Source organism: Callospermophilus lateralis, chromosome 14, assembly GCF_048772815.1.
Source record: "Callospermophilus lateralis isolate mCalLat2 chromosome 14, mCalLat2.hap1, whole genome shotgun sequence".
Lineage (NCBI taxonomy): Eukaryota > Metazoa > Chordata > Mammalia > Rodentia > Sciuridae > Callospermophilus > Callospermophilus lateralis.
In genome coordinates, this window is record NC_135318.1 from 27,271,452 (window position 1) to 27,343,540 (window position 72,089).

The following is a 72,089-nucleotide window of genomic DNA, read 5'->3' on the forward strand; positions in this document are numbered from 1 at the left end:
GGACATCTACTTACAACTCAATAATTTAATGTATGTTATGAAAACTTTAGCACAAAAAATTAAGAAACAAGGGACTGGACTCTGGATAACTTACGCTTTCTCTTCCAGGTTCAGAAAAACTAAGGGAAATTTTCAAGAGCACTGCTTTAATTTATGAAAGAAAATAGAACACAAACTTGAGCTTGGAATTAGATGTCAAGAGTGCAGAATGATGATTTTAAAACACACACACACACACACACACACACACACACACACACATACACACACACACCCCTAAGGAAAATGCAAATATCAGCACTAGGTGTGATCTGAATGCCATGCCCTGGACTCAGGCAATGTGAAAGTGCTGAAGCCCATGCTGTCATACAAAACAGAGGTTCTAAAAAGACATGGGGGTTGATGCTGTACGCAAACTTTATTCCTCCTATAGGATTCAACATTCATTTCCCCAAAGTATGGCAAACTGTTTTTAGTGGAATGATGCTCAGGGGTCCAAACTTATACTCCCTCCTGGGGAAAGAAGGGGCAAAAATGAGTTGATGAGGGAGGTGCTAAGATGAATGCCCAGGACTCTTCTCCCACTATGCAGGAAAACACTGAAGGTATATTCCAGCTCCATAACTCATTACAGAATCAGCTGATGCCTGAGCTATAATCATGCTTCAACTTCTCCATCTGCTCAACCCTATATCCATCATTCCTTTACTGTTACTCTTCCCAAGCATCCTCCACAACAAACTTTCTGCCTAGAAATCTCCATCTCAGAATCTATTTCCTGAAGACCCATCAGAAAATATTTTGGTACTAGGAGTGGTCCCAGGAAGGAGATCCTACAATGAATATTTTGAATTGGATAATTAGTTCATGGGTTGGTAACAGGGATCACAATCCTAGTGATAGACATAATTGTAATAGACCGAGCACACTGAGAGGATGCAATTGCTAAAGCTGGGATGGGAATCAGTGGAGGAGAAAACACTAGCTGGTGTGATAACTGTAGGAACAATACAATTATAAAATTGATATCAGACACTGAGAGATTCTGATACATTGAAGATAGACAGTAAAAAGTTCAGAGTAATTAATGAACAATATGAAGGAATAATAATCACAGATTTATCTTGACAGAGTACAAAGAAACTCGTATATTTAGCAACACAAGGGAAAATCCTTCTGAACCATCTAAGCCTGCAGAAGTGGCCCACTCCTCTGTGTTAAAAGTGAGTTCTCTCTTCATTACTGATCCAGGAGCCACTGGCTTGTAAGTCAACCTGACCACCCTCCATCAGTATCTACCCTTTCTGGCAGCTAGAACCATAATAAAAATAAAATTTCAGCATAACCTATCTAGGGAAGTACTAGACTGGCCCCAGGAAGAAAGGAACTGTATGCTAAAGAAGAACCTAGTCATCACACACTGGCAAGAGCTACAGGTCTATGTATGGGCTGGATATTTATGATGTGAAGCAAGAAAGGTGGGATATAAGTTGGATAAGAGAAAGTTTACCAATTGGACAAAATGCTTTACATTGCATCATGGTGATGATTCAGGATGCCCCTGGTATGACTTTTGAAAAATTGGGGGAGGAGTAGTGATGGGCTACAATTAGTGAGTAGAAATGCTAGAACTCTGTAGCAGATGGAGGAGGAAAGAAGCAAAAAGCTCAAAGAAGTGGCCATCCAAGAATGGATAATCTGTGTAAAGTCAGAAAACCCAAAAGCTGAGTGTGTCTGAGTGTTGCCAAGAACATACTTTCTTTACCAAAGCAATAGGAAATGTGCAGGTAGAAGGTGAACCGGCACTTGTGAGTACATCCTACATTTCTGCTCACTAGCAGAAATGGTGATGGTAGATAGTTTGCCCAATGTAAGAAAGGGAAAATGATGGTACCTTATCATCAAAAGTAAAGGAGGCACAAGTATTTCAGTGAGTAGACAAAGAAAAAGCTGCAGCCAAGGTACTTGACTTGAAAGAAATTATGGAGATGTCTAATAGGAATTGAACTTCTAGGATCAAGATAGATATATAGTCAGCAAGTGCATTATTGACTAATCTATACCAGTATTTCTCATTTGGAAGCAATTTTGATACTTCTACCCCCAAGAAAGTGATGTTTGGAAATTTCTGGAAACATGTTTGGCTATCAAAACTTAAGGAGTACTCTCACATCTAGAAGGCTGAGGTCAGGGGTGCTGCAAAACAACCTACAGTTCACAGGACTACTCCCAACCAAATCATTTTTCTGGTCCAGAAAGCAAAAGAAATCAAGATAAGGCTCCAAGAGACAGAAGAAGATGATTAAAAATAAACAAATCATCAATTCCCACAATTGAGTCAGTTTCCAGATTTGGAAAAGATTGACTAGAAAGGATCTGGCAGCACCACGGCTTGCGTATACGGTAATGATTCTTCCACTCCTTCCTCAGTGGGACCCTGAATGGTTGTCAGAAATCTCATAGTGGTTCCTCAACCTATTGGATAAGAGATATCATAGTGATAATAGTCTATAATACAAAAAAAAAAGGAAAGACAGTAAGTTTTAAAATGTATATTTCCACTTTGGGGATATTTTAGACGAGACTAAAATATATTTGGATACAATTCTTGACTTGCCTAGAAGAGAATGAGTTAAATTCCTTCAAGAAACAATCAAAAGCCTTGATATAATTCAATACAAGATACAAACTGTGCATGTCTACTGGAAGGAGGAGATAACAGGAGCTTCTATCAGTGAGCTCCTTACCACCAGATTTCAGCCTAGGGACAAATGTAATCCACACTGCATACACAGCAGTAGTAGTTCTCAAATGAAAACTTCACAGTATTTCTACCTGTAGGGTCAGAAAACAGAAATGAGAAAACTAGAAGTGGTGAAATAGATAAATCCCAGAAAGGAGAAGCCCAGAGAGTTAAACTCTGACTATCCAACATCTCCGGCTAACTCCTTAACAAATTTCTTTTGTACAGACACAAAACAACTTAAGAGAAGAAAAAGGAGAGGGTGGGGGACCAAGACTTCACTTGTCCAAAAGAACAAACTCTTGCAGCAAAATCTCTGCTAAAGCAAAGAAACAAAATCTTACAAAACAAACAAAATTTGGATTCTATATAACCTAACGCTCTGTGTCCACAATGTGATCCCAAACTACCTGACATATGAGAATCAAGAAAATTTAACAAAAGTATCAAGATAAAAGACAAGCAATCAAATCTGGCTCCAAATGAATAGATGTGTAACTAAATGAACAGGATTTTTAAGCATCTATTATGATATCCTCAATGAAGTAAAACAAAACCTGTTTCAAATAGACAAAAATCTCAGCAAAGGAATGGGAAGATTCATCAATGGAGCGACAAAACAAATAGAAATTTTTCAACTGAAAAATAAAATTTCTGAAATAAAGTTCACTGGATAGAACTGACACATAAATGCTTATAGCAGAGAAAGGGGTAAATGAACTTAAATATAAAGAAATAGGAATTATTCTAGATGAAAATCATCAAGAAGAAAAAAAATTTTTAAAGAGAACCTCAGATCCCTGATAGATATTATTAAACTCTAAAACCTATATGTAACTGAAATAACAGAAGTACAGAAAAGAAATCAGGCAGAAAAGCAAATATTGAAAAAATAATTGTAAGTAGTTCCCAAATTTAACCAAAGATAGAGATTCGCAAATGTAAAAGACTAAATGAACATCAACCCCCCCACCACACACACACCATGGTATATTATAATCAAACTGTCAATGACACTGAAAGCAGAAAGAGAACAATACCCAGATAGGTAGTAATGTATTCTGCTTGTGTCCAAGGGGTGATTCTGAAGACACTAGCATTTGGATCAACAGACTGACTAAATAAGCATGCCCTCACCAATGTGTGTGGGCTTCATCCAATCAACTGAAGATTCAGAGGAAGAACATATTGCTTTCTCTGCTTGAGCTAGGACATCAATCTTCTCCTGCCTCTGGATACTGAAACTTCTGGTTCTCAAGACTTCAGACCTGTACTTAATTACATGAATAATACCATTGACTTTCTTGGCTCACTTTTCAGATTTTGAAGCATCTATTATAATATCCTCAATGAAGCTCCAAAATAGCATGAATCATGAACCAATTCTTAAATTCTCATAATATCTCTCTCTGTCTCTCTCTCTCATACACACACACACACACACACACAAACACACACACACACACGCATCACACACACACACATACAAATACACATATGCTTCTTTGTATATATGTTCAATTTATGTATATATGTATATATATGCCTATGTATGTGTACATATACATATGCGTACACATACATATGTATATATACACATTATTATTCTATATTTTTCTGGAGAATGCTGATTAATACATTTCTCATATTAATGTATAGATTCAATGCAAATTTTATCTTAATCTCAACAGGTATAAATAGATTGACAAGTTGACTTTAAATTTATATGCAAAAATCAAAGGATCTAGAATATCTATAAGAATTTTATAATTGAAAAAAAGTATCACATGGCACATTACCTTTTTTTCCAAACTTATCATGAAACAACAGTAATCAAGATGATTGGAAAAAGTTTATACACATAAACTAATGGACAAAATAGAATACAGGAATAGACCCACATTTACATGGCTTATTGATTTTCTAAAAAGGTAGTTCAATGGCAAAGTAATTCATTAAGGAAAGATAGTCTTTTCAACAAAGGCTACTCCAACAAATGGATGTCTACAAGGAAAAAAAATTAATTTCAACCCTCACCCTAGATGACACACAAAAATTAACCTGAACTAGATCATAAATCTGCATGTAAGTGGTAAACTTTTACAGCTCCATAATAAAACATAAGGTTGGGAAATGATTTCTAAAACAGGATAAAAAAACATAAGAAATGATAAATTAATAGAATAGATTTCATCATGATTAAAAATGTTCGATTTTTGAGAGACATAGTTAAGAAAGCAAAAAGACATGCCACAGATAAGCCAAAGTTTTATAAAAACAAAAAGTTCATATAAAGAATATTTAAAGAATTTTACCATTCAAAAATAAGAAAACAAACAAACCAAATTTAAAAAAATATCAAAGATGTATACAGCTATGTTATAAGAGAATATATATCAGTGACTAATAAGCACAGAGAAAGATATTCAACATCATTAGACTTCAGAGGCATACAAATTAAACCTATAATAAAATATAATTAACCATTCACCAGATTGACTAACATTAAACAGAGAGACTATTCTAAATGTTGGTAAGAACACAGAGAAACTATAATTTTCATATTTTGCTGATTTGAATATAAAAATTGTACTGCCATTTGGGAAAATAATATGGCAGCATCATTTAAAGTTAAACAATAACCATTATCCCCAGCAATACTCCTCCACGTGTAAGAGAACTGAAAACAAATCCTACCAAAAGATGTATACATAAGTATTCATGTCAGCAATAACCATAATTGCCAAAACTTGGACACAACTTAAATATCATCTAATATTTACTACCTGACAATTTAGTGACCAAAATAAATTAATTGTGAATACATGCAATGCCATAGGTTAGTCTCACAATCATTTTAATAATTAAAAATCAAACACAAAAAAAATATACATCATATGAATTCATTCCCATAAAATTCTAGAAAAGGCAAAACTACCGTGACAGAAACCATAGCAATAGTTTACCAGGCTTGGAAGAGGGGAGGGATCAACAGCAAAGAAGCACAAGGAAGTATCTCAGGTAAAGAAATTAATCAATATATACAAACACTGATTGCATTGTTAATACAACCATAAATACAATTATAAAGTTCATACAACTATGCACTGTAACCAGAAGAAATCATTATATTTAAATAGGGCCTTAATAAAAATAAATATTTCAAAAAGGTGAAAAAAATATAACATCTCATCTGGAATGCCAGAGATTACTGCAATCATTAAAGACTCAAGCATCACCAATGAATGTTCTCAATTTTTCAATTTGATTTATTCATTTGGGGTTCTCTGAAATACTCTCCCTGTCATATGAATTCTGGTATTTAACAGCTGGCTCTTGCAAACAAGGCTGTGACTTTACAATTAGCAAAGAAACCCCAGCCAAATTGCAGCTAATTTACATGACACAGTAACTTGTGAAAACATTCATATAGCCTTAGGTACATGTTATGTGGTTTGAGGTAAGCACTTTCTACTATGTCTCCTGAGAATTAAGATCAGAGTCACTTCACTTATGCGTAGGGTGAATGATACTGTATATTTACCATATACTATCCATTCCAGTGCTATTAATTCTCCCTCCCCACTTCTGTCATGCTATAGTCTAAAGGAACCTGGACATTCTAGACATTCTGTAAATGTAAACTTAGTTTATATAGAACACAAGATGTAAATTGAACCAGAGAAACAAACAGTGGCAAGTATTTGGGATGACTTGTTATATGAAAGATAAGAAATACAATAATTTAAGAACTCATCAGAAGAAGAATGGATAAAGAAAATGTGGTATATATACCTGATGGAGTACTACTCAATCATCAAGAAGAACAATTTCATGACATTTGCAAGTAAATGAATGATCTAGAAGACTATAATGCTAAGTGAAATAAACAGTCCCAAAAAGCCAAAAGTCAAATATTTTCACTGGTATGTGAAAACTAAGTCACAAAAAAGGGGGAGAGGCACCCCAAGTGACTGTGAGGCCAGAATTATCCATTATGAACAACGGTTTGACTAGACCCTGCACCACAGCGGAATGTAAGACATATCCAGGATTGGGCATAAGCGTGGTGAGGGGACACAGACAATCGCTACATGCAGACATCTAAGAACCTTTTGACCCACTAATGCTGTGTTATCACCGCTTCCTTATCCATAAGAATGAACACAACATATTCTGGAGATGAGCATCACTGTTATTTATTGGAATCAGCGCAAAGTGTGAAAATACTCATACCAAATATTCATGCATATAAGGGAAAATCCACTATGAAAAAGACATTTAGCCACAAAACATGTAGAAGAATCTAATTGGTTGAAATCAGCTTGGCTTCATCATTGGCCATCCATATGCTGGTATAATGGGCTCCTGGACAGAGCAGCCTTGGAGCCGGAGACAGAAGCTATGCATGAGCCCCAAAATGTGAATCCCCATTGACCTACATTGATTTATTTTCTTCCTCTAACATTATCTAACCTCCCAGCATCAAAATTCTTAAGGTTTGGAGATGAGGTATCACCCAAAAGCTCCTGTTATTGCAGGAATATTCAGAGATAAAATGATTAATTGTGGGAGCTATGACCTAATCAGTCCATCCTAGTTTGAATGGACTAAGTGGTAACTATAGGCAGGTGGGTCATGGCTAGAGGAGATGAGTCCCTGGGGCATGCCATGGAAGGCTGACTCTTCCCTGCATCCCCTTCCCCCTCCCTCTCTGCTTCTTGACCATACCTTGAGCTGAGCAGCTTTCTCCCACTGAGCCTATCCTTCAGCCAACCCTTGCCTCACTTTGAGCCAAAAGCAATGCAGCTGGCCATATGGACTGAAACCTCTGAAACTGTGAGCCCCAAATAAAATTTTCCTCCTCTAAGTTATGCTTTAAGGTTTGTGTGTGTGTGTGTGTGTGTGTGTGTGTGTGTGTGTGTGATAGTGACACAAAAGCAAACCAAACCAGAGACTAGCACTCTGTCTTGAGGTAGTCAATCATCCACTTTATGGCAAGTTGATTATTTGGGGCCTCTTCTGTGCTGGAAGGTATGATTATTTATCATGGCCGAGATCAGTACATATTCAAGGACACGTTTGCCTACCTTGTCCACAAGGCCTTGGCTAGCACTACCCTGATATGGCATGCTACACAACAATGACATAGAATAAGGGAATTCATAACAAAGCAGAAGCAGCAGTTGGTATATGTTCATGGTGTTCATTGCCAGCATTGTGAAGAATGGAATGCCTTTTGAAGATAATGCTCAGAAAGACTATGGTACAAGGATGGGAAATCATCCTTCCAGGACGTAATGTTATATATATATATATATATTATAGTGTTTTGTTTTGTTTTGTTTTTTTGTTTTAATCAGTAACCATTCTATTGTGCTGATATATATATCCAGGGAACAAGAGGTTGAAATGTGTTATACTTTACAATTGTTCCCAGCCATTCACATGGGTAATTTATTCTTTTTTTTCTCATGAAAGTTAGTATTTCACAGTCCAGAAACCTTGATTTCTAGACTCGGAAGGCTTTCATCAAAAGACACAGTAAGAATCCCATTAAAATTCAAGCTATGATGGCCAGCCAGTTATTTTAAACTTCTCATGCAAACAGATAAGCAAGCAAGGAAGAATCACCATACCACCAGGGGTTATTGAGCCTAATCATCAGACAGGAGAAGGGTTGTCATTAAACAGTAGCTCAGGGAAGGGTGAATCTTTATGAGGCTCTCAGGCAATTCAGTGTAACGTTGGTTGTTAACAACTCCCCCTGCCCATTTTGATAATATATGGACAAATGCAGAAGTCAGAATCTGAAAAGGACTTATCAATCAGGAGATCACATTCCTCAGGGAAAATATTTGTCTACATCACTAAGTGAGCCACCTAAAATAGCAGTGAGGGAAAGCACATAGAGGAAATTGTCAGTGATAGCCTTGGGATAACCACAGCATGTGGGGCTGTAGTTAGTCCCATGAACTTTTCTCTTATGTCGTCTCAGAATATGAAGCCAAACAAAATCCTGGAAAAGTGTTCACAAATTAGGTGTCCTTACTAAATAAGGAATTAGGATTCAACGGGGCAACAAGGACTGAACTGTACGGGGTGTGGTGGTGGCCTAGACACCCATCTTCAGGAACAATACACTGATGCTCCCAATTCCTGGGACAGGATGTGACTGATGGCTTGTATTTTTGTTCTCATTCACAAATTGCCATGGTCAAAGGGAGCTGTGTCACCCAATCACACACACACCCTTTCTGTTTGAAACCACCTCTAACAACTGATTGATTCAAGGGTACAAATGCTTAATGTCTTTGTCTTAATTTAGTGAACATCTTTATAGGTATCAAACTCCAGAGCTCTAGCAGAAGCAGCTGAAACTACATCACTTTTCATTTCCCTCAGCCAACTGTTGTTCCTCTCTCTCCTTCACAGGTTCTGTTTCTAAAAGTACTATACACACACAAACACACACACACACACACACACGAAAAAAAAAAAAAAACAACTCTCTTTTGAAAATCTCCATGAGTCTGTTTCCTGAAGATCTCAACCTATAACAGGCCCAATCACCACCTAACTTCAAGAATACACATAAGTCAAATTTTTTTTTTGGGGGGGGAAGCATGTTCAATTTAAACCTACAAGATTCAGATCCAAGAACATTAACTCAGTATCAAAATGAAATAAATACTGATCCCCAATCACACAAACAAAAGCCATCATTGATGAAATTTTAAACAAAGGAGAAGTTTTAAAAATCTTAATACTAGAATTACCATAAAGAATACCAAAAAAAAAAGGAATTATGAATGAAATACCAAAAAATCCAATTTTTAAACATAAGAAAAGAAAGATTGTGATTACGGATGTGATTCAGAAGATGGGAAAGGAAGTAAACTATGAAGATAAATATAATTAAATGCAATAAATAAATAGATATTAGATTAGTACAGCTACAGAGTCAATTATTGAACTGAAAGTGAGCACTAACAAAAGTAAGGACACAGCTCTCAGACACTTGGCCCAAACACCTGACAAGAAAAACTTAGAGGAAAAAAGTTTATTTTGGGCTCCCGGGTTCAGAGGTTCAGTTCATGATAGGCCAACTCCCTTGCTCTGGGCCTGAGTAAGGAAGAACATCATGTTGGAAGGGTGTGGCAGAGGAAAGCTGTTTGTGGCTACACAGAAGCAGAGATAAAGGAGCTGGGACCTATTTCCTCCAGCCACATCCAATTTACCTATAGTCACCACTACAGCTACTACCTACAGTTACCATTAATATTTGAATGGATTAATGGATATCCCTTCAAACTATTACCCCCGTCAAATGGTTATCCAATGATGAGGATACAGCTCTTGCAATCTAATCACTTCTAAACATTCCTGCATTTTCTATCACATGAGCTTACTAAGACACCTCATATGGAGACTGTACCAAGCACATAGATAAAGAAAATTAACATAGGAGAGCAAAGCCTAAATGACTTGAAGTACTGAATGAGAAGGTCTGAGAAACCTAACCACAGTTCAACAAAAAGGGGAGAAAAAGAAGTTGGAAAAGAGACACTATTAGAAAATTCAATGGCTGAAATTTTTTTAGGATACTTGATATACTAAAATCTAGAAATATAAATCATCTTATATACCACAAAGAATAAGTAATTATAAATCCACCCTTAAAGACATTCAAACAAAACTGCAGAAAGTAATGAACTAAGATTAAGTCAGTCCAAATGAAAAGGGGAGTTCACTGATGAAAATAACAATTAGACTGGTGGAAGTGCTGAGAGAATGTAAGCATTATCCTTGAACTCTGTCCCCAGAAAAACTAGCTTTGAAGAGTAAGTGAATGTTTTGTATAGATACAGCTGAGCTACTTGGGTCCCTCTCATTGGAGGGGAGGATTTCTGCATGCTCCCAAGGTGGGAGGGCAGAAGGGACAACATCCCTCCATCAAGTCCTTTTGTAACAGCATTAGGATGGAGCTCTCATCACCCAAACACCTCTCCAAGGACCTTACCTCCCAACACTGTTGCAGTTGGCCTTCAGTTTTCAAGGTAGGAGTTTTGGAGGACACATACAGACCATGTGCTCATTAAGGAACGTATTTCAGGAGTACACATTGTCATTCTTACCAGAAACTGGAAACATAGATTTTACTCTGATGTAGTGGTACATTTCATGCTTTCAAGTCAGTGTCTTTCATTACACATTAGCAACATTTATACAATTATTATTATATAAAAAAGTCCAGACTCAGAGTGTCTCCATTCTCAGAACTATGCTTTATGGATAAGCTGAAGGTGCAGCTCTTTCCCTATGACTGCCTTTTCTAAAACCCCAATATAGTGTGCTCTGTGTTTAGGGACAAACCCCATCACCTTTGTTCCAACCAGATATTTACAGCAAACCCTCAGCATGGCCTGACCACTCACTCCTATAGGAAAGAGGTAGTCAGAGGATTCCTCTTAATCATATTCCTCAATCTTTTTCTCCTAGGATCTCAAATATTACGGATAATATTCAGATACAAGGTATTCAATAATTTACTAATTTTTAAGAAAAGACAGGAAATTGTCTTAATAGACTTTTTGTTTGTTTTATGCAAAAGCTTACTAAAATAGGCTCGTTAGATTAAATGGCAAGCCTTGTGATAAATTAAGAGTTATAGCATGTAATTATTTAACACGCTATTTTTCCACTATTTCCCACTATTTTCATAATTTGGCCTCAAAACTAAAATTTAGATTAAAAGAGAAAGTGTGAAATCATTTGGGTATAAATTAAATAAGCATGCTCCCATACCTCTCTCAAACCAAAATCAAAGTCAATCTGCTCTCTGCAATGGCTTACTGCATATGGAAGTCCATGTGTAAATTAATGGCAGTTTTCCCAGCAGCAAAAAGATAAGTTAATTTAACTTTTTGGCAATATTCTTCTATTTTCTCATTTAGGTACTTCATTATATTAGTCATGGGGAAACAATGAGCTGTACCAAGTTGTGTGAAAAAAATCAAGTTCTTCAGTGAGAATTAAATGTGCTGCATACTTAATTGTAAACTGTAAGGAAATGATCAGCTTTCCAGATGCCTTTTGGAATGACCTCCTGGACACCAGAGACAGAGACAGAGATGAGATAGAGATAGAGATAGAGATCAGCTCAGGTGCCCAGTGAATTGGGTACAAAGAAGAACTTGATATGTAATTGGAGTGACCAAACTCTGGATACAAATGTTTTAGAGAATTCCTTCTGTGAAATTGAATATTGACATTTTAAGATAGAAAGCATAAAAATGCATTAATGCATTTTCATAGACCATCCACTCCCTTGATCATTACTACCCATGAGTAGATAATAAACGTAATATTTCTAAACCCACATGAGCCTATGTCTAAAAATATGCTTTGGGACAAAATAATAAAATAATAATAGTAATAAAAGCCAACCCCAATTATTATTGCTATAGATATCATCAAACTTCTGAGATCCCCTCATGAAATTAAAACTTCATTGGTGCATTTATTTACTTAATTCTTAAACATTTATTTTCTCTGCACTAAGTTTTGCAGAAAAAGAAATAAGAAATAAGTGGATCTGCTCTCATCTCTTCGAAACCTACTAAGAAATTCAGAGAAAGTGACAACTGCAGACTGAAGTTTTATTAGAATAAATATTAAATCCTGATTAGTCATTTGTTGGTTGGCTTTTCAATTTTCCAATCTCACACACACATATTTTTCTCCTTCACTTTTATGTTCACAGATCGGGACAATGAGCAAATCTAATTTAATAGTTGTTATCTTCAAATAAAATGTTTAAAAAAATTCTGGCACTCATTTGGTAGAATAATTTTAACATTTAAATAGCTTGATGCTATCTATAAATAAATCACCAACTTGTAACATTCTCTGAGGACTAAAATCCTTTCATATTCTTGGTATCTTTTGTAATTTTAAAAAAAAAAACTGACCTTGATAATTAGAAGCCTGTTCTAACCTTAGTGAGCCTCTCCAGTGCCTTCTTAAGGTGGGACACTCTAATTGACCCTCTGTTTTGCCATTCGCTCTGCGTCATACAGGGTACAACAGGCCTGTTTCTGCTGTTGTGTTAACAGAATGTTGTTAGCTTCCTCTGAACTGCTGAACAACAGCTGCTTTACAGACAGGGGGAAATGAGTGGAGAACCTGAATTATAAGGAAAATCATCAGATAAATCTAGAAATAACACTGGTCAGAGAAGGAGAGTAGGACATATCTATGATATGAAAGAAAATAGGCTAAATGAAAGAAAGAAGGCTTAGACGAAACTTGAAATTAATAAAAGAAAGAACTAATAGTCTTCATATAAACTTAGTCAATCATGAATCCCTCATGAGAACATTTTAGATAGTGATATTTCACAAGTTCTTTTTTTTTTTTTTTTTTTTTTTTGCAATTTTCCCTTAGGAAGGATATGTTGGAAAATTGTTTTACTAAAGATGACCATCTTTGCCAGTTACCACTTTCAAATCTCTGAAGAGATTACTGATAGTTCTAATTATCATTCAGTACTAACAATGAGCACTTCTGGGGGTATATGCATTTACAAGCATTCATGGTCATGAAGTTGCATTAATTTTGATGCAATATATGTCAGTATATGTCTGACTCCATCCCAAATGACAAATAGGTCTCTAGGTTGAACAGGATTCTGCTCCTCCTGAAGGTGTTTTCCTTGAGTTTGTGATTATAAACATACAGTTATCCAACAGGCAGTGAACTCCTCTTATTTTAACGCATATATCTAGGATTATATTTCTTCAGGGATGAAGAGAGAGAATTGACTGGAACATGGTAAAATCGAATATTTCCTCTTTTCTGCCATGTCTCACCACACTGTCAAATATTTGCTCAATTTACCCAATTTCTACAGAACAATGCCAGCAATTTGTTTTCTTCTCTTTTTCTGTCATCATGATTTAATTTCATAGGTTGTATAACATCATGAAGGTCAAGAATGTCATGTCTACTTCTGCCAGCTACCACTGAGAAACTAGAAGAAAATCAATGATGTGCCTTTGTTTTAAAGGGCAGTGAATGGTAATTGAGAAAAATAATCTCATTCTACTGCTTCTTAGTGTGCTACTGATCCACACTGCAAATTGTAGGAATTAAGAAATAACATGCTGCACACACACATGGAATGCGATAACTTAATCTCATTCCTTTTGTAGCTCCAGTTTGAGGACAGACCATGGAGTGACATAATACTTGACAGAAGGTGGGTACACTAATCACAATATTTGATATTTAGTTGTCACTTTATAGTTAAATCCTTTATAGTCCTGTCTTTTAATTTCAAGACAACTTGTCATAGAGTAAAGATACATAACATCTGTTATTACCATTGCTATTGAAATCTACCTTTGTAGCAATTTTTAGTAGATCTCAAAATTCTAATTATTGATTTTTTCAAACTGAGAATAAATCTAAAGTTAATTTCAGGAAAAAAAATACTGGGAGGAGATTTGATCATGCAATGGAGGTGGTTTTATTTTTATATTTTAGGGGTGTAAAGTGTTTACTTTCAGTTAAATTTGAACTTATTGACTATTGCTTAATACCTTCTAGGTATCTTGTACAGTACCATGTACTCTGGGTTGTGCAAAAAACAAATGATGGCATTCTTACCAACAAGGAGCTGATTATCTCCACCAAACAAGATGTACTACACATACATGAAAGAAAATATGAGAATAATGAAAGTTAACCATATGAAGATTTGTCATCTCAATATTCAATGAAATGAAGCTTCTAATAGCCTCCCATCATATATATATATATGTATATATATACATATATATATGATTTTTTAAAAAATACACACAAACTAATGCTGAGAATGGTAATTATCTCTCTGAATGGTTATCTATTATTTTGTGGTTGCCACCAATAGTTATATTGATTTTAATAGTCTTTGTTCAAATATAATTTTATCATTTTTCTCATTCAGTGATGAAGAAGACAAGAGCTACATTACAGAAAATAGGAACACTCAGTTTCAATTACACCATGACATATTTTTAACAGTACACTGTATTCCTCAGACTGGTATATTTACCTTTGTCAAGTTGGAAATGAAACACACACTTTAGTGGAGGATTCTGGAGTTCAGAGACTGGTAGAAGATTAGTGGCCATGGTCATTGCCAGTAAACCCATCAGCATGGTCATACTTTGGAATATTGATGACAGGGCAGGCACATTATGGTAAGTAACTTGACTTAGCCATTTATGCTGCCTTTCTTAAGGCAAAGTGATAAAACTCAATGTTTTACTAACATCTGTGTAATGTAATATATTAGGGGAGCTATTCCTAAACTAAGTACCCACACATAGCTTTTTCATTAAATTTCTGGTGTGGCTCAACCATTAGATGAATACTTCTAACTTTAAAAGGACTTCCTCCTAATTATTTCCCTAGTTTCCCATTTTGTGAATAGAAACCTTAATGGAAATATTTAAATGAATGAAGTACATTTGGGTTAATTTAATTTTCCTTCAAGTTTAGCTTTCATTATTTCTAAGCTATTCTTCATATTATATATATATATATATATATATATATATATATATATATATATATATTCCCCAAAATTAGATGGACCAGATATATTTTGCCTTGCTCTTTTGAAATGAAGAGGATTCAAAAGCTGGTAGCCAATTATTTTATCCCAAATGTGTCTTCTCTTCTTGGCTCCATCACCTAATTTCTGCCTCTCCTTAATATCTTCTCTATCAGAAATAGCAGATGATTAAAAGCTACTGCTTAAAACCTGTCAATGAGTTCCCAGTAACATCCAACACAAATTAAACCCACTACAGTCTGCTTCATTCATTTAGTATAATCATAACATAAAGAGAAACTTCCAAGGACTCCAGAACACAAACAGTAGCATGGTTGGATTGAGGAAGGAAGTCATCACTTTGGAAAACAGCCTAAGATTTCTTTTCCTTCATTCATCTCTTGGCTCTGACCTAAGGGCAGCCTCATTATAGAATGCACAGTGAAATAACGAAAGAAACCCTCATTTCTGTCCAGATTATCAGAAAATAGGACTTTGAGCTCAAGAGTATAAGGAAATTCCCTGTTTTCTTTCTTTCTCTTTTTATTGTTTCTGAATCCTGCCCTAATATCAGCCCTGACCACAGGCCTGTGCTGTTGAAGCAACAGAACCAAAATATCCAAGAGAAAACTGATCCCTCTGAGTGAGTTCTGCTGTCCAGCCAATTTGTTCCTGAAGCTTCACCCCTATACATCTGGTAGGACAAGACTAAAGACGTTGACTTGGAATGAACCCATGAGCCTAACAGACACACAATCTTAACCACACAGTTTGCTTTCTGAAGTTGCACAGATCTGTTGGGATTCTGGTCATTTTTTGTTATTGTTTTTTTCTTCTTTTTTTCTTCTAATTAGTTGTATATGACAGTGCAATGCATTTTGACACATCATAGATAAATGGAATATAACTTCTCATTCTTCTGTTGTACAAGATGTAGAATCAAATAATCATATATGCACATAAGGTAATAATATCTGATTCATTCTGTTGTCCTTCCCACCATCATACCCGCTCCCCTCCCTTCAGTCTCCTCTGCCTAATTCAAAGTACCTCTCTCTATTCTTCCTTAGCCCTCACCTTCTTATTGTGAATTAGCATCTGCATATCAGAGAAAACATTCAGCTTTTGGTTTTGGGGATTGGCTTATTTCCCTTAGCAAGATATTCTCTCCAGCTCCATCCATTTACCTGCAAATGCCATCATTTCATTCTTCTTTAAGGTTGAGTAACATTCCATTTTGTATATATACCAGGGTTCCTTTATCCATTCATCTGTTGATGGGCATCTAGGTTGGTTCCATAGTTTAGCTCTTTTGAATTGAGCTGCTATAAACATTGATGTGGTTGCATCACTGTAGTATGCTGTTTTTACATCCTTTGAGTTTAAACTGAGGAGTGGGATAGCTGGGTCAAATGGTGGTTCCATTCCAAGTTTCCTGAGGGATTGTCATACTGCTTTTCATAATGGATGCAATAATTTACATTCTCCCAGCAATGTCTGAGTGTACCTTTTTCCCTACATCCTCGCCAACATTTATTGTTGCTCATATTCTTGATGATTGCCTTTCTGACTGGAATGAGATGAAATCTTTGAGCAGTTTTTATTTACATTTCTCTAATTGTTAGAGATGTTGAACATTTTTTCATATGTTTGTTGATCAATAGTATTTCTTCTTCTGTGAAGTGTCTGTTCAGTTCCTAAGCCCATTTGGGGATGTTGATTATTAATCTCTTACCCTCCTTGTGATTAACTTCGGCATGCCTTGAGAATTACCTAGTATGTGTGATCCTCCCTCATCTATAAAATGAAAATACTGCCTACTCCATATGGCTGCCCTAAGAATGAGAAGAAAAGTTTTTCATTTTTCTGAAGAGCAGGAAGGCATGAGAAATTGGTAGCTCAAATGGTAAAATGAAGCATTTAATTTTGTCTTTTATGGGTAGATCAGATACAAACACATATACATCTAGAATAAAACAAAAATGTTATCTTTTACAATGTACTTTGGTATAAAGCTTCAAGAGGCAGTAATTCCTTTATTTTTTTCAAAAAAAAAGTAAACAAAAGAAGACTCCATAAAATTAAAAAGGACACTTCTAAAGCCAAGTGGAATAATCCAGATTAATGTTTTTATCTTGCATGTATCAAGAAACTCTCTTAACAATTTTAAAACCTGTCAGCATGTCTAGTTTCTATTAATTTATGTAGTTAAAAAATCATATTGTTAATCATTTGACTGAAACTTCGACAAGGTGTTTGTTGACATTTTTAATGTTATACTTTTAAACTATGGTGAATTCAATGTACTTTTCCTTAAAATGTATAATGGAATAGTACACAGTGTTACATTCAGATGATGTAAAGACATGGAAGAAAAGTCAAACTAAGTGTACACAAGTAGTCACACATTTGGCTTTGTAGGGGAACCTCAAACCTATTATGATTTAATAGATTTTTTGTTTTTGTTGATGTTATGCTTCATGTAAATTTTGCATTTGGCACATGGATTCAATCTCTTGGAGTCACACATTTGGTTAACTATTGGAATGTACTATTTTCAGTTCATATTTTCCTAAGAAGTCTGAGTATTTTAGCTCTTCAGGGGAAATGGATGAGGTCAGCAACTTATGTATCTCTTTCATATTTAAATACTGTTTGAGGAAAGGACCTTCGGTTCAAGTCTGAATTTCACAGGTTAACCTTAAAAATGAAAGCCATTGAAATTAATGACATCAAAATTATTTTATGGGTTTAGCAATTTCATACATAGCATGCAAATTAAAACTACTACTTCTCATTAAAACTATTACTTCCAATTAAATCTATTTGTTTCAAATGGGTTCCTTAGGAATTTCCATATTCAAGTTTTTGTTATCTGTAAAGAGTAACAGTTTTATTTTTTCCTTTCTCTATCAGGTAGTTTTGTTTATTTCCTTGCTGAATTTCCCTGGCCATAATCTCTATTATAGTGTGGGTCAGAATTGGCAAAAGCAGATATCTTTTGTTCCTGACCTTAGGTGAAAAGTCTTTCACCATTGAATCTGATGTTCCCTGTGGGTGTCTGTGGATGTCTTGATTAAGTTGAGCATGTTCTGTTCTATTTTTTTTTTTAAATATGGATGGATTAGTGACAATGGGTACTACCAGAGTATGGACAATTTGTACCATGAGAATTCTTCAGGCTGCGCAGACAGAAGTAAATCCTGAGAAAGATCCACATTTCAGGATGGGGGTAAGGTTCAGAGTGAATAAATAAGACCTAGACTGTGACAGCAGAAGAGAAAGCTCTTTTAGTATAATTAATCTGAAGTAATACCCCAGCATTTTTCAGAACAATTGTGGCAGCAATGAAAGCTTTGTCGAGCAGGACAGGCATCCCATACAAGGGATGCTCAGCAATAGGCTGTGAGTTACCAGCACAAGCCCAGGTTTGCTCTTGGTTTTATCATGCCTCATTTTCTGGTTCTGTATTTAGTAAGGGCTTTAGAGAGCTGGTCAATGAAATGTTTCTTTTTCTTTCCTTCTCCTTTTCTTTCTCCTCCTCCTCCTTCTTTTTTCAATATCGGGGATTGAGCCCAGAGGTACTCTACCAGCCCTTTTAACTTTTTATTTTATTTTTAAAATTTGAAACAGGTTCTTACTAAGTTTCTGAGGCTGACCTTGAACTTGTGATTCTCCTACCTTCTGCATTGCTGAGATTACAGGTGAGAGCTACTGTACCTAGCAATAAATTGTTTCTTTACAACTGAAATGAAATAAGGAGTTTGTACTAAAATGCAAATCAACTAAGGCATAAGAATGCCAAAAAAAAAAAAAAAAAAAAGTTCTGTTCTGTGGACATTTGAGGATGGGGGACATATAAGACTCTAGAAGAAGGAAACAGTACTGGTATATGTTCTAACACAGGTTTCTGATCTCATTATGGACCAGTGTTAGAGCTGTCAGGCCATTTGAGAGACACTGCCTTGGCAGTGTTTTATTTCTGGTCTTGATGAAACAACTTGGATAGAATCCAATACCCCGCTGAGAAGCACTAAAAACAAAACCAAAACGAACTTATGCTTTTAAATAACTTTGAATGCATCAGGGTACAACCAAATGCTATTATAACTTGAGGGTCCAAGATCCTTAAGTGAAAGGAACACAATAACGTGAGACCTACATTCACCATGTGCTCCTGTAGACCTACTTATGTGTTGGTTGAGAGGGCAAGAAAACTTCTTTTTCTAAGAAGTAAAACTCTAAACAGAATTTTTAGCAATGTCGCCTTACTAGGAAGAAAAGTGAGCTGGAGAATTACCTATAAAGTGTGACAAGAATTAAGTGAGATAGTGCAACTAAAGTCCAGGGGGAAGCCTTAGAATAGAAAAAGGAAAAGGAAATGCAGTATACTGACTTGGGTGTGCAGGGTTAGGGAGACAGGATAAAGCCACATACTATCCTAGGGACTAAGAGAAGATATTTTCCAGAAGAGAATAAAGGACTTACATTGCCAAATCACAAAAATATTAAGAACAATCAAGAAGATGAATGGGTCTCTAGTCTACATGATAGAGACTTTTGGTGAGAATCATCCATGTTGTCATGAAGTCACAGAGGTTAGTGTTAGGACCAAGCAGAAACACAAGTAGGAAACACTGGGCACTCTTCCAAAGACAGATAACGAAAAAGAGACTGTATCTTTAATGATAGTATTGACTCCTTGAAATGTGAACTACTTTGAACTTCCTAACAAATGTATTTAAAAAGTTCTTTTTATTTGTTTTTTTTTTTTTTTTTTCCCTAAAGGAGAGGCAAATTTACAACTGGGTCAAAAAGTATGAAACTTTCAAAGATAAAAGATAGACTATCTAACAGGAAGTTGATTCAGATTTGCATTTTTCTAAGCATTAGAAGATACTGCCAGAGATGGATAACTTAAACCTGTAAGAGTTTATTCTGCATTTTATAATCTATAGAAATTTTCCTACAATATCTACACATTTCTTTTATGATTAAAAAGAAGTAAGGATGCCTCCAGGGGGGAAAAATATTTTTTTGACATCTAGTGTCATCTCCTTTCTAACAGAATATCATGCACTTTTTAAGGTCTCCAATGTAAAAGATATATTTGGAGACTAAAGACTTTTTTTTTTATTTTCACCCATAAATGTGGCCTTTTCCAAAGAACTTTAAAAGCATATGCATCTATTTTCTTGCCTGAGATTACTTTTTACAGAGAATAAATGGGTAATTATCAAAACTGCGAATCTCTAACATTGAAATGACATTGTCATGTTTGAATAAACAAAACAAAATTATAAGAGTGCATTTAGCTTCACAGATATAAGCATCTTTCATTTTATATTTTAGCACACACAGGTTTAAGAGCAGACTTCTCTCACACAGAACACTAACAAATTTGGTTAATAATATATTAATCAAGCATATACACAGTTAAATAATTAGAGATTATTCACAGCAACAACACTTACAACACCTGGCACAGGAAAGGTATTTGAACGTCTTAAACAACTTGGTGGGAATAATTATACAACATGCTAGTAATCCCTTGATTGGGCTCAGAGTTTGGAAAGGTTGAATATTATACAACAATGGTGCATGATGCCGCTTCTTTGAACAAACCACATCCACATAACTAAGACCAAAATAAGCCAAAACAAAACCAATATAAACTTCTCTGTATTTAGGAAAATTATGCATTTGCAGTCCTGCATTTCTTTCTTTTCTTTCTGTGCTCTTTTTTAATTTTCTTAATGGCCTAAAACTCTGGAATTACTGCTTCTGTTTATTCTGTCTGGAGTCGGTTATTAGTCGGTATTTTCTGAACTAGATGAGGAAGTTTCATGAGCGGAAAACTATTTTGGTATCTTTACCTCTAGACTTGCAAATTTCTAGCTAAACCAAAGCCTCATAATTTTTAAATCCTACCTGCTCTTGTCTCTTGTCTCATTCTCCATGCATACATGAATGTATAACTCTAATTCTTATCAAAAACCATTAGTGAGTGCATAGAGATTTTTCAGTCATTATTTTATTGCAATTGATTTCATACATATTTATTGTGAATTTCGTATGTCACACACTGTGCCAAAATCCTGAGCAAAATGAAGTCAGTGGTTCTTAGACCAGAAAGCTCTTGGTAAACAATGTGCCATATACTGAACACTTTCCCGGAAAGCCCTGAAAAGTACAGCTGCAAAGAAGAAAGAGTACAGAGTTCCCTCCATCAGAAAGCTTTTAGTACCATTTTGACAGGTAAACTCTCGGAGACAAATTCCATAGCCCAAGGGTTTAAGGAAATAACAGTCCGGTTAAAAACAAAGGGAGATTTTTTGGGTAGAAAGCATTCTTGAGGTCCTAAAATCATACCACATGCAGTGTAATATTTTATCCACTCCCTCAAGATATGGATGTCCTCAATAGCTTTGAAAAAGTTCTTGCATTTGACATGCTCAGCAACTCGATATTTTATAGATAATATGGAAGACTTTTCAAAACTTATATCCTGAAGTTTTGATGCTTGTCAGAAGGTGTCAATGCCTGTATGAACATGATCTCTATCACTATGGCCCAGCTTACCTCTCCTTGTAAGGTTTACATCTTTTTCCTCAGGCTACTGCTGAGGAGGAATATTCCATGTCCTGCTTCCTGGGCATGAGGACAGCTGGGAGACAAGTTGGAAGCCTGAAACTAAGGGGTGTCCGTCCTTTGGAATTGCTGCAGGCTGTGAGCGGTATGAACTATCTCAGCTTACCTGCGCCATCACCAGCCTCCTAACTTTGAACTGTGAAAATGATAAAGAGGTTTTGGCAATTGGTAGTGAGGCACAAGCTAGGAAAGCATTGTGAGGAAAAATCAGGGTTGGAGTAAGTCAGAGCCACATACAGAACAGGAGAGATGTTTAATTTACCAAGGAGGAAGTTCTTTGCCAGTCAAAAGGAATGAAGTAATAATCCTATTGACAGTTATGAGTTACAATATATTAACTCCTAAATCCCACTGCCAAGATTCCAAGGGACACCAAGAATCCAAGACCACTTTCTATCTAAGGTCTTCCTGAGTCCTTAATTTGTCCACTTCAATTCCAATGATTGCATGATTCTACACATATCGACATAATGAACTATTTCATTAAGTATATAAGTGGATTTCTGTGACATTGTTCCAACAAAAGCTAGAAACAGGTGTGTGTGTGTGTGTATGTATATGTGTGTGCATGTATGTGCATGTGTGTATGAATGTGTTAGTAAGCTATGGTGAAGCTAGTTAGAGCAAGAGCCAAAAATAACAGTCATCAAATAAAAGGATTATATTACTAAATGAGGATGATAAAATGGAAATCAAGATTCAGAGCTCTAAGAAGATAAACTATATTTTTGAATAAACACACAGAAAATCACAATACAGGATGCTGGTGAGAGGTATGCCATGCTGGTAAATAGGTCAGGATCATGGAGATTCAACTCTAAAGAGCTTGGAGAGAGAGATGGAAATAGAGAGGAACAGAAAAGAGAAAAAGGATGTAAGAGACAACTGAGTTTAAGCAATATTGAGATGCATTTGCTGTTGTCTCTAAATTAATTTTACCAGAGTTATGAGATTATTGTTTTCCCTTTAGGCTTCATCTCATCAATAGTAGCAATGTTGATTTACTGTGTGTAACAAAACAACCAATTTGGGAGTTCATAATTTAAGTATAGGCAAGTATCTGTATTTAAAAAAAATTCCTCAAATCATTCTAATGGACAGTATGCATGTATGGAGAATCATTGATCTAGGAAATATAAGTAATCACCCTTGTTTGGAGCACAGATTATTCAAATATTCTCTTTTCTTTCACATGGGTATATAAGATGGCAATTATATGTAGTTATATTACCTGCAGCTACTATAATATACGGTTATCTTCTACTATCCAGTATCTGTTCATTAAACTTATATTACCTGACAAGGACCATGTGACATGTTAGATGATCTCAATCCTAAAGAGACTTAAACTCATAATTCAATTACTTAGTTTCTCAAGTGCCCTATAATTATAAAAAATATAAATTAAACATATTAATATTGGTAAACATGGTGTTTACTGTGTGCCAAGCAGTGTTCTAAATAATATAAATTTATTGATTATTCTAATCATCACCACATGAGGAAGCTCCTGACACACACCTATCTTTAGATGAGGAAACTGAGCCACAGGTATTTTAAGAAACTTGCCCACACTGATACAGCTAATGGATAGCAGAGCTGAGATTTCAATCCAGGCAGTCCAACCAAAGGTTCCATGTTACTCTGTACATTATACCGCTTTTCAACTTCTGCACTGGCGCTTCCAAGGATTCACCTGTAACAATGCACTGAACACTGAAAAGAAACTTTGATGTGAAAATCTGAATTCTTACAGCACAAATTATGAGCATTCCTGCACCATGCTATAAAGAACTCCAAACTTTCATCAGCCTACAGCTGAGAAAATGGAGCCAAGAATGTAATATAAAAAAAAGTACAGTGCTGGGAGATGGCAGATTAGAGGAAGGGTGCATGTCCCAGCAGGTCTGTGGCTGGACATTCGAGCAGCTGGAATATTGCTTCTCAGTGAGGTGGGAGACTGAGGGAATTCGATGAAATTCAACACTTGATCTTAAAATAATCATAGAGACACAAAATTATTTTATTTGAATAAAAAGATCTTATCTTTCAGAGACCTTAAGGATAGCTCCTTCCAATGCTTTCTTGGACTATTATATTTTAGTACTTTATTTGGGGTATAAGAATCAAAGTATAATCAAATACATTTTAAAGTTTATTCTTTACTTTTCATATTAGAATAAGTTTTCCATGCATTATTAGGTATTTAATATAATTAAAATATATTTTTTTAAGTAATGAAATATGAGACTAATTTTTTCTAATTGATGACCATAGCATGTTCAACTGATTTGTGTGGCAATATCAGTCAAGGTCTCTTGGCCCCTTTTTATAATATTAGCATTCTTATTTCGGCCTTCTTTTAAAAATTCTTTTAAATTTTGTGTATTGTTATCTTTCATATGCATCATAAAATTCATCAATTCTCAAAAAAAAGTAATGAGAATCCTATTTTGAATGTAATTATATTAAATTATTATTGAAATTGTAAAAAAAACTAGTGATTGCATGCTGATTCATTCTACTTATGAATATTTTATAGTTCTGTATCTATTCAGGTCATTTAAAATAATCTGTTCATAAAGTTTCAAAGTCTGTTGCATAAACTATTTGTAAATTTTTGTCACTATTTTTCATTTATACTCTATCAATTCTATGGCAAATGAATTTTTAGTTTGACACTTTCTAAAGAGTTAATGCACATATAGAATAAAACCAGCATTTTTAAAATTTGGGTCCTGAAATCAACTAACAGCAATTTTCTTTTTTTCTTTTTTAATCTCTACTATTTATTTTATTTTATTTATTTTAATTTGTTATATATGGCAGCAGAATAAAATTCAATTCATCTTACAAAAATAGAATAGCACAATTTGTCATGTCTCTGGTTTTACACAAAACAGAGTCACACCATTTATGTTTTCATACATGTACTTAGGGTAATTATGTCTGTCTCATTCCACCCTCTTTCCCCTCCCTCCATGACCACTCCTTTCCCCTCCCTCCATGACCACTCCTTTCCCCTCCCTCCCCTTTTCCCTATCTAAAGTTTGTCTATTTCTCCCACACTGTCCCCAATAACTTAGCTGTTTTCTTAATTTTTCTGGACATTGTGTCTTTTGATTTTTGTATGAATACAACAATGTCTGCAAATGATGCCATTTACATTAAACTTTTATCTTATTTACTTTTCTTCTCTTATTGCATTGGCTATGGTTTGCAATGCTATGTTAAATAAGAGTAATGCTAGCTGCATTCTTATCTTAGCTGCATCCTTATAATTCTTCGAAAAGTTTTAATGTTTTTCAAACTTGTTATTTTTAAAGCCCTTGATCGTATTATACTAATATATGGTTTCTTGTCAGTTTCACAGTAGAACCTAAAATTTCCTGTACCCAAAATCAGAAGGATAAAACAAATTGCAAATAAGTATGTTGTTAATATAATGGTAATGACATCAAAATACTGATGCATATATTTAAGTGGAGACTGTATTGTCAATTTAGTATAGAGATGTAAATTCAAAGAAAGTAAATAACAATCATGGATGAACAAATTCTTTCTGCTTTTTACCAGGAGATGAATTAGAAAATATTATAGAAAGAACTAGAAATCACATATTGAAAGCCACTCAATAATAATTGAACAACTATTGAGTTAAATGAATATATACTTAATATGTAAAAGAGATGCTTGGAAAATCTTAATGTTTACCATCTACTATCTTGAGGGTGGACTAACCTAAGTCACTTCCAAAAAGTAGGGAATAAGAAACTCTACACTGCATATTCTGACTAACGTTATGTTAGCCAGGTAATAAATGTTAACATCACCAGAGATGTCATGTGAATATCCCATTCTTCTCATTTCATGTCGCAAGAAGGACATTTGTCCAATGTTGTAAACTCTTACAATCCCCACCTAATTATGAGAAAATGAAATGTAAAAATCTATATATGGGAAAATACTACAGAATACCTAGACACTTCCAAAAACTCTCAAGTTGAAACAGCAAAGACTGAGAAATTATCACAGATGTAAGTAACTGGTGAGACATATAGCTAAATGTAATATATTAATGGGCAATGTAAAACAAGAAAAAAGCATATTAAGAGAGGATATTATTAAAAACACCGCCGAAAGTCAAAGCCTGCAATTTAGTCCATAGTTATATACCAACATCAGTTTGCTCATGTTAACAATATGGATACTGAATGAGAGTTGTAATGCACTATTTATGATACCTCTCTAAAAATCAAATATTATTCCAAAATTTTAAAAAAATTTATAAAGATCTGGGTTTTCCTTTTTTTTTTCTTTTTTTAACCTTTATCTGGTTTAGTAGTTGCACAGTTTTTAAATATGTAGATAGAGTTTAGTCTTTCTCTTACACCCCTAATTATCTTCCAGTTAATCAATTCGCTTTTCTCATATAATTTTCCTGTCATGGGTCCATTAATGCATTCTGGATTTGGCAAGAGGCTAGAATAGGATACCACAACATTATGATGAATTCAGACTCCACAGGAACCAGACTGTGCATCACTTCTCTCCCTCCCAGACCATCTGTGCTACCTACTACTAGTGAGTATAGATTCTGATACAGCCACATATTCTAAAGTTCCTATGAGATTATCTATTCATGTGTTTAAAAAATAAATAAAATTTAAGAGAGAAATGCAGTAAGTGCAATATACCTGTAAATGGCTTTTGTGTACTGCTCAACCAATTTTTCTTATTATTTTTAAGATGATGCCAGCTACTCAACAAGATATTTCAGCAAAGAAACAAACTTTAAAAATAAATAAATCTTTGTTCCGCGACTCTTACTTCTTATCAGCATATTTCGTTTAGGAAGACTCTTAGCCACACTTTTCATTCTTGATAAGCTGTTCATCTAAAGTGGGTTGCCAGGGCACCCAAGGTGTCCTTAAAACAAATGTCTGTGTTACTATTCTCTTTACATCAGGGCACGGTCAAGGAAGTGCCATCTCCCTATAGGTTCTATAATTTGGGTCAAATCCTTCAGTATTTATTCCCAAATTGAGAATGGCAAGAAAAATTTAGTGAAATGCATATAGTGAAAAAAGCATTTAGTGAAATGCATATAGTGAAACCAGAAAATTCTGAATACCATCCATCTGCTTCCATGTCCCCAATACCAACTATGTGTTTCTTTTCTCTTTATCCTTTAAAGACCCTGGGCCATTTTCTGAACAGATTTCATACAATCTAGATTTTGCAAACTGCATCCCATGGCGTTGTTCAACATGTTCTTCTGAAGCTCCCAATTATCTGAATTGCTTCTGCAAAGATAAACTTCCACATTTAGCTATTTTGGTTACCCTGAGCTATATAGTTTGTGCAGTAAAGGCCTGACAAATTCTTAATTCTTGAATCCAGTTTCCAAAAATAATAAATTGGTTCACCTTATCCTTCACAAGTCTTTAGTAAGCTTTATTTTAAAAAATGTTTAAATTATCATTAGGAATTCATGTATTTAAATACAGTTGAAATATTTTAATCAATTTCTATTATTTATTCATGTGCAAATAGTCCCACATTTGGTGAGTAAAGCTTAAATAAATTGTCTTCTGGGTCCTTTGACCTGTATTCAGAACTCTGGGATAGCTTTCTTTTTCCTATCAATAATAAAGTTCTCCAGGCACAATTTGGTTATTTCTAGATCAGGGATCATCTATTGCTTCAAATAATGCTGGTTCCTCTTAGCAAAATATGATATGTAGAGATTACCATTCAAGCATACAGTTGGTCATTGTATCTAGATCTTTTCAGTGGGGGGGACCAATAAATTGATAGTTTTGATAAAATACCATAGTTGATTCACACTAAGATTTAAAATCAGGTCTTCTGGGATTTTTAATTCAGCCTCTTTAATTGTATGTGTATTTCTTTGGGGGTTTATTTTTTTCTACTGAATGACCCAACTCTCAATGGCATCAACCTCATTTCTTACTTATTTCACCACACACGAGAAACATAATACAAAATAATATCAATATTACATAGACACAATCATTAATGAAACAAGCTTAAGATTTTTATTTTTTTTGTCCTTACATTAACACCACTAATGTGATAACTGAAAATAATACCTTGGTATATAGTTATTTTCACCTGTTACTTTTTTCTCTTAATACACAGAAATTACTACAATTAAATTTTATAAATGTAAAATATATATAATTTAAAAAAAAAATAAATCCACAAAACCAGCTGCCTTCTGGAAAATTCATCTTCTATTGCTCTCTATCATATGCCACACTATCTTTTACATTTTTTTTTAAAGAGAGAATGAGAGAGGGGGAGAGAGAGAGAGAGAGAGAGAGAGAGAATTTTTTAATATTCATTTTTTAGTATTCGGCAGACACAACATCTCTGTTTGTATGTGGTGCTGAGGATCGAACCCGGGCCACACGCATGGCAGGCGAGAGCGCGCTACTGCTTGAGCCACATCCCCAGCCCCCCTACTCAGAACTATTAAGAAATATCTTTCATTACATTTTCAACTTTTTTGTGTCCCATTTGATGATATAGCATACTTTGTTCTGAAAGTACCATATAAATGAAATGAAGGTGTTTTCTATTCCTTAGATAATACAAATAGATATATTAAAGGTTCTTATGCTTTTATCTATTTTATTTATGTGACTGGAATTCATTGCAATAAATGGAATTGAAAGGTCAAGATAAATGTATGCATGATTTTTAAAGTTTTTTGTTTTCAAATTCAACTTTTTTAGAGACAAGAAATACATTTTGCTTACAATTAAACAATGTATCTAAGTACAGGCTTTCCTATTTCTGCACAAATAGAATATATTATCAATACTTGCATTGTTGCTCACATAATAGTCAACTGGATTTAATTTTAATTTGCATTGATCTTGTTGTAAGTGAGGTTGACCATCTTTTCATATTTTAAGAGTCATTTATATTTCCTTTTCCATAAATTCTATACCATTTCCCCATTTTTATGAAGTTTGGGGGGTATTTTTTTATTTTTAAAAGCTCTTTGTATATTAGGGATATATCTTTTTGTATAAACATAGATTGACAAGCTTTTTTCTGTAAAGAGCTAACTAGCAAATATTTTAGGTTTTGTGGACAATATCATCTCTATCACACCATTGAACTGTGCTTTGCAGCCAAAGATAATACATTACAAAATGAGCATGGCTGTGTTCCCAAAACCAAAATTTATTGATAATAAAATGGATTTACAATTAAATTTTACATGTCATAAAATTTTTTTCTTTCCTTGATTTTTCCTGACAATTTAACAATTCAAAAACCAGTCTAAATTTATTAACTATATAAAAACTAAAAGCAAGCTAGATTTGACCTGAGCACCATGATTTATTTATCCTGACCTAGACCTAAATTAAAGTTTTGTCCATTCTCTAGGAAAACATTTCCTATGTCTTTTTAAAAAAAATTATATCTTTGTCTTTCACTATGCATGCTAATATATAGTTAAAGAATCAATATTTCCATTATTGCAACTGAATTTAGAGTCATAATTAGATAAATTTCTGCATCTCCAGATAATATGAATGGTATTTTTTCATGTTATTTGTTTTAATCTAATTCATATGGAATTTGCCCTATTGTATCATTTATCTATTCTAACAACTTGCATAAAAACTCATCTTTTTCCTGCTGATTTCTGTAACAGCCTTGTGAGTATATACATGAGTCTTTTCAATTGGGTCTACGTATGGAATTTCTATGCCATTTTTTGGTGTGTGCCTATCTTAATATGACACAATCAAATTTAGAAAAGTTTTAAGTATATATTCGAATGACGTAGAACTAGGCTCTATCTCTGATCTTCTTTTTCTGGGGTTTCAAGATTTAATCATAATTGCTTTTTCTTCCAAGTATAATTCTAATCAACTTGCCTGATTCCAGAAAAATTTACCCTGAAGATATTCCTGTTGTGATGATAACATGTAAGGTGCTAATTAGGAGTATTATCTTTTTTATAAAGTTGATTATTCCTATCAAAAAATATCATATGTCTTTTCATTTTTTAAGTCTACTTCTGTGTCTTCCTGAAATATTTTAGGGTTTCCCTTCTATAAATTACCTCCTGTCAAGTTTATACTAAGATTTTTGTTTGATCAAAAGCTTGTTTTCCTTGTTTTGTTATCTTATATATGGTCTCCATTTCCATGTGTTTTCTAGTTGCCTTTTATTTAAGAGTTTTTGATTTTCCTCCATCAACTCTTTAACTTGATAATTTCCCTAATTCTTTTATTGTTTGAAGTTAATCTCATTGGTTCTCCTAGGTGTGTAAATATGTAATCATAAATAAAGTTGGCTTGACTTCTTTCCTTCCAATACTTACAATTGTTTCCTATTTTTAATCAAGTACTTCCAACAAATATTAATATTCATTACACAGTATTAAAAAGAAGTAAAAAAAATAGGTTATTTCATCATATTCCAACTTGGTAAATTTTCTAGTGTATCCCCATTAAGTAAAATGCTGACTTTAGTATCAAAACTTTTATATTTTATGTATTTAGTTATGTTATTATCAATAAATTACAAATGAATTAATGAACAGTGAATTGCCTTATAGTTTCCTACTTCTAATGGAATTACTTTAAATTTTTCCTCTTCATATACTGACAAATAATCTCAATGGGTTTACAAATTTTGAACTGCCCTCGATTATTGTGATTAACCCACTAACTCATAATGTGTTGTTTTTAATGGATCATTGGATTCTGTCTTCCAATCTGTGCATTAATTTTTTCATCAGTATCCATACTGAATGAAATTTATCTGCAGGCAGTTTTGGAAGTCGTTCTGTTCATATCATAGAAAGAACTACAAAGTTACTTTTTTCTTTTTCTATTTTTTTGTGATTATTTTTCACTAGTACTGGCATCATTTGTTAGTAGAAATTATTTCAAAATTACCTGGAAAAATAAGTCTGATACAAAGAACTCTAACTTTTATAAACTTTAAGCCAGATATCTTCCTAGAATTTCAATTTCTACTTGAATCACTTTGGGTGTTTTTGTCCCAGAAAATTATACCCTTTATTGAGATTAGTCAAAAATTTGGAATACTATTGTATGTATTGTGCAACATAGTCTTGTATTTTAAAAAGACCTTTATATTTGTGCCATATATTTTCTCTTGCTTATTTGATTAGTGTTTTATGTAGTTCATTAATTTTGTCAAAGAATCATAATCTGGATATATTTAAAGTTCTAGTGAGCTTTAATGATGTTCTTTATCTTTTTAATAAATCATGATTTTATATTTATTAAGTCTCCATTCTTTTTATTTTATTACGTTATTATTTTGCTATTTTGCTTTTTGGATTCATGCTAAGGAATTTATTTCAACATTTTAATTTTTTTATTAGTTACACATGACAGTACAATGATCTTGACAATTCATGCATTTGAATCAAATGAGGTATAATTTCTCATTTTTCTGATTGTACAGGTTGCAGAATCACGTTGGTCATATAGTCACCTATATACATACAGCAATCATAATGTCTATTTTATTCTGCTGTCCTTCCTATCCCCCCTCCCCGCCCCTCCCCTCCTATCACTTCTCTCTACCCAATCTAATGGGACACACTTCTTTTTTTTTTTTTTTCCTCCTCTCAACATCATACATGTATTCTGTATAATGATGAGGGTCTCCTTCCATCTTCCATGCAATTCCTCTTCTCCCTCCTTTTCCCTCCCACCTCTCTTCCCTATTTAGTGGTAATCTTCTTCTCATGCTCTTCCTCCCTACCCTATTTTGAGTCACCCCCCCTTATATCAGAGAAGACATTTGGCATTTTTGTTTAAGGGATTGGCTAACTTCACTTAGCATAATCTACTCTAATGCCGTCCATTTCCCTGCAAATGCCATGATCTTGTTATTTTTTAGTGCTGAGTAATATTCCATTGTGTATAAATGCCACATTTTTTATCCATTCATCTATTGAAGGGCATCTAGGTTGGTTCCACAGTCTAGCTATTGTGAATTGTGCTGCTATAAACATTAATGTGGCTGTGTCCCTGTAGTATGCTCTTTTTAGTTCTTTTGGGTATAGTCCGAGAAGGGGAATAGCTGGGTCAAATGGTGGTTCCATTCCCAGCTTTCCAAGGTATCTCCATACTGCTTTCCAAATTGGCTGCACCAATTTGCAGTCCCACCAGCAATGTACAAGTGTACCCTTTTTCCCACATCCTTGCCTGCATTTGTTGTTGTTTGACTTCATAACGGCTGCCATTCTTACTGGAGTGAGGTAGTATCTTAGAGTGGTTTTAATTTGCATTTCTCTGATTGCTAGAGATGGTGAGCATTTTTTCATGTATTTGTTGATTGATTGTATATCCTCTTCTGAGAAATGTCTGTTCAGGTCCTTGGCCCATTTGTTGATTGGGTTATTTATTTTTGTTGTTGTTGTTGTTTAACTTTTTGAGTTCTTTGTATACTCTAGAGATTAGAGCTCTATCTGATGTGTGGGGGGTAAAAATTTGTTCCCAGGACGTAGATTTCCTATTCACCTCACATATTATTTCTCTTGCTGAGAAAAAACTTTTTAGTTTGAATTCGCCCCATTTGTTGATTCTTGTCAACATTTTAATTTTTTAAGTAATTTTAAATACTCTAAATTTTCTCTGATAATAAATTAATTTATGATAATTGCTATTTTATGTAAAGTTTATAATGTAATCTATTCTATTACTATATTCAAGAAATTTTAAAATTTTAAACTGAAATTCCATCTATAATCCAAAACATGGTTGAAAATATTTTATTAAATTTTCAGGAAAATAAACTCTTTTAAGTAATTTTAAAATTAGTTAATAATTTAATGGCACTGTGATTAGGAATGCTGCTTGTATCACTTCTATTGTTTGGCTTTTTTGAGGTTTCTTTGGGTACTTAAGGCATGATCAGTTTTATAAATATTACTATTTGCATTTGCAAAGGACGTATGCTGAGAATTAATTTTGTTTATTTGACCTTAATGTATTGAAGATGAACTGTGGGCTTCTATTATGAATGCACTGAATGTCTCTTTCTTACTGTATCTCTGTGTCTACCTATGTGATTCTTGCTTAATAGAAGGTACATAAATGAAAAATGACTATTATACTTTATTGTACTTTATAGTCAATAGCAATATAAAGTTCTCTTTTTGTATTTCTTGTTTGGAATTCCATGACCATGGATATCACTTTCATGACCTCTAATTTCTTTTAATTTGAATTTGCCTAAAACCATTTTTTTTACTTTTAATTTTTCCCAACACCCTTTCTCTCAGCATAATCTTTCCAAACCCTTATTTTAATGTGTCTCACATACATTATAGATTTTTATATATTTAATCAGTAAACTAAAAATTCTAGGTTTCTCTTTTCATAGCTTATATAGCTAAGCTTTTCTATATTTATTTATATGATTGATATATGTAATCACAGTTGTATTATATATGTATGATACAACAATAAAGTCTTTTTACTACTTGATTTCTGGCAAATATTTTATTTAAATAAATTATTCAGTCATTTAAAATATATATTTTATAAAACTCTTACTTTTGTTCTAATAGCTTTCTTGCAACATTTTTACTATAATATCATTAATGTTCTCTTTTTTCCCATTATTCCTCTTGGTTTTCTGCAGTAAGAAATATTGAAATTAACTAGAAATTAGAATCTTTGATTTTCTTTTCCTTCCATCTAGTCCCACATGTGAAGCAATGCATGATTTTATTTCATACTTTATGAAATCTCATCATTTCTTATTTTCATAATCAATTTGAAAGTTTTTCACAGAACTTCTAAGAAATATTAAATAAAGCAATAGATAAAAGTTATGGATTAAAAGTAAAAAGTAAACTATTGGGGTTCCCTGCTGTTTTTGTGTAGTCATGTTATTTTGTCTTATTAATACTCATCATAAAAATTTAAGTTCTTTTTTTTCAGTAGTGAGATTCAGTCTATAAAATTTGAAATAACCAACCATTTGCCAACCAAGAAACCATGTTCTACTTTTAAGAAATAATTTTTTCCAGACTAAGCTAATTTCTAAAAACTGCATTGGCAATAAATACATTCAAATCTCTTAGGATACTCTTATCATTTTCTCAAGAATCTATAAAATCTCATTACCTGTTAATAGAGTTTGATGCAGATAGAAGAAAGATAAGTGTATCACAAATCACTTAGTGATGAGATCTCAAACTGAGCCAATTATTGATTCTTAACTTCTGTTTACTCTACATCATGTTTAATTATGCCAATTTCACTCTATTTACTTGGTGAGCTGTATTTGAATAGTAACACCTGAATTGAAAGAATGATCCAATTCTTTTTCCTTGAGATTAAATGGCACTCTTTTCAACATGAAAGTGATACTTCAGTTAAAAATGAAGGTATTTTTCTACATTATTTCTGAAGAAATAAAAATATCACACATAGACTAGTAAAAAATTGGAAGCTGTATTTCTAAAAATAAATATAACTTTCAGAAAACCATCAGACATCATATATAAAGTGCCATAATTAACATACTGTGAAAATTTATCTTCTAATTTTCTTGAAAATAACTATTAAAAAGAAACAAAATAGTAAAAATTAGTGTACTGCATTACTGATCAGTAAGATTGAGGGACAACACATTGAAAAAAATATTTTCTCAGCCTTCACAGCTTCTGAAGTGAGATCATAATTCTAAATGTACAAGCTAAAAATCATAAAACCCTCTGAAAAAATTAGGAGAAAATATATATGTATGATATTATATTAGGCAAAATTTAATTATCTAATAAATAATAATATAGTAACCATAAAAATTTATAAATTGGCCTCCAACAAAATTATAATTTCTGGCTTCTGCAAGATATTGTCAATAAAATGAAAAGGTAAGACACAGATTTAAAGAATACGTTCTCGATGCATATGTCAGACAAAGGACATTAATCCAAAATATATACATGATTCTTAAAATCCATCAACAGACAGGAGATTCAATTAAAAATTTTGCAAAAGGCTGAACAGATACCTCACAAAGAAGAAATACAAACAGCCAATAGCAGTACATGCTCATCAGTAGTCATCAGGGGAGTGAAGTTCAAAAAAAAAAAAAAAAAAAGGTACCACTACACCACTACACACCCACTAAAATGGCTAAAATTTAAAATCCTGACAATGCCCAAGGACAGAGATTCTCTGATTTGATTCCTTGTTCTAGTCTCAATGTGGATCATTCCACTGCTTCCTAAATCTAGGTACTCTGCTTCCAATAAAAGATGAATTGATGAGGAAATACATTGAATGATCAGTAAAAATTGAGCTCTGATTTTCAAACATTGCCAACTGAGGCAAAGCTGCAACCTCAGGTTTCTGTACCCATTGCTAACCTTTGGCCATCGTATGTCACAAGATAAGAAACCATAAATTTTCTTGCAGTTGCTGATAATAAGTGAAATGAACAAGGAATTTTTTTTAAAGTAATTCTCAGGAAGACAAACCACATTGCTTTTTTTTTCCACGTGGGAATTGTCCTTCCATTGACTGTTTTGTATATTTTTCCTTTACCCTTCTTAAAGACATCTGAAGATTTTCACAATGAGAGACCTCTGAGATCTCTGCCATTCCATGCATTTGAAACTAGAAAAAAGAAATAGCCATAGTCAATGGTCATGGTTTTTAGGAAAGGCAATAGTCATAAAAAAAGGAGGGGGAGGATATTTCTGATGAGTCACAGTTATTATTTATGAAGAGGACATTTCCTGTATGGATAACTTATAGGTTTAGATATCAGAATCCATAACCACCCAGAAAAACCACTGAAATAAACTTAAAGTAACAAAGCCACCCAACACAAAACTAAGTGTAGAGATTCATGAATATATTATGTCATGTTTTGATATTTATTTGATGAAAAAATGTATTGAATAAATGCATTTTGAGTAAATATGCACCAGGAAAATTATTCAATGACTTGTCGGAGAATGTTACAAGAAATCTGCAGTAAATAATGTATGAGCATGCGTATTTGCCAAGTCTCCTTGATTTTGCTTAAAAGAGAGCCTTGTAAAGTGTAGTAGCTCATTAAATATTTACTGAAGAATGAAGGGCATATATTTAAAGTTAAATAGGTAAAATTTTAAAAGACAGCTTCAGGCTGATGATATATAGGAGAGAAGTAATGGTTTCAATTTTTAATAGTCAAGATGATACATTCAAGTGCCATATGCCCAACTATGTTGGCAAAATTAATTTGGATATAAATTAATTCTAGTACATCATGATTGAGGGGGATGGAGAAGAAAAAATGTTGTATAGTTTCTGGTTATTCATAGGGGAAAACACCAATCTAATCAACTTGATAACCAAACTCACTTTTTGTTTATATTTAGCTCTGAAACAGATCATTCTTAAACCATTCTATATTCCACCATTTGTGAAAATTACCTGAACTGTACGTATATTCAAAAGAGTAACCATTTCACTTTTAATTCATCATATGCCATTACATTACTGGCTCTTAATTTTCTCATCCTAAATACAGAGGCATAAAAAGATTGGCATTTATTTTGAAAGAAGTTTACCATTCTAATTTAGCTTAAATGCCTCATGACCATGATAAAACCATGGATCTGCCTGGTTCTAAGGCTCTATGAATGTGCCTTTTTATTATAATTGTTAAAGAGATAGGCATTCAGGGCTGAGGTTGTAGCTCAGTGGCACATAAATCCAGTGTCGCATGTGTGAGGCACTGGATTCAATCCCCAGTGCCACATAAAAATAAAACAAGATATAAACAAAATACAAATATTGTATCCATCTACAACTAAAAAATATTTTTTTAAAAAAGAGATAGGCATTCAGATCATTTCTTGTGCAAGTTTATTTGACCTTTGCATATATTTTGAGGATCCCATCTGTTTCAACATGTCATTGAAAAATGTTTCATTTTAAGATTACTATTTCCAAATCAACTACATTTTTCAATACAGCTGTTTTTTTTCTTATTTTACCAATCTCACAATATCTTTATTTACTACCTACTCTTTCTTTTCTTCTTTCATTAAATGCTTTTCCTCTTTGTCCTGTTACCACTGTCACAAAAAAACTATTGCTCAAAAGACCAACAATTGATGGCAATTGATGATGACAGTTGACATTTACTCTGGCTAGGACTCTTATCCGTTTCTTTTCCTGTACTTGGCCAAAGCCTTCCCATCATCTCATGCTTTCTAAGAAACTATCTTTTTGTTTTTCGCTTTTAGATAGTGTTTCACAAGGTAACTTTCAATTCCTCCTCCAGAGGTTCTCTGCAAGCTTTTCAGTTCCCAAGTTTGCATTAAAAGATTGGAAAACCAAATTTTTGCCCTCTCTACTTCACAGTGTTCCTGCATGCAAGTGTCGTCAATCTCAGTATAAAAGCCCCCCCCCACCTCAATATAGGAAGCTAACATGCTAGTTGTCTTTCCACTTATTTGGGTGTTCAATGTAATGAAATATTTAGTTTGCTAAAAGCTTTCTATTTTAAGTTGCCTTATTTAAAAATATAAAATTATTTTCCAAAGAAATTATTTTCACAGCAAAAAATGAAATTATTTTTTTTTTAAATATATTAAACTTCTTCACTGTGCCTGAATTATATTTAAACTTGCAGCCTACTTTGGAAAACAATTTGAACTGTTTCAGAACTGTAGAGTATAAAATATCATTGAAATAGAACAAATTAATTCATCATCAAGATATTAAAGATACTTAAATGGTGACATGAAGCAACATATTTTAGAATTACAGAAATGAAAATAACGTAGTTCAGTACTGACCTCTCTAAATTACCCAAAGTTCTCCCTTAAAATCTTAATTATTAACTTTGGTTGTAACTCCATCATGTCATAAAACAAGAATCAAAACCTCACAGCATTTTGAAGTCAGAATTTTGTGAGATTTTCTTCAATATTAAATCTGTCTTCCTCTTATCATTTGTCACTACCTACTTTAATTCTACTTTTGCCTTCCTATGTGACACCACACAATTTAGTAACACTGAGAATTTTATAACATTTTTCCTCTCTTGCTGCTGATTAAAGACATTAGATTCATCTTGATATAAAGCCTTTAGCATCGTAAAAACTTCCATTGGCGCCCACAGTTCAGTCAGCATGGGTTGCTGATGAGCTTTTTTCATTTCTGTTTATTAATTTAAATATTTGGGCTAACTGAAGGCAGAGACAAGAAAATGTGCTAAAGAGAGAAGGATGTTGTGCAGGAATATGGTTCTTTTTCAGTTCAGCATTTGCTGAACTGGGAGAGTAGCAGATTTTCTCCAGGTCTCACCTGCTCAATAGTGAGCTCATTTCTTCTTTTACAGACTAAAATATTTTGTACCTTGGAAAAAATTTGATTTTGATGTTGAGATCAGTGATCAGGAGCACTCTAATTTAAAAGATCTGTTTGGCCATTATCAGTGTTTGAGACAAATTATTCTAGTTAACTGGAAAAATTGTGTTATTATTAATTAGTTAATTGATGTCATGTAATGTGGTTAAATGTCAGGATCTGACTTTTTTTTTTCCCAGTTAACTAAATTGAATAATCCCCTTTCCACCCATGGCTGATTAAGTGAGGGGAACTGATGTGAACACTTTTTTACTCACATCCTCATTCTTAAATCTGCCCCATGACCACTCTTTTCTATCTCTTTTCTGGATAGACAGTGGTTATTTCCTTTGAAGTCCACTTATCCTTGTTGTAGATTCAGACTGCCCTAAGACAGGGATTACTGGCTCTAATTTGTTGTTGTTTGAAGCAAAAACTTCAAAGAGGATCAATGCTGCCAATTCTCCAGTGAAATGACAGGTTTAGGCATATTAATAGCTCCAACATGACAATAATTTGTTGCCAGGTGTACAGGTGCCCAGTAGCCAGTTGGGATTTTCTGTACATACAGATGTCACCTATGGTGGTTCATATCCAGATCTGACTTTCTGCCAGACCATTTGCCCGTCAGGGTGCAGAATGCAGAATTGCTGACTGTGTGAACAGAATGTGAACAGAACAAGATGCTGGACTTTACTGCTAGGCAGCTGATCTAACATAGAGATCAGTGGTACATAGTTCCTGAGGATATGGCTGAGAAGGAACATGCAGTCACGTCCAAGTGATAATAGGGGAAAGAAAGAGAATAAGATCAGAGAGTAGGAAATGAGAGATACTAGAGGAAGATGTAACTATTGGCAAACAATAATGCTCTCCAAAAATTACAGCAGGGTTTTCTGGGTTGGTTGTTCCAACTACAGACACACTCAAGTTGCTTCTGAATCGAGGCTATCCTTAGTCTGTTAGATATTATTGAAACTTAGAGCCGGGCTCTTCTGTCATATGCTGTAGACCTATCCATTGGCTCCCTCAGAAAATCCTCTCCAGTTTAAAAGAAGGTTGTCATAAAATATTTACTTGCCAGTACCCACATCGTGAACTAAGACAGTGTTTAGAATTGAAAGGACATAGAATTTTAAATCTGAAAACAGTGTTGGATTCATATTTTGCCAATTACTAGCTGTGAACAATTTAGTTAACCTCCACATACCTCAGTTTACTTGGTTACTGGTCTATAAAACAGCTGAGCCGAACAACTAATACTCAGAGGTGTTTGTAACACACACTCAATAAATAACAGCTATTTAGTTCAATTACACCTAATGTGAAAATAGTTTTCTAAAGAAATGGAAATGAGGAAATCTTCATGACCTTGGCTAAACAAATATTTCTTACATGGGAAGCCTAATTGATTAACTTTTGTAAGTCAACTTATTCTGCAACCTCACTTAATTCATTAATTCTAATACCTGTTTGGAGATTCATAAGGATTTTCTCCATTCATGATCCTGTCATCTACAAATATAGCAATGTGTGTGTGTTAATTACCCATCTATATATTTTTCTTGCCCTATTTCATAGCTAGACCACATGTACAAGTTCAAATAGCATCTGTGAAAACAAGCAGTTTTGCTTTCCTCCAATGCTATGGGTGAAATCTTACTTTATTAAGTAATAGTTCTACATAGATAGTATGTCTGGACTCTTAAATTTTGGGCTTAATTGCTTATGTGTGATTGTCAACAGACTATGACTAAATGAGAAGATTAGAAGGGCTCAGCCATTCTCAGTGGTCTACAGTGTAAGAATCTAGTTTGAGTAAACAGTTTTAAAAACTTCACAAGAGTAAGGTACAGTGACAAGTTTGTGGCAAAGTTTGTGTCTGGATTTGTGCATTCAAATATTTGTATGTTTAGATAATAATGAAAAACAAATATAATTCTGTATCACATTTGATACAGCGCATACTGAACTCTTCAAAACTCAACAGTAGGAAAACAAACAATCTAATTAAAATTGGGCAAGTAACAAACTTCACAAGAGAGTTTTCAGAGTAGGCATGTGTGATACGGGCAGTATCATTAGCAATTACGGAAGTGCAAATCAAAACCAAGGTCAGAAGTTACTACACACCTATTAGATTAAAATTGATTGTAGTGGAAATACACAGGGAAGACAATTTTAAAAGTATGTAAACTACTTATGTGCTCAATGACGTTGATGAGGAAGCTGATGGACTTGTGTCTGACTTTTTTATCAGCCTTTTACAGGTTCATTCCTGTACTGAGTACATCAGTAATATCTTCCTTTTGAAAGTTTTTTTAAAAAATATAAATTTATATAAATATACAAGTATGTTCATGCACTATACATGAACATTTTTTACTGTTTATTGGATTTTTTGCCCACCTATAATTGAGCCTCTTGAGTTCTTTATAAATTCCAGATATAAGTCTTTTGTAAAATATATAAATATTTTATTCCAGCCTCTGGTTTGCTTCATCTTGTATTTAACAAGTCTTTTACTTCTTTCTTTTTGTTTCATAATCAAAAAAAAAAATGCCTGCACAAAGTATTTCTATTTCACTTATGTTTTTATTTAGAAGATTTTTGTCTAGCTTTTATATTTGTATCTAATATACATTTCAAGTTAATTTTTGTACATGGCAAAAATTAAGAATCTAGGCTTCCTGCCCCCACCATATGATTGTTGAAGCTCCAGCACTTTTTGATGAAAACACTTTTAAGCCAGGCACAGTGGCCCATGCCAGTAATCCTACCAGCTCAGGAGGCTGAGGCAGGATGATGAAAGTTCAAAGCCAGCCTGAGCAACTTAACAAGACCCTGTCTCAAAATAAAATATGAAAAAGGGCTGGAGTTGTATCTCAGTGGTTATGTGCCCCTGGGTTCAATTCCTGGTACCCAAACAAAACAAAACAAGAAGAATGAACTTTCATTCCCTCATTAAATTTCCTTGTCATTTTGTCAAAAAGTTATTTACCAGATGTTCATGGTTTGTATCTGCATTCTCTATTCTGTTTCATTGATCTATGTATATACACTTACTTTTTTTAATTTTTTTTTTTTAGAGAGAGAGAGAATTTTAATATTTACATTTTAGTTTTCGGCGGAAACAACATCATTGTTTGTATGTGGTGCTGAGGATCGAACCCGGGGCCGCACGCATGCCAGGCGAGCGTGCCACCGCCTGAACCACATCCCCAGCCCTATACACTTACTTTTAATAATACATTGTTGCAATTACTCTGTTTCTTTACTACATCATGAAATTAGGTATTAGGGCCAGCGATCAATCTTTGTATATAAAAATTTATTCAAAAAGACCCTTTTCCCCTTGCTTTTTTTTTTTTTTTCTTTCCCCTTGGGCTGCTTTCCACATATAAGAGCAAAACCGAGTGATTGCAGTAGAGATACTGGATATCACTCAATCTAAATTATTTACTATCTGACCATTTAAGGAAACGTTACCTGATCCTTTCTCTACTAAATTTTAAACTTTAATAAATTTTCACTTGGTGATATTTACTTCATAACATAGCTACTCGATTTTTGTAGCTGATCCAAATATTGATGACAAAATATGAAATTGATAATAACTAAAATAGAAAAAATGCATAAGCTAGTTAATGTATGATTTATTAATAATAAGAGGTTATAATTAACAATAATATAAAGATGACCAAATTTAAAATGAATATATGAAAAAAAATCAAATGCAAGCAGAACAAAGATTATTATAGGACATAATAGCAAGCAAAATCATTATATTTCCCAATGCTTTGAGATTTTAGTTAAACTAGTACTATAATGGACAATTTTGGCAACCTAAATGGATTCTACTTTCCTCAATATGATTTTTTTTTAATGTATAAAAGTGCATAATATAGTTCCATTTATTTGATTTAGTAGCCTTGCTGTTAGGAATGTGTCCCTAAAATGCATTCACATTTAGAGAAAATTCCATATCCGTGGCACTACTGCCACATCATTTATAAAAGTTAAAGAACAATGCTTTCCATGCTACCCAGGGAGGGAGCCCTACAGCGTTGTTCTTGATTTCCGTCCTAAGAGGGAAACAATGTCCAGAGCCCTTAATGTCCTGCAAATGAAAGAGAGGATGTCCTCAAATTCCCTGCAGCAAGAACCCATTTAGGTGGCACCAACCTTGATTTCCAAATGGAACAAGATATCTACCAAAAGAAAAGCGATGGCATCTACCTCAGAAATTTGAAGTGGACCTGGAAGAAGCTTCTGCTAGCAGCTCCTGCCCTTGTTGCCCTTGAAAATCCTGCTGATGTCTGGGTCATAGCCTCTAGGAATACTGGCCAGCGGGCTGTGCTGAAGTTTGCTGCTGCCACCAGAGCCACCTTACTGCTGGAACCTTCACTAGCCAGATTCAGGAAGCCTTCCTGGAGCCACATCTTCTGGTGGTTACTGACCACCAGCCTCTTACAGAACCATCTTATGTCAACCTGCCTATCAGGTAACACAGACTCTCCTCTGCACTATGTGGACATTGCCATTCTGTGCAACAACAAGGGAGCTCATTATGTGGGTCTGATGTGGTGGAGGCTGGCCCAGTTCTGCGCATGCGTGGCACCATTTCCGGTGAGCCCACGCCCGAGGCCATGCCTGATCTGGACTTTTAGGGAGATCCGCAAGCGCAGGTGAAAAAGCTGTGACCAGGGAGGAATTTCAGGGTGGATGGACTGCTTCGGCTCCAGAGTTCACTGCTGGTCAGCCTGAGGTTGCAATCTGGTCTGAAGGTGTCAGGTGCCCTCTGTGCCTAGCCAGCAGTTCCCTACAGGAGACCAGAGTGCCCAGCTGGCCACTCAAGACTGGTCCGAATCTCCTACTGTTCAGGCCACTGAGTGAGTAGGAACAACCACTGAGTGGTCTTGAGCTGCTCTGCAGACACTTATTAATAAGCAAAATGGAAATAAGGTTACAGAAAATAAACATCAGTTTCCTTAAAAAAAAAAAAAAAAACAGTTAAAAAACAATTATTTCCTGAATGTTCAAAGAAAGGGGAATATTTACTCAATAGGATGTTATAATACCATAATGATGCACATTATCAATACTGTAAGTTCCACGTTACCATTTATGATTTAATAACCACTTAGGAATAAAAATGGTTTCTTGACTGTATTCATAACCACAAATTCAAGCTGAAATGGACCCCTGTCTTCAGCAATTTTTGGAATTACTGTTGGCTCACCCTTTAATGCTAGATGGCAATGGCTTCACATACGTACAATTTCTTTGGGAGCAATTTCTTTTAGCTTTCCTGCCTTCCATCTTTAGAATCAGCTACACCAGCACCTGTGTTTCACTCTTTCCCAGAAGAAAGTATCGTTCTGAATCTTCAGAACTAAAATCTTTGCATATTAAATGAATCCAATTTTTAGTCCCATCTCTTTGAAAATTTGCTGCTTCAGATTATAACTTAATAAATTAATCTCCCCAGCCCCTCTAGTGCCTTAACTTCAGCAACTAGCATACTAAGTTCTTCCCATAGAGGGCAATATGTTTTTCCCTTGAATCATTTCAGCGTTCCCTAGAAGTATAGTCATCTGTGCATCCTATTTTTAATTCCTCAACTCTCACTGCTCTTTCCATTTTAATCTTGTTCATTTTATATCATGCTCAAACTGCTCTGAATAAGTCTGTTAATTAATTCTTAATAATTGAAGTCTTTAGCCATACTCTTCCCCCTGTTGGAGTTTCCACGTTGCTTGGTGACTTGCTAATTGCTAAGCTGAAGCCTTTGTACCAGGCTCTCCTCTAGGAGTGGTAGGCATCCTTCCTTCTCTCCTTTCATGACATTCTGCTTGCTGTCTATGTATCTATCATCTATACTTATCACATAGTACTGGGAACATGGCTTATCTATTTTTTTTTTCCTCTCACTAGTACCCAAACTTTTGATGACTGACATTTTTTCCTCTCTCGCTTTGTCACTCATATGATAGATATGTACAAGAGAATGAACTCTGAAACAAAGTAGTTTTGACAAGTTCTAAAAGCAAGCATGCAAAAATAAAAGTGAGACTAAATAGAGTAGTAGCATTTTTACACGTTTTCTTTTTACTAATAATGCTGGTAAGACTAATAGCTGCCATTCACTGAAAGCTTGTCATATACCCCAATCCCGCACAAAACTCTTTGACATTCATAATTTCACCTGAAAATAAGAACCTTCTGAGATAAATTCCTCATGTGTCATTGACAGGTGGCAGAACAAGGTTTTAAGAGGTGAAATATGTTTCCGGGTTACGTATCACTAAATTGGCTAAGCCTGGGTTCACTTGCAGGTCCTCTTGATAAATAGTATGCCTGCACTAAAGAAACACTCTAAGCTGTCTCTTGCTTTATTTCTCTTGCTGACATTATGTGTACTGAAGGAAATGGAGTCCACTTAACACAACATATTTTATGTTTTATCCTATAAATTCAGATAGTATTAGTGGTAAGATTAATATTTTGATTCAAGAGGGCATTAACTCTGTTCTCTCTCAGGACTTTGTGCAGTGATAGGGAAGGAATCAAAAGGCATAAGTTCAGAATAATGAGGAAAATGGAAGAGGGCCAGCTGAGGCAAGAGAATTCATTTTTTCCCCCTAGGACTTAAAAAGTAGATAAATATTGATTGAAAAAGCCGTGTTGGAAAGCTACTGCTGAAAAGATCCAGAGAGAAGATAGCAGCCAAAGAAAGCACAGACTTCCTGATCAGGCTGCACCTTGAAAATATTTGCAACTTGGAAATCCATGTACTTGGAATGCAGGAGGGAAAGATGGTACTGAAAATGGAGTGTCATTCGTATTGGCAATATTTCATGCAGCATTTTATTTTCTTCTACCATGAGAAAAAAAGTAAACTATAGCTTGGTGTTTCCACTGCAGGTTAAAAGAAAAACAAAACAAAACAAAAATCTTCTCCCAACAAATCCAAGAAACTATCTGTGTGAGAATTAAGACAGGTAAAAATAACAGTTCTCAAGATGCTTGAGGAACATCCAAGAAGCTTCAAACCTCAGGAGATCTTCCAGTCAAAAAGAATTCCTATACATCCATTTCAGAGTTGTTCATTTATTGACACATTGTCAAGTGTGAATAGAAAAAGCAAACTGCATATTATTATATCTTGAGCTGCCGTGCAATTTCATGGCAGAGCAATTTCAGAAAGAAAAAAAATAGAAGAAAAGAATTCTAAGATTAGTATGAAACATAAGAGACCCTTCATAGCGAAAGCAATGTTAAGAAAGAAAAAAAAAATAGAGGTGTCACATTTTTGATCAAACTTGTATGTCAAATTTAGAATAATCAAAATAGTATGGTACTGGTATAGAACAGACACACCAGCCAGTGGAACAGAAGAGGGAGCTTGTAAATAAATCCAGATACATATGGTAAATTTATTTTTGACAAGGAAACCAAAGGATCACATTGGAAAAAGATAGTCTCTTCAATAAATGGTGCTGGAGAAACTGGATCTCTACATGCAAAAGAATCAGCCTACAAATAACTCAAAATAAAAAAAGACGTAAACATAAGACTTAAAACCATAAAGCTTCAAGAAGAAAATAGAGGAGAAAAATTTAGTGGCATAGGCATTAGAAAGATATTTTTTTGAATATCACACCAAAGCTCAAGCTACAAAGGCAAAAATAAATAAGTGAGATAGAATCAAACCAGAAACCCTTTGCACAGCAAACAAACAACAAAATGAGAAGGCAGCCTATGGATTGATGGAAGATATTTGCAATCTTTCTATCTGATAAGAGATTAATCCAAAAAGGGCTTAAAACTAAAGGCAGAAAAGCAAATTATGAAATGAACAAAGGATCTGAAGAGAAAATGTGGTATTTACTCACAGTGGAATATTATTCAGCTTCTAAAATTGAGATCATTCCATTTACCACACATGGACAAGCTTTGAGAACATTATGCCGAGTGAAATAAACCATATTCAGAAGGAAAAAATGTGAAGGATTTCATTTAAATGTGGATTTTTTTAAAAAAAGTCAAATAAGCAAATACACAGAGGTAGAGAATGAATAGTGTTTTCTGAAATGATTGGAGCAGGGGAGTAAATGGGGAAATATAGACCCAAGGATACAAAGTAGCAGATATGCAGGATGAATAAGTCTAGTGATCCAATGTACAACATGGGGACTACAGTTAGTAGCACTGTACTCCATTTGTGAGTACTCTATTTGAATAAGTACATTTTTAGCTGCCCTTGCCACACACAAAACACAAAGGGTAACTATGTGAGATAGTGGATATGTTAACTTGCTTTACTACAATAACTATTTTACTATATATTTGTATCTCTTACCATCATGCTATAGCCAATAAAGATGCACAATAAAATTTATTTTCTTTTTCTTTTTTAAATTTTTATTTATATATGACAGTGGAATGCATTACGATTCTTATTACACATATAGAGCACAATTTTTCATATCTCTAGTTGCATACAAAGTATATTCACACCAATTTGTGTCTTCATACATGTACTTTGGATAATAATGATCATCACATTCCACCATCATTTATAACCCCATGTCCTTTTTTTTTCTGGGTTTTTTTTTTTTTTTTTTTTTTTTTTTTTTTTTTTTGGTACCAGGGATTGAATCCAGGAGCACTTAACAACTGAGCCACATCCCCAGCCCATTTTTTTTTTTTTTTTTTTGGATACAGGATCTCACAAAGATGCTTACAGCCTCATCAAATTGCTGAGGCTGGCTTTGAACTTGGGATCCTTGTGCCTCAGCCCTCCAAGCCACTGGGATTACAGGCATGCACCCCTGTCCCAGCCTACAATAAAATTTAGACAGATAATAAATCAAAGAGGAAAATATATAAATAATAATTTGGATGAAAGTAGCTTAGAATTATTAATGTTTTGAGAAAGATTGAGTAGTTAATGCAGATATAAATTAAAAACATGAAATTATAGCACAAGAACAAAGAGAAAACAATAAACAACTCCAAGTAAACAGTTATATTACAGAAATAAGAGAGAAAGTTCATAGGAATCGTTCAATGACCAATCCAAAGAAAAATCTCCCAGAATGCAGAAGAAAAATATACAAAAAGAAAATTTAATACAGTGAATGTAATAATTGATACTTGGAATTCAAAAAGGTGGAATGCAGGTGAACATCTTAAAATAATAACAATAGGGAAATATAACCATGAGGCAAGGGAAAACATAAGTCTCCTAATTAAATGCACTCAGTAGTAATTAGTAAGTGAAAGGAAAATCAAGTGTTTTAAAAATATCAGTAGGGAAATGTCTAAGCCCAAAGAATTAAAAAAAGGACCTAAAATTGATAAAGGGGAGACAAATGGTCATAAAAATAATATGAGTAAATACTAATAATAAGTAAAGAAGATGGCAAGAAATTTCAGGAAATTTTTTTTTACATTTTAGTCAAGAAAAACATGCTCTTAGAGCAAATGGCCTTAGTTGGAACAGTAGCTACAAGAAGGAATGAAGCACAAGTAGAATCTGAGTGGGCAAGAAATCAGAAAGAATTAGATATGTGGGAAGTATATATGTCTCCTAAGGAAATTTAAAAGACAGCAATTAAAAACTCTAATAAAAAAATTGAGAGTTTATTTCACACATGAAAAGTAAAGTGTGATTTGGCATGATTTGTAGTAATGTGGTGAAGTATTAAAAAAAGATTGATATCAATATTCTCCTTTGGCACAAATATATCACTTGTTAAAATTAAGTAAAATATGATGATAGTTTTCTTCTAGGATCTGTAGTGAATGCTATTGAGACTATCATCAGTATGTAAAACTCTTTTTCAGAATACTTTTGTGGGTGGGGGAGAATAAATCTAGAGTGGAAGGCTTGATGGCTTAATTACGGTTATAGAATAGAATGTAAATGCAATCAACCTTGACAATGCAAAAATAGAAGTACAAATGGCGGAAACGAGGTGGTGAAGGTGGGAGGAAAGCTGGGAAACCAAACTGGAATGAGAACACAATGTAAACAACAAAATTCTCATTTATAGCAGGGAGTATACAGATAACTTAATAAATTCATAAATCAAGAAACAGCAAACTAAGCATGTTTTTCATGATACGGTCTGTCAATCTACTTGATTTTTAAACCATGTGTACATATTAATTTGATAAAAACGTAAAAAGAATTTAAGCACTATATTTTATACAATCTAAAGTGGTCTGAAGCTTGCTCATGCTTAAGTTTCACATATTTTGTGTTAGCTCAAAAGGACCAGGCTGGACTCACACTTTACAAATCAACACAGCACAACTTTTATTCAGTATTGAAGGACACCTCTGATGGAGTCACTTTCCTGGTGGAAAGTGAGTCACTGGCCAAAGGGGACGTTTAGGTTTATATGGATTACACTGAGAGGTGACTCAATTAATGAGCAGGTCAGTTTGGGCTATCCTCTGGGCCAGATAGGGGTGTGGGGCTAGTGGGTGTGGGGTCAGTGGTCAATGCCTGGGATTTATCTTTCCTAGGCCAGATGGAAGGTGTGGGGTCAGTTTAGGGTAGGACCAATGCTTTGGCCTCTTCTCAGAAACTGTTATTTCAGACTTGATGAAAATTTCCTCCCCAGGGCCTGTCTTGTCACTGGGAAAGACAGTGATTCCTTCATTCTTTCTCCCTGGGCCACATTATTTTGGGGTTCATCTTTTTCCATACCCAACACTTTGACCACAACTTCCTCCAACCTGACAGAAATTATAAAATGTCATCAACTATAAGATGCATCTCAATTTCAGAGATATTAAAATATGAAAATATAAATGAGTTCCTTAGAATCAATGAAAGAAGGTAGACTTAGTTCAGACAGAACAAAGAAAATGTATAACCGAAGCTACTGCAAGGTTGAACAGTTGATAGTGAAAAACCATGATTCATTTCTGAGAATTGCACGTCAGCATGTTATCAGACTGCAGTGGGTAATAGTTCATCAATATACAAACTTAACTCTGGACAGTAATACACAAATATTGCTAATGAAAAAGGTCTCATTCTCTAAAGTGTTGCTGTAAGAAATCCATACATATTGAATGGTTAGTTTACAACCAGGCAATAAAACAAAGGAGCTTAATTATCCATTTACATAAGAGAAAGATTAGCCTCCAGTGTGTGCTCCAAAGAAAATTTCCCCAGGTTGACCAATACATGACATAAATTCTCAATCAGTAAAATGATTGTGCTATACTAAATTAAGGTCATAAATATTTGCAACAGGAAAATATGAGATATTAAAACGCCTCTGTTCGTTGCAGCCATTTTCCAATTGACAAAAAATTTGCCTCAGTAAAAATCAATTATACAATTATCCACAGAGATCTTGAAAAGATGCAATTGTTCATTCATTTCTGACAGAAGATCTCAGCAGGCTAGACACATCCATATAACACTAGATGGTAAGGTATGAGATAGTTGGGGGATATTATTCTAGGGATGAAATTTTCAGGTATGGTTAGGCCATTCCGCTGAGTATTTGAAAATGATTCACTTCTTTCAGGAACACCCCAAACTTTTTATCCATGGAGAAGAGAAGAAATTAACACAATGGATTATCCTATAGACTCATTTTGCAGTAGGTAACTGGATTATCAAAGTTATGTAGTATTATGACTATGAATAAGTAGTTGTTCCCTAGTTCTGCTGGTGGATAAAGATAGAAATTCCATGTACAATAGGTTATGAAAGTCTGCAGAAATGCATAAACCGTGTCTGAACAGAACAATTGACAATTGATCACAAAGGCAATTTGTATCATCGTGTTGGAAACTTTCCATGGCAGCAGCAAAATATATGAGATAATAAAATAAGGAAGAGGCAAGTAGGGTAGTGAATGCCTGCGAACTTGGTTACTTTGGAGGCTAAGGTCAGGGGATCACAAGAGGTGAGTCTGGGCAACTTAGTGAGACAATGTCATGAAAGATTTTAAAAAAGAAGAAGAAAGAAAGAAAGAAAAACAAAACAGACTGGGATGTAACTCAGTGGTAAGTTGCCCCTAGATTCAATCTCTAAGACAACAGCAATAAAAGATAAATATCTAAAGGAGGAAAGGTTTATTTTGACTTATGGTTTCAGGTATTTCAATCCATAATCAGGTGGCTCATTGCTTTTAGGCCAGTGGCAAGTCAGGATAGCATGTTGGGGAGCATGTGGTGGAGCAAAGATGCTTGCTTTATGGCAGCCAGAAAAAAAGAGAGAAGGGAGGGAATGAGGACTTAATATATCCTTCTAGGACGTGTCCCCAATGGCCCAATTTCCTTCTACTAGGACTCACCTCATAAAAGATTCTACCATCTCCCACTACCCTGAAGACTGGAAACCGCGTCTATAGCTGTAGATCTCAATAGCAGAGTATAGCACCCGTATTGTCACAATTCAGATCAGAAAGAGACATTGCTAAACTCGTAGAGCCTCGTTCTGTACCCATCCCCATCACATCCACTCTCCCCAAGAGCGTTACCCATTATCCTGAATGTTCAATGAATCGTCCCTTGCTTATTTTTAATGGATTTGCCTGCCTTTAATTTTGTACAAATTGAATAACACTATAAACAAACAAATGAACAACAATCTTTCATGAAAAATGCACCTGCAGTAATCAGGGTAATATAAGCAAACAATGAATTTTTCTATTATGTCTTTCGGAATTAGAAAATAACCAGAGAAGATCCATATTTTGGCTTGATCTTGAACAACCTATTTGAAAACCCAATTAAACAACAATAAAAGACACACATGTGCTTGCTATGACCTCAGGGATGTTTTTCAAGGGTGTAAGAAAGAAATCATAGCAGAACAAAATAGATATTAGGGAACAGACTGAACAAAACTAGAAAAAATCCATGTATTCCCAAGACAGAGGCAAGCTCTTGAACAAGGGACAAGCAGAGAACACCTCATTAAGCTTCAGGTTTCCTTTAGATAGATATTGAATTGCTAATGAGTCCAGTATACTAAGTACATGATTTTCTGGGACACTGATGTCTTGATTAGGTAGATTCCTCATTTAAAAAGAGGGTACAACTATTAGTGCAATGGGTTTCTTCCATGGTTTATGAAGCTGATGGATCCATACACAGTGTCTCTTTCTGGTGTCTATGATACTTTAAAAATTGTTATCTAAAGTTGTACATGACATAGTAAACTGCAAACTTGGGGCAAGGACAGCTATTCCCTGTGAATATCAATTTTGCCATTATTTTTTCTCTCACACAGTAATAGATTCCCTACTTGTTAGCTGGTCACGAAGGCAATTCATATAATGGTCACATTTCCAAGCTTCTTTTTGGATAGATGAGGAAAGAGGAATATGAGATCATATCGTCAATAAAATTCCATACCCTGTTGCCAGGGGCATAGAATGATGACTGATCTTCTTGGATCAAGAGACTGGTCCGCTCCCTGGAGGTTATAGAAAAAGGATAGTAGCCATTGAATCCTGAGACAATCTTACATACTAACACCACCAAAGAAACCAAACACTACCTTCCCTTTAAATTGTTACATAAGTAAAAAATTAAGTTTTTATTGTGGGTCCCTGTTGCACACAACCAAGATTTAAATAGTGCAAATGGAAGCCAAACATAGAGTACTGTTTTCAGAAAAAAAAATGACCAAGACAGAAATTAAAATAGTATTTAATCCTTTCTTCCTTTATTTTTTTAACAAAACTGCACATGAATTAATTAACTAAAAATTAGGGCAAATGTGATACAGTATATAATAAATCAGCACAATTTTAAACCAAGCATGTAAAAAATCAATGGTTATTGTTAAAAACAATAAATTACAAGTGAAAATAAATTTCTTCAAAGTACCACTTTAATCCTGAATCTTAACTATCTCATACATGCATAGTTATTTCAAACTTTTTTAATATACAGAGAAGAGAATCTTCTAAAACTTTGCTCAACAATACTGACTAAAGGAAAGAAATGTTAAGTAATTACAACATAAGAATTATCATATAACAGATTACAAATAGTAATGAGAAAATATTAAAAGCATCATGAATTACAAATATGAAAAAAATTAGTAAATTGATTTTGAGTATATTATCATCCACCTTATTGCAAACATTTCATAAGTTACCAAGTATTTATACTGGGGCTGGGGTTATAGCTCAGCAATAGAGCACTTGCCTAGCATGTATGATGCACTGGGTTTGGTCCTCAGTACCACATAAAAGTAAATAAACAAAATAAAGGTGTTGTGTCCATCTACAACTAAAAATAAATAAATTCATTAATTTAAAAAGTATGTATACTTATACTACACTCTAGAAATGGATTTTAAGTAGTACTTTTATCCATAACTTTATTACAGAAAGTTAGGGTGCATGCACAGCTGAAGTATACTGACACAGAGGTTATGCATTTCTGTTATAAAATGAGTTTTGTTGCATCAAGAAAACAATAGTAAAATTAGGTCAAGGGCTGTTTTCACTATCACTCACTGGACACATACTACATGCCAACCACTCTAGGGGAAGTCAAAGTACTTTTAAAAAGATAGGGATTCACTATCAGAGTAAGAGGAAAGTACTTTTAAAAAGTACTTCAAAAAAGATAGGGATTCACTATCAGAGTAAGCGGAAAGGGTTTGGCCAACTTTTTGAAGAGTAACTAACCAATTCCACAAACTCTGAAAGACTTTTAAAAAGAATTTCTATTATCTATTGCAAAATTGCAAATAATCACAAAACTTTGCAACTTAAAACAATGGTTTTTTCATGAGCCAATGATTTGGCCATAGTCATTCATGTGGGGACATTCTGGTGGGGCTGACCTAGAACTGGAATGGCCAAGTTGGCACCCTACTCACCTCTAGGACGCTGGTGCTGGCTCTCAAGGAGGAGCCTTTGTCCTCTCTCTGTCACCTTTTTCTGAATAAAGCCTGACTTTCAAATGAATAAAACCAATGTTTCCAGGCCAAACGCCTGTCACAGGGCCAGGCTCAATTCAAAGGAAGGAAAGGAGGCTCCATCTCTTATTGGAAAAGGGTCACATACTGGCAGGCACTTTAGAGTTTTTCATCACATAAATTCTTTAAGTAAAATGATGAAGGGATATAATAACAGAGATTTATAGGTTACAAAATTGGAATGCTTAATACTTTTTGTCGAACTCATGCCAGTAACAAAGAACAGAGATGGGAAGTGGTATTTCATCGTTCAACTATATCCTTCTAAATCTTCTGTGTACATAAATTAATAAGGAACTATTTTCCACCAAATAAAATCTGAAAACAATAAAAGCAATGTCCAATAATAATCAATAGAAAGAAAATAACTTTTAGAAATAAAATAACTTCTCAAAGGTTTCAAAATGAAAACAGGATGAGTTAACCTTGAATTTCCTGGAAAGAGGTTATATTCACTGATGAGAGAGAACATTAGTATGGAAACAAGTCATTTCCCTTACACACCTTCTGGTCACACCAAAGAAGTCAGACAAGGTCTGTAATGCACCTTCTCTAAAGTATTTTCTCACAGGAAACACTGTTAACCATCCACAAAGTTATTTTATATATATAGTTTGTGTGTGTGTGTGTGTGTGTGTATGTGTGTTTATAGGTTTGTATGAACAGTGTTCTGCAATTATCAGTATTCAATATTGAACTAAATTCATTTTAAGTAATACCGGAACAAGTATTAGTAGTGTTTTAAGAGTGTAGATGCAATGAACAGAGCCTCTAGGAACAAATCCCAGCTCTTCTTTTTCTGGCTCTATGGCCTCAGGAACTTCTCAGAGTTTCATTTCTCTTTCCTTTAAATAAGCACCCATTATTATAGAGTAACAGTACTTTCTTCTTAAAATTAATGAAGAATATAATAACAGAGCTTTATGGATTATAAAATTGAATTGAAGATTGAATGATATAATAGATATAAAATAAGATGATATAAAAATATTCTCAAGAGATTATTGTTCTTTTTATATTAAATGCAAATCACTCCACATACATGTATTTTATTGAGTCTCAGAGTTTAAGTATAAAATGCAGCATTATTTTATGTATCACCAAGAAATTAAAAAGCTCCTATTTAACTGTATGAATTTCTTATCAACCATAAATTTGATTTGGGGCTTACTTTCTTTTTTAATTTGTTCTAATTATTTATACATGACAGTAGAATGCATTTTGACACATGGTACACAAATGGAGCATAACTTCTCATTCCTCTGGGTGTACGTGGTGCTGAGTCTCACCAGTAGTGTAATCATACATGTAGATAGGATAATATGTCTATTTCATTCTACCATCCTTCCCATCCTCACCACCCCACCCCTCCCTTCACTCCCCTCTACACAATGAGCTTTATAAGTTATAGAGAAATTGCAACATGCTTTGCTATTGGGTTCATGAAAAAATGTAAGAGAAAAAAATTGTTAAGGTATTCCTAAAACTTTTTCACCTTCAGAGTACAATTCACCTGAAGTCATTTATAAATAAAAGTGAAGTCCATATTTTTGCATATACTATTGTGATTGTCATGAAGAACACTGGTGATGAAGTATTTAAGAAGCCTCCAAATAACCCAAAACCATTGGCTTTAGCCTCCTAAACTGGATTGAAGTCATGTGAGATAGCATACTTTTGACTTCTGGATCAGAAATATTACTAAAGAGCTCTGGATTTCCTACCTCCTTCAACCCCTTTTACTCATTCAGGGATTAAGGCCTGCCTGCTTTATTCTAGACCACTAGCACCTGTCTACAGAATCTGTTGCTATACTTTTCATGTTTCTATATGTTCAGACATAATTACATTTATTATGTTACAGCTACCTAGTCTACACCTATCATAAGACAATATCAATGGAATAGAAATACAAATGCACCGTAGGAGATAAATGCCAATAAATACACCTATGTCCATATATCTCCATATGTGTTTGTGTAAAGACAAGTAGATTGTGTAGATCCTAACATCTACAATTCAATCATGTCTACTTTTTGCTATAGGAAGGTAACAATTAGCATGTATATCTGTATTTATATGTATGAAGAGTTCTGCAAGTTGCCTGCAGGATGAAGCTCCTAAGTTGGACTGTCAAGTTTAAAAATATAAACATTTTCAGTTCTATGAGCAATTGACCTTTAAAATTTTGTCCTTTCAGTCCACTTTGAGTTGATTTTTGTGCAGGGTTAGAGATAGGGGTTTAGTTTCATTTTACTGCACATGGATTTCCATTTTCCCAGCACAATTTGTTGAATAGCCAATCTTTTCTCAATGTATGTCTTTGGCACCTTTCTCTAGAATGAGATAATTATATTTATGTGGGTTTGTCTGGTCTTTTATTCTGTACCATTGGTCTACATGTCTATGTCAGTGCCAATATCATGCCATTTTTGTTACTATAGCTCTGTAGTATAATTTGAAGTCTGGTATTGTAATGTCTCCTGCTTCACTTTTCCTGCTAAGGATTGCTTTGGCTATTCTAGGTCTTTTATTTTTCCAAATCAATTTCAAAACTGCTTTTTGTATTTCTATGGAGAATGTCATTAATATTTTAATAGAACGTTCATTAAATCTGTATAGTGCTTTTGGTAGTATGGCCATTTTGACACGTTGGTTTAGGAACCAACTTCTTTAATAAGACTCCTAAAGCACAAGAAATCTTTAATAAGACTCCTTAAAGCACAAGAAATCAAGAATCAACAATGTCAAACTAAGAAGCTTCTTCACAGCAAAAGAAACAATCAAGAACATGAAGAAAGAGCTCTCAGAAGGGAATAAATCTTTGCCACCTGCACCTCAGATAAGGCATTAATCTCCATGATATATAAGGAACTCAAAAACACACAAAAAAAAATCCCAAATAGCTCAATTAATAAATTGACAAAGGAACTGAACAGGTATTTCATAGAAAAAGAAATACTATCAGTCAACAAATATATGAAAAAATGTTCATCTGTAGCAGATAGAGAAATATAAATTAAAACTACACTGAGATTTTATCTCTGTCCCCTCAGAATGGCAACTATCAAGAATACAAGAATAAATGTTGGTTGAGGATGGGGTGGGGGGGGAAGCACACTCATACATGGCTGATGGGACTGCAAATTGGTGCAACCATTCTGGAAAGCAGTGTGCTGATTCCTCATAAAACTTGGAATGGAACCACAATTTGACCCAGTTATCTCACTCCTTGGTATATACACAAAGAACTTAAAATCAGCATATTACAGTGACACAGTATGTAAACAAATAATGTTTATAGCAGTTCAATTCACAATAGCTGAACTATGGAACCAGCCTTGGGTGCCCTTCAACAGATGAATGGATAAAGAAAATGTAGTACATATATGCAATAGAATATTACAAAGTCATAAAGAAGAATGAAATTATGACATTTTCCAGTAAATGGATGAAAGTGGAGAATATCATGCTAAGTTAAATAAGCCGATCCCAAAAACCAAAGGCCAAATGTTCTCTCTGTTAGTGGATGTTAATCCAACACAAGAAATCTTGGGCAGGGGAAGAATAGAAGTACTTTGGATTAGACAAAAAGGAATAAAGGGAAGGGAGGGGAGAATGGGAATAGGAAAGATAGTAGAATGAATCAGATATTACTTTCCTATAGGTACATATGAATACATAACCAATGTAATTCCACATCATGTGCAACCAGAATAATGGGAAGTTATTCTTCGGATACATGTAATTTGTCAAAATATGTTCTACTGTCATGTATAACTAATAACAAATTTAAAATAAGGATGATATAAAAAAATTTTGCTCTCTTAGATTTACACCGTTCAGACAAATGGGATTCTGCTTCAATGTGTGACTGTCAATTCATGGTATTATTGATCTTATTCTGCATGTTTTTTGAAAAAAAAGCCTGTCTCTAAGATATATGTCTTCCTTAAAAACATCAAGCGTTAAAGATTTAAATTATCTAAGATATGATACTAGAAAGACATGAGAATTTCTGGATTTATTCCTGATCAGAATGTATCTAAAACATTTAAACTCTTTGACAACTTTTGTTATTGTACAAGCTAATTAAAATGCTGTCACATACTAGATAACAAATCTGACTCCTTTCAAACCAAAAGGAAGACAAGAAGAGCACTTAGTAGAACCTCAGAGGTTGGGGTTTACAATTCTGACAATAGCAGATGACCACAGAACAGGCTCTTGTCAAAATGTCACTTAACAATGTGATATAGTATTTCAACAAACATTGTCATTATCAGTCTTCATTTTTCCATTACATAATTAAATATTGCATTAACGTTACATAAAATATTGCACTTCAATGACAGAAAATCTTACCAATATTATAATGGAATGAGCATGTTATCGACCATAGAAAAATCAGACATAAAGATGCAAAAAGATTTCACTATGAGAAAGAGTTATATGAGTTAACTGAGTTGTGTATGTATGTGTGTGTGTGTGTATACATACATACATGTGTATGCACACATATATTTTCAATATATATATGAGTACTTATTTACATACAATAATTCATCTCTCATTTAAAAAATATTTTCTGGAATCTGCCTCTTCTGCTTTTTTAAATTGAAACACCTAGTCAATATTTTAAAATCTTTCAATCCATTGTGCAGCTTATGTCAAATACTTCCTTCTTCAGAGATCTAGAAATTGATCCCACAAGGTCATTTTCTAGCTCCAGGTCAGCAAGCAAGGTTTAAGTTTATCTATGACTTGGCATTGAGGACACAGATTATGCCTTTTATGCAGCCAAATACATCAAAAAGATAAAACAAACACACAGCTAAAAGCAGTTTGTCATAAAACATTTATAAATTGTCTGGCAAGAATGATGGTCAAGACATAAAAGCATATAAAAAATACAAATATTTTTCCATCATCATGCTTCTGTCCTGTAAATCAAGTAAATCATTTTTAAGGTCAACATTTTTTTATAACTATAGGAAAATATAAAAAAAAAACCTCAGCATAACATCCATTGATCTCTAATTCAAAGGTATTTTTATTTCCTCCTTTCCTGAATATAAAATTTCTTGAAAGTTAACTGAAAATGTTTGTTTACAAATTAAAATCCTTGCCAAAACCATTTTCTCTTCTAGAGTATTGTCTTCTTCATTTCCCATAGCTCTGTCCGTCTTCTAAAGTTCAGAGAAAGAAAAAGCTAAAACTAAAAGCAAAAATACTATAATAATTCTATGCACAATGTGATTGAGATAGCTGAAGTTCAATCCCTATATCAATCTATGAATCATACATTTTTATTTTTTAAAATAAAGATATTGAGACTTGTAAAAGATGAGATAGTCACATGAAAACTGATTGCCAGCAACTTAAAGAATGGGGATGCTAATGAAAATTGATAAACTCTTTACTTCCATGTATTCACTTTACCTATGTGATATCAGATCTAATCTTTTCTTTTGGAAAGTATTAAATAATGTGCTCATTTAAAAGTATTTATAATAATTATAAAATTAACATCCAAGTAGATTGAATTGTGTCCAAGCAAAATATATGTGATAGATATTTTTATTAATCAAAAATGATCCATAATAAAAATGAATCTTTATATAAAAATGATATAGTATCAAAATAAATAAATCCAGAACTACAGGAAATATGACAAGTTACAAATATAAAAACAGTTATTATAAATTTGTTTTACCATGCTAGCACAATACTAAAAAAGAAAAGGAGATGGATGAACAAAAGTTACAATTAACATCATTGATTTAATAAACAAGAATTGATTTTTCTGAAAGCAGAAAATACATGTTCTCATTGACTCAAGGGATTTAAGCTGTCCATTGGAAAAACAATAATCTCTCTTCATTTTATAAAGTAGAGGGTAAAAGTTGATATTGGAATTTTTAAAAATTACTTCATTACCTGGTTAAAAGAGACAAAAAAACACGATCTTTATGGCAAATGCAGTGAAAGTATATCAAACCACTCAACATCATTTTATATAAAAAATAATTCTTACTAAAAAATGAAAAGATGTGCAACATACACACACACAGCTGTGTGTACACATATGCATACAGTGAACATCACTTAAGGGTTAAAACCATTATGTCAAATTAGGAATAAAAAGGAAATAAAAAGCAAAATTACACATTATTGTAGATCCAAATCAACCCAGTGAAACAAGAATAAATCAACATTTTAAGGGAGAAAAGACTATGAATTATTGGAACAATAGGAGAGATTCACAAAAAAATGATTGCAAAATCATTATATAAAATAATCTACTTTTGACATTGATAACAAACTAGAAAATAATTACACACAACACACCATTTAAAATAGTGTGAAGGAATATTAAATAATACAAACAAGTATAACAAAAGTATGCAAAATCTCTGAGAACATTACAAAATTTTATTGAGCTATTATATAATACCTAAACAAAACAGAGAAATGTATCTTGTTTATCAAGCATTATAAATGTGTATAGAAGATTTTAGGATCTGCATTAAGCAGAGCTACTGAAAAGCAGACAGGGGTACTTGTTTTGTTGTCTATATGGGTTTATTACTCAAATGAAGACTGTGCTCTTGGTACAAAGTTGGAAAAATTGATAAATAAATATGGAGAACTAATAGAATTGTGGTGCATGTGGTGGGTCAGTCATCAAATTAATAGTACTAAAAATAATAATTCCACCTACATTTGGATTTTCCCTTTTCTTATATTTAACAATACCTTCACTGAGAGCAAAAAGATGAATATACAACATTTCCTGTGCTTAATATTTCTTCAGAATACCCACTACACATCTTCATTTCGATATACTATAGGCTCATTGTCATGTGACACAAACACAAAAAATAGTTTAAAAATATATATTCAATCTTTCTTTATGGGTCTCTCAATTTCTACTTTTTTCCCTGTGTGTGTTCACATACACATATGTACTTTCTTCTGCTATTTATTTTTCTCATTTAATTCAACAAGAAATTCCTCCAAGTCAACTACATCAATATAACTCATATTTAATGGTTGAATATTTCATGGCTTATCTTTTGCAAATATTGCAATAATTTCCTGTTCAAAGGCATTCAGTGTTTTACTTTTCAAGATTGAATATTATAAACAAGATGTACATGATTATTATAAACATGATTATTATTAGTTATTTTATTCCTAAAGTTAATGTTCCCCAAAAATAGCCTTTTTAATTAAAAGAAAAATCATTATTTTTTTTTATTTTGCCAAATGTTTGCCAGATTATTTCTATATACATGACAGCAATTATAGTCCCCCATCAGAAGTGGAGAAGAGTAATCATTGTCTCTTTTGTCATGGCTTGAAGTTATCATTCTGTCTTCCAATTTGATGGTAAAAAATAATATTTCTGTTTTCTTCATTTATATTGCCCTGATTACAAGTTTTTAAACATTTGAAATTCTTTCTCTGTTAATTATTGATTCCTCTAATTTTTCTTGATCCTTCTTTTTCCTATTAATGTAGAAAGTTTGTGTATATTGGGATCAATAAATCATTGTGAATGTCTAGAACTATTTTTATGCCAACCTAGCATTTATGTTTTCTTTTTTACTTTATAGTAATTTACCTCCCACTTCTCTATATATAATTGAATTTTCAGTCTTATTGAGGAATAGTCCACACCCTACCATCTTTTCACGATTGTGATTTTCATTTCATTATTTTTCATTTTTGTTTCCTTTTAAAATGTCTGGAACTTATCTGGCATACTATATTGTATATTTTGTGTGTATGCATGTGTGTATGCATACATACGCACTCATGTATGTGCCCACACAAATATATTTTTCATTTCTACCCAGCTCTAAGGCCAATTATGAAAGCATCATAAATTAAATGAAACATATTTTGCCTCACATAATTGAAATAGCACCTTTTTATTACTTATTTTATTCTCAAATATACTGTAATTTTTTTCTGGACCTTGACTATATAATTAGATCAGTTGTCTGATAATTTTTTCTGTATTATTTCTTTATGTCTTTTAATTTAAAGTTTTATAGAACATTTACAATCTGGTAAAGCAAAATACCTTTTACTTTTTCATAATTTTCACAAGTTTACTTTATCAATGCAAAAGCTGAACTACCAATGACTCTGTACACTGAACAATCTATCTTTTATTCATTATTGCTAGACCCAAAAGTCTCAGAATGCATTCTGATGACCCTGGAGAGGAAAAACTATTTACATAAAAATCACAAAATGTCTATTGCCTCCTTTACTGTGGTTGATATTTGCACTAATATCACTAAAGCAGCAACAGGTAAAACTGTGGCATCTTATGAATCAAAGAAATGGCACTTCACTCTACTAGTAATTGTGTTTTTTCAGTCTCACGTAGAGAAAAGAGTAAGAAATCCAGTTTCACTTACAAATGTCCTTGATGAAGCAGAAAAATATTATTTTATTAAATATCTACCCTTGATTGTGTATCTTTTTAATATTTTGCTTGATAAAATATGGCATATATATAAAACACTTCTACTTCATACAAACAGTACAGCAATTATTTCACAGAACAGCATTTGTGTAATTTTTTGTTGTTGTTGTTCCAAGCTGAATTACTTTTTTCCCCCTTTGAACATAATTTTATAAAAAAGAATGAAAGACAAACTTTGGTTGTTCAGATTAGATTTTTGGCAGACATTTGCTCAAAAATGAATAAGATGAGCTTTTTATTTCAAGAAAAACTTAGTGTTTATTGCCAATGATGAATGATGAAATTCAAACTTACAAGCAAAAATTAGAATTTTGGAAAGCTTTTATCCTCAACAATCAGTTGGAGAGTATCCCACAATTCAAAGACTTTTCTGATGAGATCAATGACAATAATAGCAAATGTTATTTTTATATTGCATACTGGAAAGTATAACATTTGGAAGATATACATAAATCAGAAAGTCAATATTTTCCATATAACTCACGCATTATATCACAAAATATACGTTCAACATCCAATACAAACCAATGTAGTTTAATTTACCTGAACATAAAGAGATCTTATATAGGTTTGGGATTTCACACTGAAACTAATCTTTTAAAAAACTGTAAGATGTAGCATCCAAAATTTAGATGTGCGACATCCAAAACTATTTGCACTTATGTAGAAAAAAAAAATTAGTACACTTCCTTTTTCCAACTATATATCTGAAAGACCAAATTTTCTTTTTACATTTCAATTTAAATGCCATATTGCAACAGACTGAATAGAGAAGCTAATATCATAATAAAGTTGTCATCCATAAAAGGCAGTAAAAAGAGATTTTTTTAAATGTAAAACAGTGACATTTATTCCCAAGATTTGTCTTCCTTGGAACATACATTTATTTTTTATGAAAATATATTTTATAATAGCATGTAAATTATTTTTATTATTTAGAAATAAAATAAAAGGCTTTTTAAATTTCACACTTTTAATTTGTGAAATAGTAAATAATGATAGGTATAATCCACACAAACAATGTCACTTTAGGAGGAACCACATTCATTTTTAAGAATATTACATGTTCTCGAGACCCCCAAATTTTAGAAATGCCATTTTAGACATCATTATGCCAATACACAGTGTTTGGAAAATTTTTCCTTTAAAGTTCTATAAATTTACATTTGGAATTTGCAATTGCTAGATTTTGAAATTTTCTGTTTTCTTTATAGAAGTCTCATAAGTTTATAAATTTTTATTATTCTTACAATGATTTTAAAAATTTTGTTTTGCTAATAAAGCATTTCCACTAGATTTCAAATGCATGATCATAGAGTGACACTCATTGATCTCTTTTATTTTTAATATGTCTTATCTGTAGTCATGTATTCTTTTCATTCTGAATATTGAGTATCTTTCCTCTATTAGGCTTTCAGAAGCATAATATTTAACTGTTACTTTATAGAACTAAATTTATGGGCTTTTAATTTAATTATTAGAGCATTTGAGTATAATCTTTTTTCTGGTTATATCTGTGTATGCTGTAACTAGGTTCTGATAAAACCACATGTGGTCATTAGCAATTAATAGAAAAGACGAAAACCTTTTCTATTCGTGAGTCTTATTTCATCACTTGTTAACTTCCTGGATATGTACTCTATATTTTTTTCTACTAGGTTTTTCTTTCATTTTTACTTTAGTGTGAAAGATAGGCAGAGAGAGACACAGAGAAATCCTAATGTCAATCATGAAAATGTTTTGATTTATTTAGTTCTAAATATTTACTAACATAATTGTGAAATATATTTGGACACACAAATGACTTAAAAGATTTTTTCCCTATCTCTGAAGATGTTTTTATTTTTAAAATTTTTTATTAGATTGAAACATGATTGTTTTGGTCAGTGAGTTTTGTATGACTGGAATTATCAGAAGATTGCTGACACTTAGCTTATGATCTCTGTATGATCAATATTACTTAAATCATATGAGTTTAGAGGGAAAAGTTCATATTCTTTGTTTCTTTCTAGGAGTTAGGTTCAATTTTACTACTGTGCTGTTCAAATCTTTTGTAGTCTTGTAACTATTATATGCTTGTTTTGTTAATTTCTAAGATGATTAAGTTTCCTTACTATGACATGTTTATTTATTTCTCCAAATAATTCTATCAGTGTTCTACTTTTTGTCTTTTAACTAACAATAATTGCCTAAATTATTGTTTTAAATTCATTTATATCTTTGATTACTTAGTTGTAGCTTTTACCACATGGTGAATTTATGTTTATCAGTTATTTTTGCTTTAAATATACATTTTCTAAAGATATAAAGATTTACCTGATGTATTCTGGTCATTAGCATGACATATCTATTTCATTTCTATAAATTTAACTTTTCTGCATTCTTATTTTATACATATCTTTTAAATAAAATTTATCTGAATTTGTTTTCTTGCCATCTGGACAATCAAATTTCTTGTGTCTTCAGTGTTAAGCCACTGTGTTAGGTATAACAATTTTTATTCTCCAAATTTTTCACATAGTCATTGTAATTTGCATTTACTTAAAAGTTTACCAGTTGTTTCTTTCATCTTTTTTTTCATTTTAATCCTTCTAATATTTATCTCTTGTATTCCTTAAATTCATGCTTCAGAATTTCATCTATTAGTTTAAAAAAAAACAAAAAACATTTTTGCTAGTCAGCTTATAAAATAAATTCAAATATATTTACTTTTATTACTGGGGATTTTTATATGGCTAAATATTTTAATTTTGTTAAAGTTTAGCAGTGAATCCTCTGAATCTGTGTTTTCTTTCTGCAGAAGATTTTAACTAAAGATTTAATTTACTTAGCACTTAAAAGATGATTGTAAAAGATTTCTAAGTGAATTTAATATTTAGAATTTTGATTTCTTCTCATGTGACCAGTTCCTAATTTTTGCAATATTGTATACCTATTTTCTCTGTTTCTAATTTTGGGGAATATAAATTATTTATGAAAAATATAAATTTATAATCATTCTCCAACTAATTATTTATTGTTATAATCCCACTAATATCAGTAAGACCATTGGGATGCCCACTATTTTTTATTACTTATATTTGTGTTCAAATCAATTTTAACACATACTTATATATTTTATTAATTTTTCAATTTTTGAATTTTTTTACCTCTTTTAAAAGATGAGTCTCAATGCCTTGGATTTCTACTTCATTCTTTACTCCTTCCTTCTGAGTAATTTTGGTGGGTTGATTTGCTAAAATTTTTACTTCCTGAGATGAATAATTAGCTTATTTATTTTCAAATTTTCTTTTGTTAACCATTTGAAACCAAATATATATTTAAGCATAGCTTTAGATGAAATCCAAAACTTTGAAATGCAGTATTTTGTGACCATTTAATTTAGTTAAAAATATTTCCTAATCTCTATTGTGTTTTTTTCTTTGAACAACCTGTAATTTAGAAGTATATGTCTAATTTACAAACTGTTGAAAATTTTCTGATTAGCTCATTGATATTATTTGCTTAATTTGCTTGTATTCAGACATGTTCTGTGTGATTTCAGCTTACCTTGCAAAGAAAAATGCAGACTATTTTTTACTTAATTATTTTCATATTCACAAGTTTTCCTCATCACTTCTCCTAGACCTAAACTGTCTAAAAACTCTATATCCTTGAAAAGCATGGGCAAGTTTTGTGCAATTTTTGTGGTTCAACAAAATATTTTACTAAAGTTAAGCACGCACAATTTAGAGTCAGAGAGGCTTGGGTTTGACTTCTAGTTTGATACTTGCTGAGTTACCCTGGGAAACAGAAGCTTCCTCATTGTATTGTCCTGGGGGTTGGAATGAGTGTTTATGATTCTTTTGACATAGAAGATACAAAATGAGTAATTTTATTAGTAGTAATTATGAAATAATAAGTTTTGGGGGGTTTGGAGGAGAGCTAAGGATCAAAAACATTTGTTTTTTCTTTCATTATCCCATGAATGAGAGACAATCTGAAGAATAATTCTTTAAAAAATGGTTTTATTGTAGAAGTCTGTATCACTAACTCTTGTCTAAAATGTAGGAGTTGGACTCAGAATAATAGATAGAAAAGTATGCCCCTTATTATTTTAATGGAAGGGTCTAGAAGTTGAGAAGATTAGGTATTTTCCTTCCAAACCTCCATTTACTACAGACTCACGAAGCTCTAAATTATAGGTAGAAATCATTCTCATTTTGCTGCTATTTTTTTATATAGCTCTTATCTTTTTCTCAAGTAGGATTGCAGGGTGGCATGAGAAAGTCTTTACTTCTAGGTTCTCCATAATCCAATGATGGGTAAATCAAATAAACAATTATTGTTAATACGTTACCCACATTTGAGTTCAGAGAACAGTGGGCCTATGACAAAACTGAACATAGTAACAAGTATGGACAAGTGCAAGAATAATAGGCTTGTACCTTAAGACTTCCTAGCTATATCCTATCTATGCTATGGTAAAGCATGGTCTGGTGAAAACAGAGATCACCAACTTAGACTGCACACAGCTCTACATCTACAGCTAAATTCATCCATTGCAATATTGTAGACGGGAAGTGAAAGATTAAAGAACAATAAAAACACAGGGATCTTAAAAACAAAGCATCAAAGAAGGATTGGCAGAGAGCACCATTGAAGACGTTTATTCTAAACAAGACTCTTGAAGGCAATGTCGCATTCTCCTTGGGATGGTGAACCTCAATCTGGACCTTCTGGTGATCACGTGAGATCAAGAGAACGTGGAGGAAATGCAGCCCATCAGGGTCAACAGAGTTATAGGACCAGATCTCACAGGAGATGGTACAGAAAGCAGTCAGTTGAAGTATAAAATGACATTTAAGGCCAAAAAAGCAATCGGGCAAAAACAAGGATGCAGAATAAGATGTGGATTACATCGCAAGTGGCTTAGTAGGTAGGTAGCCATTAATCAAAATCCACACAATGAAGGCATCTCATGAAGACCTGGTATTTTACATAAAAGATTATATTTTATCCTGAAGGCAAACTAGAATTCTGGTAAGAAGCTTGTGGAAATATTCATTCTAAACCAAATGGACTAGTGTGAGGCTATCTCAGAAATTCAGAGGAGTAAAGGCTGAAGAAACCAGACAGTGGTGATCTATTTAATTGATAGAGTTGGTGATATATGAATGGAGCTTTCTGGCTTATGCAACCAGGGAAATGTGGGGTCTCTTGGGAATCTCAGGCTGTTATTCATTTGACATAAAAGGGTCAAACAGCCAGCTAAAACTGTGTGTAGAGGAATTCAATCTTAGCCTTGTTGAACTGAAGCTGCCTCGAGGACATTAACAGGTATCTGAAAATCAACTGAGTAAATAGCAGGAGACTCCCAAAGAGATACTGGGGCCAGTTTAGTCCACAATATGATGCAGCATCTAAGAGTGAATTAATTGGATACACATACACACAATTTACAACTGAAAAACCTTAAAATACATTTGTAACTTTTTACAATTCTCAGATGGAAAAGAATTTTAATAATAAATCACAGCTTTACTCTTTGATAGAGATATATAGAAAAGTCATGCCCTGGTTTTCAAACATATTTAGATCAGCCTATACTTACAGTTTTCATTGTAAAATTATCCTTAGGTATATATAAGGAAATACTTTGGGCTACTATTAATTTAATATATCCATGATTAAAATTTATAGCTAGAAATGAATACTTATTTGTTTATTGCTCCAGGAATCTGAAACAATAGTTCATTGTTGTTGTTATTGCTGCTTCTGGTAGTCTAAGAAGATATATATTTATATATATAATTCATAATAATAGTTGCATTTATGATTGCCACTGGAAACACATTAGGTATAAAATCAGCAAATAAAAGAACTGCTGAGCTTTTAGGTTCTCATAGCAATAGGATGCTCATAGCCAAATTGAAAAAGGCTTAACTAAAGAGATGTGCCTTGCCTTGCACTGGGAATTGAAATTCAATAAGCTGAGGTTTTATTGAACCATGAGAAAACAGAATATCCCAACTTCTATAAAACATGCTTTTTCTTAAGTCACATATGTTTGTAATCTAGGGTCTGTAGCTACTGAATTGCACAATGTGAACTTGATCAGTGGCATGCTTCAACAAATTGAAAACAATCAATAAATCAAATACATACATCACAGTAAAATCTTGATATTGTAACAGCTAATATTTACTCAAATACTCAACCCGAGATCTCCAAGATTAAAATAGATAGAAGGTATGGCTTGCTTACTGGGTCCTGGAACGGGTGCAGGAGTAGGTTTGGGGTGAGGAGAGAAGAAGGGAAGGTGGACACGGTCACTACATAACGCATGCATGTGTGGAAATATCAGAGTGCATCCCGTTAATTTATCACTAAATGTGTCAAAGGTAAAGGCATTATACAAATGTAAGCAAACCTATGAGTCTATGAAGAAGATGAAATTAAAAATTTACTTACATTCTCTTTACTAGAAAATGACTAGGATAGGAGAGGGATCATGCCTTCATCTCTGCATCCCATCACCTTGTATGAAGAATGCATCATAGAAAGTTGCCTGTAAGTATCTGCACTAGAATGAAGAACCTGAAAGAAATACAGAATATTTTTATTTGTGAATTTATATTAAATAAATTAAATCTGGATTTATATTAAATAAAATAAATAAAAATATTTTATTTTATATAAATCTATCAAGTGATGGTTATGATAAATATAAAATGAAACATGCTGGCAATATAATCATTGATACTATAAATGGTGAATTCTTTTATTCCATAAGAACTCCAAGAAAAGCCTTTCTCCAATGTGACTTCTTTACTGTGATAGTCCTCCCATCACTTTCTGAAAGAAGAAAAAGTGGAAAATGATAGCATCTGTCCACATCCAACCATTTTTGTTAAAAGAGACAAGAAGGTGAACATAACATTCCTAACATTTTTTTCATTTCCTTGATTTCTAAAACTGTGATTATTCTAGAACGACTTTTCCAAATGAGTAATGTTGATCTATCAAATATCTTGAAATTGCTAAACTCTAGTTAGAATTTTTGAGTTCTACCAGGTAGTGTATTCACTTTCTAGGAATCTCAAATCATGAACTTAATGGAAACTACTTTATAAAAATTAAATATATTTTCTATCTGTCAAAATCAGCAGAGTAAAAACACTTGTCCTCCACAGTGTCTAATGAGTACCATCTTGAACCTACTAGGTACATAGAATTCCCACCTCATTACTGATATTGGATAGGAATGTATTTTTGGAATAACAGGAACTATCATATTGTTTCTTCTGTATTACTCATAATACCTCTGAGGAATCATACTTCTGTGAAGTGAAGTGTGGTTCAAGATGGAAATATGTAAACAGTGACAAGAATTTCAGAAAGTGAAGGGCACGGCATCTACCAGATCTGGCAGGGTCATTTATGTACATTAGGTTGTTTCACCAATTCTGATACATATTAATTATCAGCCTACATCAGATTAACCAGAATAAACTCTATTCCTCACAGGAAATTGCTCAGGCTTCAGGATGGAGATAAATTCAGCCTTTAATTGTATGCATTCAAATTGCATAGAACCCAACCATTTTGATATTCATCAAAGGTAAGATCCTGAGTAGCCCAAAATACATTAACAAAAACAAAATATAACTACAAAGTAAATACACTAAAGTAAAAATTCTTCAAAACTAAAGGAAAAACAGAAACAACACGCAGTTCTGAAAAGATTGTGATCTACACCAGGGAGTGAAAAAAAATATGACAATTATTAATTTATTGCAGGGATAGGGTTTTTTGAAAAAGATCAAAAAACTGAAAAACTAGGCAATAATCTCACAATAAGAATCTGGACAAAGAAATTTTAGTAGCAATACAGAATGGAATATTAAAAACATCAATATATGTTTAAGAATCTGATAGAATTACAGTGGTAATTTAAATAAACACATTAGCCTAAGCTATATTAACACATCTATCATTGCATTTGATACATAAAGCAGGAAAAAATGAGCAATATATATAAGATTTTAACAACATGATTCCAATTTTTATGTAATTTAAATATATGTCATAACAAATAATAATTTAAAAATATTTTTTTCTTAAACATAAATGTGGACATTTACAAAAAGCTTACTTTCATCATATACTATATAACAAGCTTCAAGGTTACAAAGATTAATTAGTATTGATGACAAAGTATATAGTAAATAACCAATAAGAAAAAGTAAAAAAAAAAAAAAAAAACCAAGACATTTAAATCTGCATTTTGGTAATTCACAGATATCCTTGCTGTTTTAGTTTGGATATGAAGTGTCCCTCAGAAGCTCCTGTGTTATTGCAGGAATGTTTAGAGGTGAAATGATTGGATTATGAGAGCTGCAACCTGATCAGTTCCTCCTAGTTTTAATGGACTGACTGGGTGGTAACTGCAGACAGGTGGGCATGGCTGGAGAAGAGGGATATCTGGGGACATGCCTTGGAAGGGTACATTTTCCCTGCTACCTTGCCATGAGCGGAGCAGCTTTTCTCTGTTTTATATATATATATACACACACACACACACACACACACACACACACACACATATCACATATATATGATATAAATTATACTGGAAATTGCCAAATGCTTAGACTTGAAAAATAACAACAAAAATGTATTTATTAATAATTATGAAAACAGAATAAATTTCAGGTAAGTACCATAATTTTAAATATTCTTAAGAAGATGTTGGGAAAATTAAATCTTCCATGTATCCAAAGTACTATGCTAATAAGACAGAAATGCTAGCGGGGTAATGTCACACATCTTTAATCCCAGTGACTCAGAAGGCTGAGGCAGAAGGATTTGTAAATTTGAGGCCAGCACCTTGCTAATCAGCAATTAGCAAGACCCTGTCTGGAAATGGAAAATAAAAAGGGCTAAGAATGTAGTTCAGTGATAAAGTGCCCCTGACCAGGTTCAATCCCTACTAGAAAAAGAAAAAGGAAAGAAAACATAGAAATGCTAGAATACAAAAACTTTTACAAAGACAAATAGCTCTATAGTGGTCTCACTGGTATAATAGACACAGATGAGAAAATAGTTCGTTGACAGGAATATAGGCCCAAAGAAATAATGCAAAGTGAAACAAACAGAAAAGCAAAACATCCATGACCTCTGGGATCTTGAACAAATAACACTTGGCTCAACCCAGGGTGGCATGAGAAACTCCATAGATCATTCTCCACAAAAGCAACCACAACCCACAAAAAATAATTTTTTTAAAAAACCACACCTAGGGCTGAGGCTATAGCTCAGTAGTAGAGTGCTCTCCTGGCACATATGAGGCACTGGGTTCAATCCTCAGCACCACATAAAATAAATAAAGGTATTGCATTTATCTACAACTAAAAAAAAAAAACACACACACACACCTAAATTTTCTGGAATTGCTGAAAGGGCATATAGAAAATTAGGAGACATTTATTAAAGAAATTATACTGAATTTCACTAACAACAGGGAGAATTTGTGTCGCTGGAGCCATGACCTGCTCCCTCCTCTCCCCCCTCAGCTTAGTGTAGCAGGAAGACAGACCCCCGTCTTCTCTCAGTCTGCTCAAAGGGCTACAGGTCCATGCAAGTGAGGTCAGCAAAAACACAAGACACTATCACCCAAGCCAGGGACGTATTTGTAAGATAAGGATGCTTTTTAAAGCAGTGGTTCATAGATATTTTCTGGTAAGGAGGGAAATCCAATAAGCAGAGAGAGCTGACACTCTCCACAAAGGAAGGGACTTTATTTGAAACAAGCTATGTAGACAATTAAGCCTAAATATGCTCTAAAAACAATAGCGATTTTTTTTGAGAGTAAACAAGAAGGGATGGCATCTCTGACAACCACAGCCAAACCACAGGCCAGCTAGTTTACCAGAGAGGCTAGAAAACAAAAAACACTGGAGGTTAATACAAAGTGTGGTGAACTTGAACTCCTCCTATACTCCTCCTAAGAAATAAAATAGTACAGACCCTTCATAAAAAATAGTTAGTTACTTCCTCAAATGGTAACTCTAGAGTGACCATGTGACCCAACAATTTCACTCCTCTCATACATAAAGATAAAAAGAAAATATAAACTTCAACAACAACAAAAAACACATAAGCCCATACATGGTCATGCAGAACAGATTATAATACACAAAAAATGGAAGCAA

The 72,089-nt window shown here is 33.4% G+C and overlaps 1 pseudogene; it reads left to right on the plus strand.

Moving 5' to 3' along the window:
- Positions 1 to 42,503: 42,503 nt before the first annotated feature.
- LOC143380529 (small ribosomal subunit protein uS2 pseudogene) lies at positions 42,504 to 43,327 on the plus strand (annotated as a pseudogene).
- Positions 43,328 to 72,089: the final 28,762 nt, after the last annotated feature.